This window comes from Gossypium arboreum, chromosome 11 (genome assembly GCF_025698485.1).
Source record: "Gossypium arboreum isolate Shixiya-1 chromosome 11, ASM2569848v2, whole genome shotgun sequence".
Taxonomy (NCBI): domain Eukaryota; kingdom Viridiplantae; phylum Streptophyta; class Magnoliopsida; order Malvales; family Malvaceae; genus Gossypium; species Gossypium arboreum.
Genome location: NC_069080.1, coordinates 95,917,284 through 95,989,372, shown reverse-complemented (window position 1 = coordinate 95,989,372; position 72,089 = coordinate 95,917,284). Strand labels below are relative to the sequence as shown.

General features: G+C 36.4%; 2 protein-coding genes across 2 annotated transcripts; one reads left to right on the top strand and one right to left on the bottom strand.

The window, feature by feature from the left end:
- Positions 1-22,054: 22,054 nt before the first annotated feature.
- On the bottom strand, positions 22,055-42,311 carry LOC128283908 (uncharacterized). Its single transcript, XM_053021323.1, has 6 exons — positions 42,210-42,311; positions 41,790-41,837; positions 23,388-23,611; positions 22,911-23,295; positions 22,550-22,810; positions 22,055-22,468 (listed from the first exon to the last, which is right to left on the bottom strand). Exons 1-6 carry the CDS (start codon positions 42,309-42,311, stop codon positions 22,055-22,057), a joined length of 1,434 nt encoding a protein of 477 aa, XP_052877283.1.
- A 7,597-nt stretch (positions 42,312-49,908) lies between these two features.
- LOC108471556 (uncharacterized mitochondrial protein AtMg00860-like) lies at positions 49,909-50,235 on the top strand. The gene has a single exon (XM_017773156.1). The coding sequence runs from the start codon at positions 49,909-49,911 to the stop codon at positions 50,233-50,235; it is 327 nt and encodes a 108-aa protein (XP_017628645.1).
- Positions 50,236-72,089: the final 21,854 nt, after the last annotated feature.

The following is a 72,089-nucleotide window of genomic DNA, read 5'->3' as shown; positions in this document are numbered from 1 at the left end:
GATTATACTGGAAAGCCCTCTACTTTTCCATATGATTATGGTCTCAAACTTACTATAGGGTTTATAAAGCATCCTCTTCCGGTATCATGAAACTTGAACCCATGACAGTATAACCATTGCCAACTGGGGGCTTGAGTTATACTTCAACCCGTGACTGCATAGCCATTGTCAACTAGGAGCCCAAGTTATACTTCAACCCGTGATCGTATAACAATTGTGAACTGGGAGTTTGAGTTGCAATGTGATGGGCTTCTAAGGTTATGGTTTCATCTCGACACAGAAGATGAAATGTGTGGGCTCTGAGTGCTATCGCATCATCGTAAACTCAAATATACCTTAAAATTATCACATGTCCACCTCAAACACAAACACAAATAAATCTTTCTCCCTAAATTTCCAACACCCAACACAAAAAAAAATTAGAAACAAAAAATGTGTCATGCTCTATTTCTCTCCAAAATCGACCCATTTTCCTGAATATGAGAAAAAATGACCTTAAACCCTAATTATTTTTTAAAATTGACCTTTTCTTCTAATTTAGTTGAAATTTACTACTAGATTTAGTTTTTTATTTTTTTTTATTTTTTTTTGTCTTTGGAATGTATTAGCGTCTTTGTGGGCTAAAGATTATAAAATAATACCTTTTGACATATATAGTGTAATTATGCTTTCTTTTGCTCTTAATTTAGTTTTGAAAATTAAGATATAATCGTTCTTTGATCAATTTAAGAAAGCATTTGGTATGATGGAGAGTGATAAATTTCTTAAGAATTTAATTGGTAGGAGAACGATTTTCGTATTTGGTATGTTGAAAACATTAACTTCCATAGGAATGTAACTTTCTTCTCGGAGTTATTTTCCTTCAATCAGGACCATGTATCGATACATGTTCATCATGTACTAATACTTGCTCTATAGGAATTGATACTTGCTAGTCTGTATATTGGCAGGTTTATTCATTCACTTCATCTTTTCACCTATTGTATATTGGGAGGTTACTAGTTTAGCCACAAAACTAGAGAGGTTTCTAATTCAGCCTTTATAAAAGCTAGAGGGTTTAGTTGAATAGTAAAAACTAGGGGTGAGGTTTTATCTTACCATTAAGAAAACTATAGGGACTGTAAAGGTCTTAACTTTTCCTTAAAAGGTACAATTTAAAGTAATGAATTCAAAAATACTTAGTTGAGTGGAGGTAGTCAATTGGATCGAACCACTATAAATTTATTTTCAAACTTTTCCTTCTCTTCCTTTTTAATTTAGAAAAGTTTGAAGTTTTTAAAATTCCATCACCCCTTCTTGATATTTTTGTGCCTAACAATCTTGATTAATCTTTTGTCTTTGTTCTATTTTTTTAGGTTTTTTTTTATAGATATTTTTTTGGATTTCTTTTGTGTGATGGGTGTCTTTTACACTAGCATGATTTTTAAAATAGACAAGGGACTAAATTATTAGAATTTAAAGCTAATGGACTAAATTTTAAGTGTTTGAAGAATACAAAAACTAATGGCATAACTTATAAAATATCAAAATTACTTTAATCTATATATGTTCGCTCGACCTGAACCTATCTTTCGAAAATCTGAATGTGCTTCGGTTTAGAAAATTTAATCCCGAAAAATCCAATCTTGAGAAAAAACTAAAGATTGAGAAAACCTGTACTTGAGGGTTTGAAATAATCTGAATTTGAAAACAATTGGTTGAAAGCACAGAACCATTCCGGTTGCCACCTCTACATATTTTCCATTTTTCTAACAATGATTTCGTTTTAAGAAAATATTTTATATTTTTGTTTTGTTGATATTATTTGTTTAAATTATTATAAAATTATATAAATTTCTAAAAGTTGATATTTGTTTTAAATAGGTTTGATCCATTTTTATATACAAATTGTAGTTATATATATATATATATATATAATTTTTCTGCTATAGGGTTTAGTTTTGATTAGTTGACACAATAATTCAATTTTAATATTAAATTTATTTATTTAAAATTGAATGATTATAACTACCAAAACTAAAATAAATATTACATTCAAAACTTAAACATAATTTTTCGACATATAAAATAGGGAATATTCTAATAACATATTGTAGTCATCTCCGAAATCCTAGAAATCTACAATTTGTCTCATAATAATTCGGTAATACCTTCCTTAGTACAATGTTCAGCTTTCCTTCTAAAACCAATAAAACAGTTACTTATAGTTTTTAACATTAGTATTCTACTCTTTTGAAGCCAACAATTAGGTTTATCACTATAAATCAATGCTCTTTTACAGGCCTTCCATACCCAGAAAAGAAAGACATTAGAGCAACAAATTAAAATTATTTTTACCCTTTTTTCTAGCTCAAATAAAATATCTGTTCTTACTTCACTATTTTCTTTTCGCACTTGTTGCTTTAATGGCTCTGGCAATATCACTAGCAATGGATTTCGTAGTCGGCGGTGATGATGGATGGAAACTAGAAATTAATTACGAAGATTGGGTTAAAGACGAGTTGCTCTTTGTTGGGACACTCTTAGTAAATTTTACCATCTAAAACCTTTTTCTAAAATCCTAACACATGTTTGAGCTATAAACTTATTAATCAAAGACTTACTTTTATTTATTTACTTATTATTGTTGTTGCGGTTTTCAACTACAACGTTAAAGCTCACAAATGTGTACAAAGTGAGCGAACATGATTTCAAAATCACAATAGTTTGAGTTCATTCACCGGAAAATGACACAATTAAGACTGGTACATTCGCAACATCAATGGTCATTTCAATGGTGGGATGAAGCTTAAGGTCACGATGCTTGATGTCGCAACCCAGCTAAAGCTCCTACCGCTGCTTCGACTTTTATTAACGACCAATTTCCAGATCTTTCTAAGGAATATTTTTTTTACAACTATAATTTAAACTCAGATTATTTCTAAAATAAATAAACACTCAATGAATAAAACATAATTTGAGTTTGTAATTGTGATATTTAATTAACTAAAATTATAGCCTTTAAGTTTTCATTCATACCATTTTAAACAATACAAACTTTTGAATTGGAATTGCTATTTGATTGTTTCTTGATTTTCTCTTATAATATATCCTTACTTTTTCGAACCATTAAATGAATAAAAGTGTTTTTCAATTATCTAGTAGTAATAACTACCAAATAAATCTTAAAATTATGTATTCATAATTGTGTGATACGTTTACACTACCTAAAGGCCCAATAATAAGGTCAAAAGCTAAGCAAATCAAATCAAAATTCAATCAAAGACAATATGTGAGGACCAATCTTTTCGAAAAAGGGAGAATGATACTGATATGTGTGTAAAAGGTTCGTAAGTTTGTCCAAGTCAAGGATGAAATTAGAGTCATTTGAACGGGGTTGTGGTTTCTTCTTTTTTTCAAGGTTTCTTATGACTTCTACACGCCACTTTTCATCTTTTCCATCTATCTTCTTTATTTTCTTCTTTATTCTACTTTGTTCCTGTTTAATTAAATATTTTTTCCATCTTAATTATGTATTTTAATTGCTGCCTTTAATTTTTAAATTCTTAGATCTGACTTGGATTTATTTGCGTTTTAGGTTGTGCCAAACTCCAAGTTTTCCTTCATCGTATAGAACCCTAAGTCAAATCCATGATTTGGGCAATCTTACGATCCTCTTCAGCACACATCTATATCATTTGGTATCAGTTTCTTGGGCATTTTAAATGTTTTTTTTTTGTGTGTTCTTATAAACTGAATTATAGCAAACAGCCTCAAAATATTTTTTTTTACCCAGAAGGTTTTCAAGTAAAAAATATTTTTAGTGGGTAAACATTTTCCAAACTATTTCAAATTTTACATACTAATTCTTGAAACTCGTTTAGAATATTAAAAAATATTTCCCACAAAAAAATATTTCAAATTTTGCTAGTTAGATTCTTTCACATTATGATTGGTTGATATAAAAACTATTAAAAGACTCACAAGATTAATTCTTACCTTATTGAGAATTTCATTCTTATTTCTGAGTGCAAACCGGTGAGGTTTGCTTAATTTTTTTAATTTTTAAGTGTGTTCTTTTCAGGCTTTCATAATGACTCGTGATACTCATAGTAGCAATGGGAGTGATAATACGAATGAAACGCCACCAGTTACCATGGAGAACCTTTATGGTTTTGTGGAAAAATTGCAAAATGACCTCTACGATGTGAATGATAAGTTCGAACATATGATTGGCAAGATACAATGAGATTTAGATGCCCGAGATGCTAAAGAAAAACAATGAGATGCTCTATTTCAAACAATAAGCAATACCTTGAATCGCTTGAATGCTCAAAATAAACGTTCAACTCATAATTTGGGCAATGATGATGGTGTTGAGGTTGAACAGCCTCATGCTCGTGGAAATAATGCTAGACATGCCCGTTGTGCAAATGATAAAACTTTAGTTAATAATGACCATAGGTATCTTTCTTTGGCTAAACCAAAGTTCCTAATTACAAAATTTCGTGGAAAGAATGTTCCAGAGGCATATTGTGAGTGTCAATAAAAAATTCAACGTATGTTTCATTATTATAAATGCCCGGAAGAGGAAAAAGTCTCATTAGCAATCCTTGAATTTTTGGATTATGTGTTGAGTTGGTGGGCTCAAGTTGGAATTAGTCATCAAAGAAACTACAAAAGAGAAATTGAAACATGGGACAAGTTGAAACAAGTGATAAAAAAATTTTGTTTCTTTTCATTCCTACGGGGAGTTCAAAATGAAACTTCGACACCATGTTCAAGGCAACCGATCAGTTGATGAGTACTTCAAGAATAGATGACCAAACGAAAAGAGGAGCACAACTAATTTCTCACTTATTGTGAAATGTTATAGGTGCAGTTCAAAAGGTCATAAGGGTTTCTGATGTCTAATTAACTAACCAAATAGAGAAAGTAAGTATTAATTTGAGCCTTCTGTTGACTCTTACTCTAGTGGAAAAGAAATTTGTGATGGCAAACTTTATGAACTAGAAAAAGATGATAATGTGAAAATTTTTTCCTTGAATCTATAGAGGTAGATGAGATAGAAACATCATGTTCTCCTACTAAGATGTATTGTATTGAATTGAATATTCACAATACTTTTGAGGGGATATGGGAAGGGAGGAAAATTATGTGAAAGATCAAGAGAAAAAATAATATTGAGCGATAAAAGTCTACTTGATGGTACAAATTTGGTGAGTGAAAATCCATATGAGGTAAAATTTGAGAGTTTTCTAGTGGGAAAACAAAATGAAAAGCAAGAAAATACCTATGAAAAAGTGATGAGTGATTATGTTTTAACTAACCATAACTTGAATCTGTTTATTGAAGGACTTCCAATTACCTTACTCTACCATTGATAAAAGATTTTTATTACGAAAAAAATTGTATGAAATATTTTAGGAAGTAGATAAGTATCAGATTTATACGGAATATTATGATATAATTTATTTTAAGAAGTTGAGGGAGAATACGAGTGGTTTTTCTATTTATATATTATTTTATGTTGATGAATGATATTTAAGACTTTACCCTACTGTAGTCATGGTATCATAAGCCAAACCCTAAAATACCACAAACCAGATTAAGATGAGCAATATTGAGGCTAATTCACCATTTTTTCATGGTCTGGAAGACCATCTAGAAGATTTCATCACTCCAGTGCGTTTTCGTCTTGATAATTTTGATAATTGGGCATACGCTATTCTTATGGCTCTATCCTCTTGACGTAAGTTCTGGTTCCTCGATAGTACAATAATCGATTGGATGCCACCATGCATGAAAGATGATTGGGTTTATATACAATGTATGCTTGTTTCATGGCTTATGAATACCATCAATCCGAAGGTAAGATCTATGCTTTCAAATTACGACAACACAAAATTACTATTGGATTATTTGAATGACAGTTTTACGATTGTTAATGGTCCAAGAATACAACAATTAAAGTATGATATTTCTAGTTGTGAGCAAACTAAAACAATGCCTGTTGCAATATATTTTAGCAAGTTCAAGGTTTTATGGGATGAAGTAAGTAATTATGAAATGCTATAAGGGTGTATATGTGGCAACTATTCCTGTGATGTTGGCAAGGCTCACGGAAAGGTAGAGAGGAGGAACAACTTCATCAATTCTTCATGGGTTTGTACTCAGAGCATTATGGCTAGATTTGGTCCAGTTTACTATCTCAAAGACCTTTGCCCACTCTTAATCGAGCATTTTAACCTATTGCTTAAAATGAAAGGGTACGAGGTGTTGCTCGTATTATGGATGAGACATTGGATATTGTGGGCTTTGTAGTCTGCACAGAGGGTTGCAAACATGATCGAGTTGATAAGGTTAAGAAGTTAGGCTTGGTCTATTCCCATTGCTAGCACTCGATTGTAACACCCCCAACCCGTATCCGTCGTCGAAACAGGGTTTTGGACCATTATCGAAACTTTCAGAAACATTTATAGATATATTGTGTCAATCACTATTCATTAGCAAAAATCATTCGTAACGTCCCTTAAATGGACCCCCAAGGTCCAATACGAGCATTTGAAATGAGTCGGGACTTAATCGAAACCTCTAAGAATTTTTCGCGACATTTCAAAATTTTTCCAAAGTAGCAGGGCTCACACGCCCGTGTGGTCTAGGGACACACCCGTGTGGTCAGGCCGTGTACTACACACGCCCATATCTCTAACCCATGTAACTCTCTGACTTTTAAAGCATGAAGAAATTGAAGTCACACGGCCACATCACACGCCCGTGTGCTAGGCCGTGTGGGGAATTTAATTTTCGAAATTTAGGTGCAATTTTCACATGGCCGTGTAACACTCCCGTGTCCAAGGCCGTGTCAACCACACAGCTAAGACACACGCCCGTGTCTTTGCCCATGTGCCCAATTCTAAGCATTCTGTTTCTAAATTTTAAGACGCAGGGGATACACGGCCTAATAATATGCCCATGTTATCAGGCTGCGGGTCACACACGGTCTAGACATATGCCCGTGTGTCTACCTGTGTGGACAAAATGAAGCCATTTCTATTGTAACACCCCTTACCCGTATTCAATGCATGAACAGGATACAAGGCATTACCGGACTTACATCGCAAGCAAACATACAAATCGAGACATAAATTTTCATCCAAATTAAAACCATTTGTTTGCAATCATAAAGTCCCTAATGCGAGCCTACGAGGCCCAAAACATGCTTTGGAAGTAGTTCAGGACTAAACTGACAACTCGGGAAATTTTTACAAAACTTAAAAATTTTTTGCTATGAATAAGGGTCACATGCCCGTGTGGTTTGGGACACACCCGTGTGGGCAGGCCGTGTGGTCACACATGCCTATGTCCCTAACCCATGTAACTCTCTGTTTTGCAATGCATGAACAAATTGAGATCACAAGGCCAAGTCACATGCCTATGTGCTAGGCCGTGTGGTTAATTTAATTTTCATAAAATAGGTGCAGACTTCACACACTCGAGACACACGCCTGTGTCCCTCACACGGCTGAGACACACGCCTGTGTCTCTGCCTGTGTGCTTAATTCTGAGCATTCTGTTTCTCAAAATTAAGATGCAGGGGACACATGGCCAAAACATATGCCCATGGGCAAGCCGTGTTTCACACACGGCCTAGACACACGCCTGTGTGTCTACCCGTGTGGACAAAATAAAAGCAATTTACCAATCCATTTGTCACCCTCATTTAGATCTACACATGCACAACTTCAAGGCATAACTCATAACACACTTGGACAATAAATACATCCACAAAACAAGGCCAATTCATGTCATTTCATTATTCGCACTCAACATGTTTTCAATATCATATTCTACCAAACCAAATCACACCAAACTCACACTCCACAAGTTTCTACAAGGCTACCCATAACATGCATAATTTTTCTTAGTTTTCCTAGCATACCAATGAGCCAATTTTAACCATTCAACAATAAACCCATTAATCCACATTCAACCATTTATCAAGCATTTATAAACCACATCACACAAGAGATAGTTGCACATGCATGCATATGTATATATATATATATATAAGCTTATAACCAATTCAACCAAAATGAGCCAAGTTACATGGCCAAATTCCACATCAAGCCTTTGAAAATTACAAGCCAATACATTTGGCCAAATTCATAATGACACATATAATAAAATGACCAAGTCCCTATACATGCCATATTTTCAAAATGTTTAAAATCATCGGTACCCAAAATAACAGTTTGATAGTGTAATACGATCTTCGACGATCTCCAACCCAAGCTAGCTTCATGATGCTATAAAACATGGAAATAAAACGTAGTAAGCTATATAGCTTAGTAAGCTCGTATGAAAGAAATAAGCTAGCCTTACCGTACATTAACATGCAAGTAAAATAACATAAGATAATGTAATTTACCCAAATATCATGATCATAATTCATTCTATCACAAACTTACCTAGAAATTGTCATTTCACGAATTAAAAATCATAAGCTTAAAGTACATACCTGTACATATCGTAATAATTTCATACTTAGTATCATCATTGTCATACCCAATAAACCACTTAAAATAATAATATCGGATACACGGGAAACCTTGCACACAAGGTGCCACATATGTAGCTATTGCTACCTTTATCTTATAACACATAGGTGCTCACTCTCGAGCTATCAACGGGCCTACTAACACCCCTTACCTGTATTCGACGCGGGAATAGAGTACGAGGCATTACTAGACTTAAACACAAGTAAATATACAATTCCAAGTCATAAAATTTGGCATCAAATTCAAAATTTTTTCAAATAATCATAAGGTCCCTAAAGCAAGCCTAAGAGGCCCAAAATGTGCTTTAAAAGTGATTCGGGACTAAATCGAGAACCCTAGAAAATTTTTGCTAAAACAAGGGTCACACGCCAGTGTGGTTTGGAACACGTCCGTGTGGGCAGGCCGTGTGGTCACACACACCCGTGTCCCTAACCCGTGTAACTCTCTGTTTGTCACCCAAGAACAAATTAAAGTCACACAACTAAGACACACACCCGTGTCCCGAGGCCGTGTCCTTCACATGGCTGAGACACACGCCCGTGTCTCTGCCCATGTGCTCGATATTGAGCATTTTGTTTTGCAACAATTTAGGTGCAGAGGACACACAGCCGGATCACATGCCCATGGGGCTGACTGTGTGTCTACCCGTGTGGGCAAAAACAAGGCTATTTACCAAGCTATTTTGCCACCCTCCCTTGCACATATTTACTCAACATAACATGGCACAAACTTAAGCATGAAGAGCAACCAAATAGTCACAAACAAGACAATAACATGTCATTCTCATACCATTTTTAAACATGCTTAAAACATCAACCTTTTCATATCAAATTATGCAAGTTTCCACATTCACAAATGACATTAATACAAATATACTCATAACCAACATTAGCCAACCTCCAAGGCTACATACAAAATGAACCATAAACCATTCACATACTAGTACCATATCAACATCTATCATACACACAACATTTATCATGCCATAAATCACATTTCCAAGTATTTCACATTCACCAAGCACACCATGATCATATCACCAAAGCCATTGACATATATATGAATATACTTAGGCTTACTACCATGTTACCAATATAAAGCCAACTTACATGGCCAAATAGCAAAACAAGCCTTTGACGGTTACAAGCCATTACATTGGCTAAAATCAATAAGGACACATATAACAAATTGACTTAGTCCCTTTACATGCCATAATCTTAAAATACTTGAATTCATCAATACCAAAAATTGATAGCGTGATAGTGTGATAGGATCTCCGCAAACTCAAGCTAGCTTCACGGTACTATAAAACATGGGAAAGGAAGGGGTTAAGCTATATAGCTTAGTAAGTCTTTATGAAAATAATAAGCAACTCTTATTAGACATTTATCAAATTCAACAATTTAAACACAAAATAATACCAATTACTATAAATCTCATAGTTATAATTTTATTCAATCACGATGTTTACTCTATTAACTTATAAACATAATGTAACATATCTTGGCATTAGCCTGACAACCGTAGCCTCTCTTTCATACATATCACAGTACTTAACAAGTCATTTCAAACCTCATAGTAAACATGCACATTAAATATAAGTATTCACATTTCAAGCATATATTTTAACATCTTTCAATTGTTTAAAGCTCATATATTCCCATAATCATTTCAGTAGGCAATTATGCCAATCTTTACTCTTTCTCATATTCGATAGATCACAACTTAAGTGAATAAAACACACTATATCATAACTCAATTTGGCCCGAAAACCAATCACATGGTCTTCAACCGAATTTATCATGAATTTCATACATCACAAGCATAGGCCAATAATCACAAGGTTTCGCAAAATCATTCTCGTGGAAGTCATAAACTCACAATTTCATGAAGTCAATACTTATAAAATATACGTACATACCTGTACCAACTCATAACATAGTTGCATACTTTGTCAACCTTGACATGCTCTTCGAATTACCTATTGAACACTTGTATTATTATCGGATACACGAAAAGTTTTGTACATAAGTGCCACATATGTAGCCAATACGACCTCATATCTCATAACACATAGGGCTTGTACGCGAGCTAATCACGGGCCTGCTCACACAAGCTGTCAGTCAAGACGTAGATATATGAGTTGCTCACACAAGTTGTTAGGTATTCACAACACATGCCGGACTACCTAGCCACCGGTAGGACATACATGATCAACACCCGGATTCACATAGATCACGTAACACATGGTTTCCTAGTGACATGTCACTTGTATCCTAAGCTATTCCTAAGGTTCAACCGAGATTTTCTCATCGTCGAAACTTTGTTGAATATTTCCATAGAAAAATCATACAATTTATATGATACTAAACATTAAATACATAATACAATATTGCATTATTTACACATAGACTTACCTCGACATAAAAATGGCCAAAAGGACCTAACCGTCGAATAATCGTTTTTCCTCCGTTCTAGGTCTGAAACTCATTTTTCTTTATCTATGTTATCACATTCAACTTATTTAATCATTATCAGACCAAAATCACATTATGGAAAAATTACATTTTTACCTCTAAAGTTTCACATTATTAGTCCCTAGGCTCGTAAAATGATTTACATCAAATTTATTCATTACCCAAGCCTAGCCGAATCTTTATTGTACTCATACCAGCCCACATTGTTCATTAAATCACACTTTTACTACTTATTTTATAACTTTTAAAAATAGGTCCTTTTAGGCATTTACATCGGAAATCACTTAGTAAAAGTCGTTTATGATACACCAAACATACTTTTGCTACCATTAAACATCAAAATACAAAAATATCCATCATGGGTAAAATTGTAGACTTTGATTATGTCTTAAATTAATTGTAGAAATAGAAGATCTTGTTATAAGAATAACATTAAAATCATTAAAAATGGGGCTAGAACAGACTTATAATCGAGCTTGAAAGCTTAAAAAACCCTAGCCAAAGTTTTCCCTTTGAAATTCGGCCATGAGGTGGAAGATGGACAAAATTTGGCTTTTAATTCATTTTATTACTAAATTACCAAAATACCCTTAATGAAAAACTTTAAAAACATACGTAACAATGTCCATTTTTGACCAACAACTTAACCAATGGTCTCATTACCATTTAAGGACCTCCAATTTAAAATTTCATAATAATTGGACACCTTTAGCATGTCGAACTCAACTTTTGCACTTTTTACAATTTAGTCCTTTTGACCAAATTGAGTGCCCAAACGTTAAAATTTTCGAACAAAATTTTCACGAAATCATTCCATAAAATTTTAGACCATAAAATATAATAAAAATTAATTTTTCTACTTTAGATTTGTGGTCCCAAAACCACTGTTTCGACTAGACCCAAAATCGGCCGTTACATCGCTTCACACAAGTCGTCGGTCAGACGTATGTGATGACCAAAATTGACCCTAGTCGGAAGTGGTTTCGGACCGCTAAACCGAAGTCACCAAATGTTTGAATGTAATATTTATTGTCTAGAATATGTAATTATGAATGTGTGAAAATTTCAAGTTCGATTTAGCCGATTGCATGTGAATTCAATTAGTAGGACTTGTGTGACACTTTTGAAAAGTGAAAGGCTAATCTATAAGGACCTAATAGTGCATGTAGTCAAAGGGGAGGACTTGCATGTCAAATTCCCCCAAGTTCTAGTGGCCGGCCATGACAAGGAATCATGGGCTAAACATGTCATGAAACATGTTTTGTTGGTGCATTAGGGAGAAACAATAAACAAATAAGTATGGGTGATAAAGAAAGAAAAAAAAATGTGTGTGAAGGCTTCTCCCCCCCCCCCCCCATTGCTGTGAGTAGAGGAAAAGAGAAGAAAAAAAAATTGTTGTTCATCCTTTTTTCACTTTCTTTGAGCTGAAATTCTAAGGAAGAAGGAAGGGGTCTTGCTTCATGCTTGGTTTGGAGGGGGGATTAGGAGGAGGTTTGGCCATACTTGTGTTGAGATTAAGGTAAGTTTGATGTTTTGCCATGAGATTCATGTATATTTTAGTAGTTAGCTTGAGTTCTAACTAGCCATGGTTCAAATCCTTACTATGTCATGGGAATGAAATTCGGCCAAAGTGAATGTGGTGTTAATGCCATTGCATGCTAAATATCAAGCTTGATAATGAAACATGTGATGGGGGATTGAGGACTCTTAGATTTTCTTTTAGCATTTTTGAAGGAGATACTAAGTTCTTTGTTTAATCATGACCAAAATTATGGTGTTGTGGTATTCGGCCATGGTAAATCCATAAGTATGATTCATGCATGTTGCATGGTAAGTAAGATTTAAGCTTTGGATATGTGTATATATTTGGATATAAGCCACTTGAGAATTCGGCCCTTGCACCTACATGAATATATGTTTGCACATGATGTATTGGTATGACATATATACTATTTCAAGTGTATATTTGCTTGTGATGATGTTTTGGTTATGAAGTAAATGAGAGAGGTGTATTGAGCTACGATATGTAATGTGTTAGTAGTAAAATGTATGCTGTTTTGTGTGGTATTAGTGTATAATTGGCCTCAACATGGACATGTATATTCGCCACATGAGGGGAAATTGGTGTGCATGCATTCGGTTAGAGGCAAGCATATTGATGCCTATTCTTGGCTTAGAAAATTCGCTAAGAGGAATATTAACTAATGTGTTGAGTTCGATTCATGATTTCGCACATATGCGACTTTGATGCCTAATGAGTATATATATTGGCTAAGTATCTTGTATTCCTCTTTTCGATGCTCAAATGATTAAGTCAATTTGTTTGTTTAATTAAGCTCAAGAGCCTAGAGGATCAAGTTGGATAAGGAAGGAAGAAGTGATCGAATAGCCGCCAAATCGCTCGACCACATCCGAGGTAAGTTTTAAGCGATTAATCGTTGAGTAAATTCAATCATAATAGGACATAACGAGTTGATTTGATAAGATATGATGTGGCCATGATATGTCTTAAGCCCAAATGGTAAGTTCATAAGTGTTTGGACTTGGAAAGTTAAGAGCAAATTGTAATAAATTGCTTGGACAGCAGCAGTAATGTGATTTTAGAAAATCACTATAAATTGTTGGCGTGGAATTATAGGCTGAATAAAACATGTAATCAAAGCTTAGTTGGTCTAGTTTCTTATAAAAGAGACCGTGGAAGCAAAGGAATTTCCTATAAAGAGATATTTAAAGTTGTGCGGGACAGTGTCGGAATGACTCTGAAATCCCCTGTTCTGTTTTTGGAAATTCATTATAATTTGTACAAAAATGATTATAAGATAAGATTTATATGCTTAGACTCCTTAATGAGTCTAGTTTCAAATGGAATCAAATAGAACACATTATGAATTCTGTACAATGAAAGATTTGATTCGTAGCGAAGAGTGGTCAGATTAGTCAAACAGTGAAACAGGGGAAACTTCAAGAAAAATCTGGTATTGATTGGCCACACCTAAAATTCTGAAAATTTTATGGATGAAAGATGTATGAGTCTATATTCAGAGAAAATTAACAGCAAGTGATTTGGAGTCTTGTAGCTCGGTTATGAATAATTTAGTGACCATTGCTCAGGAAAACAGCTCGCAGCTTAATATGTGATTTTGTTGCAAACATGGATAAAACTTGTCTTAGTTGCTCATAAGCTATTGATTGAACCCATACTTGAATTCTAAATCGTGATATTGTAAAATGATATATGAGTATTAGATGGATCCTTGATATTAAAATTTGTGAAAGAGTATATATGTGATAAGGCCTAATGGCCAATGTGATGAATGTGAAAGAGTATATATGTGATAAGGCCTAATGGCCGATGTGATGAATGTGAAGGTATATATATATGTGATAAGGCCTAATGGCCGATGTGATGAATGTGAAACATATGTGTGATATGTATATGTGGTAAAGCCTAATGGCTAATGTGAAATATATGTGTGATGTGTATATGTGGTAAAGCCGAATGGCTAATGTGAAATATATGTGTGATGTGTATATGTGGTAAAGCCGAAGGGCTAATGTGAAATATATGTGTGATATGTATATGTGGTAAAGCCGAATGGCTAATGTGAAATATATGTGTGATGTGTATGTGTGGTAAAGCCGAATGGCTAATGTGAATGTTGTAACATGTGATTAAATGTACATGAAACTTGAAATATGTTCCGGTGAGACCCGATGACTACGTGTGGAGATTATGTCCGGTAAGACCCGATGACTACGTGTGGAGATTATGTCCGGGTAAGACTTTGTAATAAGAATTGCTTATAAATATACGCAATGCGAAAGGTTAAACAGGTATGTACTCCAAGTTTATATATGATGCACACGAGAGCAATCTATGGGACTATTCCTATGATTATGTGGCATCGGTTTAGTGTGAGAGGTTATGTGAAATCATACGATATATCTATGCCACATGAGCTCACTTTTATGTGAGAGTGTTATCTGTTGACACTGCTTAAAACTTACTAAGCATCGTAATGCTTACTCTGTTTACTTTGTTTCCTCTGTTTATAGATCTCATTGGAAGCTACAGGCTCGGGGATCGTCAGCAACTAGTCACACTATCCCTACCCACCGTTTGGTACTGCTACGTTTTGGGAACATCTTATGGCATGTATGGAATAGACTAGTAGTGAGAGGATATTTTGGTCAATGTATAGGACTACCCCTTTTGTTGTGGGTCATGGACCCTTTGGATTTGTATAATTTTTGATAGCCATGCGAAAATGGCTTATAAATGTTTTGAGCATAATGTTATAATCATTCGATATGTATATGCTCATTAAGAGGCATGGAAATGTTTGGCAACGATCAGCCATTAGAATGGTTCATCTTGATTATATTTTGGACTATATATGCAAGAGGGTTAGTTGAGTCTTAGAAACTATGTGTTAGATAAAGTCTACCCTAAAAATAGATGCTGGCAGCAGCAGTGATGTGGATGTGAAAAATCACTAAAAATAGTAGAGATGGAATTAAATAGTGAATAAATTATTTAAATGAGCCTTGATGAATCTACTTTCATATGGAAGAAACGAAACGGTCATATGAGTTGTATGTTAAGAGATATTTAGGTTTTTGTGAAACAGGGCCAGAACGGTTTCTGGAATCCCTATTCTGACTTTGGAAATTCATTGTAAATTAACCAGAGATAATTATGAGTAATTCCATATATGCATAGATTCCCCTCTGAGTCTAGTTTCTATAGAAACAAACGGCATCAGTATTGGAGCCCTGTACAGGGAGATATCCAATTCGTAATGTGTGAAGGTCAGTGTAGTCGAACCCTGAATTAGGGGAAACTTTAACTAATAAACTGTACTAATTGGCCTGACCAATAATTCTAGAAAAAAATTTGTAGATGCATATATGAGTCTAGTTTCAGGAAAAAATTACAAAACTGGTTTTCGAGTTTTGGAACTCAAGATATGATTTTTAAAGTGATAGTGACGCAGTTAGCTAACTGCCTGGAAAATTTTTAAAATGGACTGTGAAAGTGAATGGTTTAAGCCGTTAACCCCTCGTGTCCGATTCCGGCAGCGGACTCGGGTACGGGGTGTTACAACGTAGGTACACGGTGCTAGTCACACAAGCTGTCAAGTAACCGCAGCATATGCCGGTATACTCAGCCATCGGTAGGACGTACAGGACCAGCACCCGGAATCACACAACATAAAACCCTAGTGGCATGTCACTAATAACCTAATCTATTCCTAAGGTTCGATTGGGATTTCTCGCTTGTCAAAACGTCGTCAAATGTGTCCGTAAGGTTATAACACCCCAAACCCAGCCCAAACGTTATGGCCAAATCTAGCGAGGTCACATTGAAGTGTTTTTCGTAAAATATAATATCGTTGAAAAAAAAGCGTTCTATATTTAACCTCTTTATGATCTTAACGAAGATTTTAGAATGTCTCGTCCTTTGTTAAAATTCAAGTCGTTTAAAAAAAATGTTAATCATATTAAATTGTTATTAATTTTTTAAATATTGTTTGTTGCGAAAGCTTTTAAAATATGTTGCGTAAACGTGGTGTTTTGAAAAACATTTATCTTTTTGAAAACCCGCCTCCTACTGTTAGCACATATAAATCAAAATAAATAAAATCCCAAATTAAAGATTAAAAATTTAAAGAGGCCTTATTAAATCAAAATACCCAAATTAAATTACTTATTAGTTAAAGGTCGAATACGGAGGCATGTGCGGTTGTGTGGCCATCTCCGAGTCCTTCGCAGCACAGATCAGTCTAAGATTAGGGATTACCTGCGCAGACAAATAGAAGGGTGAGTTTACGAGAACTCAATGTGTAATCCTTTAATAATCAAACAGTCAGTCATGCAGTAAGCAAATACAGTCTGAGCCTAAGACCGTATCAGTAACAGTTCAGTTTTAGTTAGGGCCTTAGCCCATTACAGTATCAGTATCAGTGTGGGCCTTAGCCCATTTCAGTGTCGATAACAGTACAGATATGCAATTAGAAATCCTGCCCAACCAGCCTCTACACTCTGCTTTGTCCAACCCTACGCTCCATGTGGGGATAAAATCAACCCACCCATCCCTACACTCCAAAATAGCATCAGTTGCGGCACTAAACAGTATTTGCAGCAGAGCTGCTAGTACAATACACTTCCTCTAATCATAATAAACCCATCCCCATGCAACATATCATAGTATCATATATGTATGCAATATGTATAAAATGGCATGCTCAATCAGTCATATATCTCATAAGAGCATAATAGTCATTTTAGCACATAAGGGCATAACTATCATTTTATCAATTTTGGGGGTCTAGGTATACTTACCGACCCAACTGTAGGCCACAGTCGTATCGAACGACCCGTAAAACCTTAATAGTCAAACAGTGAAAATGGACCCAAAGCCCAAAGTACAGGCCAATGTGGGCCCACACGCCCGTGTGGCCCACATAGCCCAGAAATTGCCTTGGTCGTGTGGATTACACAACCTGGCCCGACGTTCTCCACACGTTCGTATGGTTTACCCGTGTGGGGCCCACATGCCCATAGGGCTCACACAACCCATTTAGGCTCACCATGGCCCAATTCGGCCTCAGGCCATGAGTTCGCTCATGGCCGGCCTTAACTATCTTATACCCACGTTTAGGCGTTCGGATTACAACATGAGCAAGCGCATGCTTGTGTAGCGTCAACAGTCACCTATTTTGACTTTTTTCGATTTACGATTATGGCAGTTTTGTTACACACCTGATTGCAAAAGTGCGCAACTAGCCTACGAGCACTCCAACCTATCCTTCGCCTAGATCTATCGATTGAGGCTTGCACAATAGATTGGTTGCAACCCCTTAAAGATTACTGAAGGCGTAGAACTAAGAATGAGAGACAGAAGTATTCGGCCAACACCCAAAAGCACACCGTTAAACCGAGGCACGAGATGGAACAATTGTACCTCTATCAATAATAGGCAGAGAAAAGAAGTTGTTATATGATGGACAATTACAACAGAGAGAGGGAGATAGAGAAAAAAAACTGTACAGATTGATCAAAGAACACTTACCTAGTCAAAACAACAATAGAGAGATATGAAGAATTTGGCCAAAGTAATCAAATGAGAAGAGAAGGAATCCATTAGCACAAGAGAATTGAAAGAGGGGAGAAGATGTACTCGGTTAAGAGGAAATCAATTGAGGAAGGAAGAATAAAGATAGAGTCGACCAAAACCCAAGGCTAAAAACTCAAGGAAGAAATAGGTATTCGACCAAAGAGAGAATTGTTTGAGAGGGAGAAGAGTAGAAGAGGAAAAAATGACAATTGAGGGACCTGAAGAGGAGTGAAAATTCAAAATTAGAAAAGGCAAGAAGGTACTACCAAATTTTCCTAGCTCTATTTGGCCTCTAGAGAATAAAACAAAAGAAAAGAAAAGAACCAAAATGTTCATCAAACCTGAAATAGAGTACTCAACTCACCAAAGCTGAAATTTCTGAGTGCCTACTGTTCAAAATCAGCACATTACTCCCTCTCACCACAACTTTCCTTGATTTTCTCTTGAAATCCCTCCTCAAATCCCTTAAACCGATCACACCTCCCTCAACTACTCAATTTGAATTCCCTTTAACCACTTTAGTTTTTTAGTCAACCAAGGACACTTCCACAGCACTTGCAACAAAAAAAAATCTCCACTGCCCCCACCAGGATTCGAACCTCAGTCCTTTGGCATAGGTAACACGCCACTTATTCCCTAGACCAGTAGGCTCTTTATGGTCATAAAATACCCATATTTATTTAAGTAGTGTACTGCCTAGAGACAATGTTAATTCAAATAAGAAACAAAATTTTTACACAAGTCAAGGCTTGAACCCAAGACTTCTCAAACACTTTCAAGAACACTTAACCTCTGAAGCAGATACACAGTTGTGTCACAACCATACAAAAATAATTATTTAAGATTTGGGGTGTTACAACTCTACCCCCTAAAAGAAAATTTCGGCCTTGAAATTTACCTGATCAAAACAGATGAGGGTATTATTGTTGCATTGCCTCCTCGGGTTCCCACGTGGCCTCCTCTGAGCTGTGATTACGCCAAAGTACCATAACCAATGGGATAGATTTTTTCTCAAAACTTTCACATCACGGTCTAAAATCTGAACAGACTCCTCCTCGAAAGTCAAATCCAGCCTAACCTCAACCTCCTCAATCAAAATAACATGCGTAGGATCAGAGCAGTAGCGCCTCAACATAGAGATGTGGAACACATCATGAATCCGGTCTAATTCTGGAGGTAACTCAAATTGGTAGGTAACTGGTCCCACACGTTTCAATATGCGGTAAGGCCCAATAAACCTAGGGCTTAACTTGCCTTCCAATCCAAATCTCAACACCTTCTTCCATGACGAGACCTTGAGGAAACGAAGTCCCCCATAGAATACTCAATCTCTTTACGTTTCAGTTCTGCATACGACTTCTGTCTGTCTAATGCCGCCTTCAGTCGATCCCAAATTAGTCTAACTTTATCCTCGTTATCAGAAACCAATTCAGGGCCCAGGACACGTTGCTCGCCCAACTCAGTCCAACATGATGGAGTACGACACCTACGACCATACAATTCCTCATAAGGTGCCATCTGTATGCTAGATTGGTAGCTATTGTTATACACAAACTCTGCTAGTGGCAAGTAATCCTCCCAACTACCTCGGAAGTCTATCACATAACTCCTCAACGTGTCCTCCAGTATCTAAATCACCCTCTCTGACTAACCATCTGTCTAAGGATGGAATGCAGTACTGAAGTCTAACATTGTACCCAGAGCCTCGTGTAACTTCTTCCAGAACAGAGATGTGAATCGAGGATCTCTATCAAATATTATGAAAACCGGTACCCTATACAATCTTACAATCTCAGACACATACAGCTTAGCCAGCTTCTGCAACGACTAATTAATACGAACTGGTATGAAATGAGCAGATTTGTTCAATTGATCCACGATGACCCATACTGAATCTTTTTTAGAAGGCGTTAGGGGTAGCCCACTAACAAAGTCCATGGTCACCTTTTCTCACTTCCAAAGTGGAATCTTAACTGGCTGAAGCAACCCTAAAGGTAACTAATGTTCAGCTTTAATCTACTGGCAGGTTAGATATTTAGTCACAAAGTTGATAACCTCATGCTTAAGTCCCAACCACCAATATAACTCACGAAGGTCTCCGTACATCTTATTTCCACCAAGATGCATAGCATCCGAGCTACTATGCACCTCTCGTAGTATAGACTGCCTCAAATTAATATCCTTCTGTACATAGATTCTCCCATGAAAACAGAGTACCCTTTCTCTATTCAGTCTAAAATTTGATGTGATACCACTTTCAATCTGTCCAAATCTAGAAGCCAGTGACTCATCCTCCAACTGTTTACCCCTAATCTGTTCAATCCACGTTAGTTTAACTTGAAGCTCAGCCAACAAGCTACCATCATCAAATATACTGAGGCGAGCAAACATCGCTCTTAGATCAGTTATAGCCCTACGGCTCAGTGCGTCAGCCACCACATTGGTCTTACTAAGATGGTATTTGATCATACAGTCATAGTCGTTTACCAGCTCAATCCATCTACGCTACCTAAGATTTATCTCCTTCTGAGTGAAGAGATACTCTCTTGTGATTCGTGTAAATGATACACTTCTCACCATATAGGTAATGCCTCCAAATTTTCAGTGTGAATACCACTGCAGCCAACTCTAAATCATGCATCAGATAATTCACCTCATGAGTCTTAAGTTGATAAGACGCATATGCAACCACCTTACCCTCTTGCATCAATACACATCCTAACCCAACATGTGATACATTGTTGTAAACAGTGAACTCTTTCCCAGACTCTAGCTATATCAAGATAGGGGCCTCAGTCAGAACTTTCTTGAGCTTTTCAAAGCTCTCTTGCTACATATCAGTCTAGTTAAATGGCACACCCTTATGCAACCACTTAGTTAGAGGTGTAACAATCAATGAAAAGCCCTCAACAAATAGTCTATAATACCCTACCAGTCCTAGAAAACTTCAAATCTTAGATACCGTCTTATGTGGCTTCCAGTCCAAAACAAATTCAATTTTTTGAGGATCAACCTAATCCCTACGGTAAATACCATATGACCCAGAAATGTTACCTCTCGCAACTAAAATTCACACTTACTGAACTTGGCGTACAGTTTTTTCTCCCTCAGAATCTACAGAACCACTCAAAGATGTACATCATGTTCATCTTCAGTTCTCGAATACACCAAAATGTCATCAATAAAAACTACTATGAACCGATCCAGATAAGGCTAGAACACTCGGTTCATCAAATCTATAAAAGTCGCTAGTGTATTCGTCAATCCAAACGGCATCACTAGGAACTCGTAATGACCATAACCAGTCCTAAACACTATCTTATACACATCAGTCTCTTTAACCCTCAATTGATGGTACCCTGATCAGAGATCAATCTTAGAGAAAAATAAAGCTCCACGAAACTGATCGAATAGATCATCATTTCTCAGTAAGGGGTTCTTATTCTTAATAGTCAATTTATTCAATTGCCAGTAATCGATGCACATACGCATGGATCCATCATTCTTTTTCACAAACAAAATTGGTGCTCCCCACGAGACACATTAGGTCGGATGAACCCTCGATCTAATGATTCTTGAATCTGAGCCTTAAGCTCCACAAGCTCCTCTGGTGCCATTCTATAACAAGCGATAGACACTGAAGCTATACCAAGCAGGAGCTCAATCCCAAACTCAACTTCACAGTTTGGAGGTAACCCCGATAGCTCATTAAGAAAAACGTCTGAAAAGTCTTTAACTATTCTGATATCCCCAACAGAAGAAATCTCAGAATCTGAAACACCGATATAGGCTAGATACACCTCACAACCCTTACGAGCCAATTTCTCGGCCCTTAATACAGATATCACAGTTGAAAAATAGTTTCGATGCTCCCCAATTACAATTACCTCCTCATCTTTCGTAGTTCTCAATTCCATCTATTTAGTAGTACAGTCTAAGTTTGCTCGATGTTTCACTAGCAAATCCATTCCCAGAATTAAGTTGAATTCTCCGAAAGGAAGTTCCATTAAATCTGCCAAGAAGATCACTCCTTGAACCTCCAAAGGTATATCTCTAAACAATTTATTTACCCTAACTAACTGCCCTAGTAGACTCAACATAGTAACTTTACTCGTGGTGCTTTCAACCATTATACCCAATGTCTCAGACACAGTGCATGCTATATAGGAATGAGTAGATCCAACATCAATCAGTATAGTATAAGATACATTACGGATAAAAAATATGCCCGTGATAACATCTGGGGCATCTCTATCCTCCCGGTGAGGTACAGCATAAACCAGAGCTACCTGCCTCGCCTCAGTATGACCAGGACCTCTACCCGGTGCCCTCTGACCACGACCCAATCCATTGCCACCTCTAGCCTAACCACGACCTCTCGACGGTTGCTAACCACCCCTCGGCGGTTGTACATTACCCAAACCTGTAGCTTGCATCTTCTCTAGCCTCCATGGATAATCCCTAATACGGTGTTCCAATAATTTACATCTCAAACATGCCTTAATCCTTTTCCAACACTCGCCTTGATGACGTTTCCCATAATCTGCACAAGGTTGTGATCCCGTAGCAGCAACATGGGCTCCAACTCTGACTAGCCCATCAACTCTGGCCTTCTTCTTAGGCCTCAGAAATGAACTTGAGGGCTCTAAATCCCTCTTGTTCCTACCTCTGTCCTTCTCATGGTTTTTTCATTCTACGATTCACTTCTTCGGCGATTTTTGCCTTATGTACTAAAGCAGAAAAATCTCACTCCCTCTTTGGAGCTATCAAAACCCGTAGACTATCTCTGAGGCTGTCCTCGAAATAAACACAGTGCTTATATTCAGTTGCCATCATCCCATGCGCATAGCGGCTTAATCGTAAAAATTCAGCCTCATATTCAGCTACTGATCTATCCCCCTGAGTCAAATTCAGAAACTCTCTCTTCCAGGCGTCCACATAACTAGCGCCTATATATTTTCCTTGGAAAATAGTCTTGAAAAATTCCCAGGTCAACTGATCGGGCTGAGTTCCCTCCTTAACTTTAAGCCACCACTGATAGGCTTTATCTCGCAGCAATGACACTGCACCTTTTAGTTTATGCTCGGGGGTGCAGTCGAGATCGCCCATGATCCTCCTTGTGGCCTCAACCCAATATTCTACCACATTAGGGGCAACTCTAGTGAAACCCTTAAAAATCTCAGCCCCATTAGACCGGAGTTATTCTGTAATCGACCCACGGCTCACAGTACCAATATTGGGCCCAGCGACCTCTCTAAAATTCTTAACATGGCTTGAGAAAATGCGTCATCCCCAGCCACACTATCATGAGACCCAGTCTCAGTCACAGAGGAAGCCGGTGCCTCCCTAGCTTCAACATTAGGCATGTGACCAGATGACGAAGACCCAGGCCGAGCACCTCCACGGCCTCCGCCGCGACCTCTTGTACCCTTTCCACGAGTACCTTTAGTGCTTATTATCGATTTTTGTTTTATCTGTATTAAGAATTTTATGCATCAGTTTAAAGTTCTAGTGTTTATTAACGAATATTTTATGAAAAGTAGTATCAGTATTTAAGAGTTCGTTTTCGTAGATCACAGTCTTACTACAGTTTACCCTATATAGAGTATTTCAGTACAGTCTACTACCTACAGTAGTCTCAGTATTTCAATTTTAAACAAGCAATAGTTTTTAGAAGACTTACAGAATCGGCATTGGAGACTCGGTGTACCACACATTCAGTAAAAACATTTCAAAATACTTTTAAATCATTTAAAACAATTCTTCTTGAAATCTCAAGTTTTAAAAGAACCCCAAATTCACAGCCGAGTTTGGCAACATGGCTCTGATACTACTAAATGTAACACCCCAAACCTGGCCCAAACATTATGGTCGAATCTGGCAATGTCACATTGAAGTGTTTTTCGTAAAATATAATATCGTTGAAAAAAACCGTTCTATGTATAACCTCTTTATGATCTTAACGAAGATTTTAGAATGTCTCGTCCTCTATTAAGATTCAAGTCGTTTAACAAAATGTTAATCATATTAAATTGTTATTAATTTTTAAAACATTGTTTGTTGCGGAAGCTTTTAAAATATATTGTGTAAACGTGGTGTTTTGAAAAACATTTATCTTTTTGAAAACCTGACTCCTACTATTAGAAGATATAAATCAAAATAAATAAAATCCCAAATTAAAAATTAAAAATTTAAAGAGGCCTTCTTACATCAAAATACCCAAATTAAATTACTTATAAATTAAAGGTCGAATACAGAGGCATGTACGGTTGTGTGGCCTACTCCAAGTCCCTCGCAGCACCGATCCGTTTAAGATTAGGGATTACCTGCGTAGACAAACAGAAGGGTGAGTTTATGAAAAAATCAATGTGTAATCCCTTAATAAACAAACAGTCAGTCATACAGTAAGCAAATACAGTCTGGGTCTAAGCCCGTATCAGTAATAGTTCAGTTTCAGTTAGGGCCTTAGCCTATTACAGTATCAGTATCAGTGTGGACCTTAGCCCGCTTCAATGTCGGTAACAGTAAAGATATGCAATCAAAAATCCTACCCAACCAACCTCTATACTCTACTCCGTCTAGCCCTCCACTCTATGTGCAGATAAAATCAACCCACCAATCCCTACACTCCAAAATAGTACTGGTTGTGGGATTAAAAAGTATTTGCAGCAGAGTTGCTAGTATAATACACTTCCTCCAATCATAATAAACCCATCCCCATGCAATATTTCATAATATCATATATGTATGCAATATATATAAAATGTCATGTTCAATCAATCATACATCTCATAAGGACATAATAGTCATTTTAGCACATAAGGGCATAATTTCATTTTATCAATTTTGGGGGTCTAGGTATACTTACCGACCCAACAGTATGTCCACAGTCGTCTTGGGCAACCCGTGCAACCTTAATAGTCAAACAGTAAAAATGGGCCCAAAGCCCATAATACGGGCCCATGTGGCCACATAGCTTAGAAATGGCCTTGGCTGTGTGGATTACACAACCTGGCCCAACGTTCTCCACGCGTTATGTAGTTTACCATTATGGGGCCTACACGGCCCATTTCGACCCACCATGGCCCAATTTAGCCTCAGACCATGAGATCGCTTATGGCCGGCCTTAATGACTTTACGCCTACGTTTAGGCATTCAGATTACCACACAAGCGAGCGCACGCTCGTGTTTCGACTTTTACCGATTTACGATTATGGCAATGTTGTTACACAACTGATTGCGAAAGTTCGTGTACGCCCTAAATTTGGGCCTAGAAGGAATGGGCCTTGAGTCTGGGAATGCATAAAAGTTTAGGTGTGCGAAAAATATCACAAATTATGTGTAGCTTTAGTGGCTAAGTATTTGGGCATATTTGGGGGTGCTTGAGAAGCCTAGATTCAAGTCTGGGTGTTTGCAAAATTTTAATTTTTGGGATCTTAAGTGAACCTGAATGTTAGCTTATAGGACTTATAATAATTATTGTTTGTTTTTGGGATCTAGTGGCAAGGTGGCGCTACATGTGTGGCAAGGAGTTTGAGATTTGACGCATAGTGTGTGCATTTGTATATTTATATTGCTACTTTAGCTGGCGAGGTGTTGGAACTAGACTGGAACTCTGTTGTTGAATTGGTAATAAGAATTTGAATTGAATTTGAATGGGGAGTTGGAGTAAATCAAGGAAAAAATTCGGTGGAGGGATTGAAGGATTTTGAAATGGGAGTAGTTAAAGCCGATTAGGGGAGTTTGTTTAGGCAAATTCAGCTATAGGTCCATTATGGTGCATTTTTCGAAAATTTGGGGGTGTTGGACCCTAAAATAACCCGTATAGTAACACTTATAATGCAAGTTGGAGGAACCATCCCAATTTCTCGTGGGGCAGTCAAGGAAATCAAAGGCCACAACTTCCTCTGGGTTTTCAACAATCACCTTACCAGTAGGAAAAGAAGCCGAACCTTGAAGAGATGTTAACAAAATTCATCTCAATGTCAGAAACTCATTTCCAGAATACCGAGACAGCCCTTAAGAATCAACAAGCATCAATCCAAGGGCTCAAAACTCAGATAGGCCAACTCGCCAAACTGATTTCTAAACGACCACAAGGTAGTTTGCTGAGTAACACGGAATCTGACCCAAGAGAACAACTCAATGTGATTACCACTCATGACAAGGAAGGGTTAGTTGAGCCTGCACCAGAACCGAGGCAAGGCATTGTGGTAAGTCAAGATAAAGGTGAGGTAGTCCACAATAACCAGAAACCGGTAAGTAAAGAATACAAACCACGGGTGCCATACCCCAATACGACAAGGAAATATCGTACAGATGAACAATTCGGTAAATTCCTTAAATTATTAAAAAAGTTAGATATTAATTTACCGTTTATTGAAGCTCTTTCGCAGATGCCAAACGCAGTTAATTCTTAAATGAGCTTTTAACAAATAAACGAAAGTTGGATGAGGCATCGCATGTGGAGTTGAATGCAGTTTTCTCAGCCATTCTACAGAATAAGCTACCCAACAAATTGAAAGATCCAAAGAGTTTTACGTTTCCTTGTTTAATTGGTAGTTTAGATGTTTATAATGCATTGGCTGACTTAGGGGCAAGCATTAATGTTATGCCTTATAAAATGTTTAAACAGCAAGGTCTTGGGAAACCCAAACAAACTAGGATGAGCATTCAATTGGCTGATAAAACCATTAGATTTCCTAGGGGTATCATTGAAGATGTTCTTATTAAGATTGATAAATTTATATACCCAGTAGACTTTGTTGTTCTAGACATGGAAGAGGATAGTAACGCACCTTTGATTTTAGGACGACCCTTTTTAGCGAATGCTAGAACCATTATTGATGTTGGTACAAGTGAACTCACACTTCATGTGGGAGACGAAACAATCACCCCTCAAGCTCGTGATATGAGTAACACATCAAAAATCAAGGGCGATTGCATAAATCATACTACTGGTACTGATCATGTGGTGAAACCCTCTGTGCAGAAAACAGTTTTGAAGAGCGCATATAAGTCGTGTTCAAACAACAAAAATGGACCTATCTATGAAGAACGAAGGCTACAAATCGAGGAACTAGATGAATGGTAGACACATATACTGAGGACACATGATAAACCAAAACCACACCATAACGAGCTCACTGAAGCACCAAATCAACTTAAGGTTGGAGACAAAGTACTACTAGATGGAGCAGACCCTCACATTGCCACTTCTGAACCTAACGGAGTAGTCCATCTTATGGTACTCAATATTTTCCCATATGGTACAGTCGAGGTAATTCATCCTAAATTCGACACTTTTAAGGTAAACAGTACTCGTCTTAAACCTTATTTTGATAAAATTGATAGCAGGGATGAGGAGTGTAAACTCCTTACACCACCATGACCATGCACCAGAAAGGTAAGTCGAACTTAGACTATAAATAACCGCTTCTCGGGAGGCAACCCGAGCACTAACAGTAATGATTTATTTAGATTCTAGTTTTTCACATCTAACCTACTAACTAAGTCTTGAAACACAGGGTTTTCCCATCCACACGGCTAGGCACACAGGCGTGCCTTAGGCCGTGCTCACACCACAGGAGGAGACAAGGCCGTACGATACGGCCGTACGACATGGCCGTGGGCGAAACTGCCAAAGTAACATGGGCATGAGACACGCTCGTGTCTTGAAACCGTAGTTGAACACGGACGTGCGACACACCTGTGCCATTCACCCGTGGTTGACACTATCCAACTAACACGGGAGTGGAAGAAGCGAACAAAGCAAGACATAGCAGTGCAACACGACCGTGTGCACCCACACGCCTAAGTAACATGGGTGTGGGGCGAATGTCAAATGCGCTTAAATTTAAAAATCGTGAAACACACGGGCAAAAATCAGGGCACACAGACGTGCCCCACATCGTGTTCCCTAAAATCTATATAAACCCTTCACTATTCATCATCCCCTCCCCAAAACTCCCTAACCCTAGCCGCTGTAACTCCACACGCCCTACCTGCCACGCCCGTACGCCGCCTATAACACTATTTTTGACGACCCAAGCTTCTCCTTTTTGCGTTTGTTTACTCTTTTCTCTCTATTTTCTTTAAATATTTTGCCTATTTCATGTTTTCTCTAGTCCATTTGACTATTTTAAGTGAATAGTCATAGTAGAATAAAACTAATACTCATGCTTGTCATTAAAGAATATTGCCATTTTTTATTCACATTTATCCATTTTTCTCGTTTCCATGGATTTTATGCTTACCCACATGCACTCATGCATTAGATATTTCTCGTAGCATTATCCTCATAGTCCTATTTTAATAATTTGATGTATTTGCTTTAGTTGTTCTAGTTTTGTTTACTTCATCTAGTACGTGAGTCACATGAATTATTCCTATTTAGTTTTGTTTTTCCATGCTATTTTTGGGGCGTATTGGTTGAACTTCGACTTTTCAATACAGGTATACATGTCATTCTCATATGGTAAGAAGACCGCTATCCCTGCCTCGAAGAAGAGGAAAGGACCAGCGTCATCCTCGGGTCCTACCGCTGAGATCCGTCACCCTTTCCTCGAGTTCCCCTTGGGACCCCAAGAGGAATTATATCAGATATTACGGGCCCGACCCCTAGGTGTGGGCTGCTGCATTCCCTAAAAAGTTCCTGATTCTATCACAATTATAAAGAGCTCCAAAGCTCATCATCACATAAGAACCAAAAACTCCACTGGGAAAGGTTCTCCACGACTGCAATGTCCTGCTCGACCACGACCATAGCTACCACCAGATATAATATTCTTTTGGTGCAGGACTTATGGACTAATGAACCTCTACCACCACCGGAGTATCCTCCTCCACTCTTATCATTGCCTTGGCCGATTATTCTCCATACCCCCAATTCAAGGAATTCATTCATCATTCAGGAAGTTTCACTTCTCTCCTTATCTTATGATCATTTATATATCTTTCAATATATCTATCTTTGTACATTGAGGGCAATGTACATCTTAAGTGTGGGGGATCTTTTATATCATCATTAGAAATCCCTGAATTTTGCCTTAGTCTCATGTGAATTACTCATATCACTATTAGAATGAATTTTAATTAATTTATGATTTTTATTGATATGTCTTGAATTAAAACATAGGAAATTATGCATTGATTGTTTAAACTTTAAGACATTAGGGAATCAAGCATGATAAGTTGATTTTTGAAGAATTAAAAACTTTTCAGTTGTTTCCCTAAGTTTAGGTATTATCTTGAGTTGAAATTCCCAAGTTTAAAATCAAAAAGCCATAATTTTTGTGAGATCTTGAGCCTTTAGAGCATATTTCATTTCTTTCATGCTCACTTTTATTATGAGTGCGTCAGTATTGATTTGTTATTCTAGAACTTACTTGATTATACATGTCAAGACCATGCCATTTGTGTTGATATGTCAAGATGATAAAGGCATTTAGGTTTAACCCACTCACTCCACAAAAGCTACCTTCATAATTAACCCTTAGTGAACCCATTTGAGCCTAACAAGCCATTAATTGATTTGCCCTCAATATTAACCCATAACTCATGATTGCTGAAATCCCCTAATTTGATCCCTATTTTTATCGAGATTTGATTTGGACTAATTGCTTAGCTATGTGTTATTCTTCGTTGCAACAATTAAGTTCCATGTATTTGACTTGTTCTTAAAAAAAACAATACTTACATACATATTAGTAGTAATTCGCCATTTTTTAAGCTTAAGTGTTAACTCCATATTCTAAAAAGAAGCTCACTTGTATTCAACTGATGACTAGTTATTTTTCTAGCTAGGTAATTTTTCAATTCAATCTCGATTCTAACCTTTTCCTTCAGCTTGTGACCACACCCCCGAACCAAAGCCACGTTACAACCCTCTAAAAGACCTTTTTGATTGATGTATCAGCTCAATATGTAGTGGTGGAGATTTGATTTTCAAGCAAGCCTATGGTAATAACATTTCATATTGACTAATGAGTGCTTTAATTGATGTCCTTAAACACCTTGAGTGATTTGAGTGAATCTTTAGTGAGGATGTTAAACTTTGCGATATTTTGATCAAAGGTAATCACTTAGATGAGGGGAGACACATATGTTTTCGTGATAAAATGCTCAACTTGGAATGTTTGAAACTTTGATGTACTTTTAGTTGGATTTTCAATGTATGAATACTTATGGAATATTTTCAGATATTATTGATAGGGATTATAAATTTAGAAGAATTTATTTTGATTGTGAGTTGAGGATTTTGCTTGAGGACAAGCAAACGCTTAAGTGTGGGGGTACTTGATAAACCGTGATTTATACATATTTTTATCCCATGCTTAGCACATTTACGAATGATTTCTCCTTAGATTTGGTGAATTTGATGCTCCTAATCTTTTAATTTCATGTTTTATACTTAGGTGAGCATAGGAGAGTAAAAAGAGCGAGAAATGGGTCAAAAACGGAGAAAATGGACCCACATGGGAAATCAACACAGCCTAGACACCCTCACACGGGCATGTCACACGGCTATTCCCATTTGGAAAGATCGAAGCACAACTTACACAGGTAGACTACACGGCCGTGCCTATTTAACAACCTTGACCACGGGCTGAAGTAATCACACACGGGCATGTCCCTTCCGAGCCCAAGTTTAGTCCTATTCAGAAAAGGCCAATTTTTAGGGCTCTTAGGCATTCAAAATCTTATTTAAACACCTGAGGAGGCACTTAGAAGGGGGACGCAGAGTAGGAAGCAAGGAATTACTCAAGGAAAGCCGATTCATCATCAAGACTGAAGAACTCCTTTCATGTTCCTTCAAGAGTTTTGGGTTTTCTTATGTTTTGTTATCTTTATGCTTTTGAGATGTTTTCTTTCATAAGTATGAACTAAACCCCCTAAATGCCTAAGGGGAATGAAACCTAAGACAGATCTTGTTATTATTATCTGAATTGTATGATAAATATTTGACTTGTTCTTAATTATGTGTTCTTAATTCTTGTTTTAATATTCTAGGATATTGATTCAAGTTAATGCTCTTATTCAGAGGAGGAATAGACCTTGTCTAAGAGTAAAATTGTCGTAATTAAGCGGATTTGATTGAGCGCCTAGAGATAGGGTGACAAGATTTTGTCAGATTAGGGTAAAACCTAATAAGGGAATCAATAGATCGAGTTAATGCAAATTCTAGGGTGTTAATTAGAAAGAGATTTCAATTATTCAACCTAGGGTTAGATGTTATTAGTCTCGAGAGAGATAATAGGGATTTCTACGGATCAAGTCAAATGAATAAATTGTCAAATTCAGAGTCAAATAACAAGTGAAGTCTCGGTGGATTTTTCCTTAGGTATTGTCTTAATCAATCAAATTTTCCCAAAAGTATTTTCCCAAATTTTCTTTCTGTGCATTCTTAGTTTAGTAATTAGTTTAGATAACCAAACCTCTTAATTTTTAGGCTAGATAATAAAAAGGAAGTAAATACTAGTACTCGTGGTTCCTTTGGGTTCTACAATCCGGTCTTGCTAAACTATACTACTGTTCGATAGGTACACTTGCCTTAATCGTGATAATAAGTTAGTCTCAAGAACGATTCATTCATAAATCTTTAAAACCTATCGCGAATATCATGTACAACTTAGTATTTCAATTAATCAAACAATAGTTTCTGAAGACTTACAGAATTGCCGCTGGAGACTCGGTGTACCACACATTCAGTAAAACTTTTCAAAATACTTCAAACCATTTTGAAATAATTCTTTTTGAAATTTAAGTTTTATAAGAAACCCAAATCTACAATCGAGTTTTGCAACCTGGCTCTGATACCACAAAATGTAACACCCAAAACTCAGCCTGGAAGTTATGCCCGAATTTGGCGATGTCACATTAAAGTATTTTTCGAAAAATGTGCTTTCATTGAAAAACCCATTCTTTATTTAACCTCTTTGTGTGACTTAAGATTTATTTAAATACGTTTGTTCAAAAAGTTAATCATATTAAGTTGTTATTAAACTTAAAATATTATTTCTTACGGAAGCTTTTAAAACATGTTGTGTAAACGCGGTGTTTTGAAAAACATTTATCTTTCTGAAATCACGTGTCCTACTGCTAGCAGATATAAATCAAAATAAATAGAACCCCAAATTAGAGATTAAAAATTTAAAGAGGCCTTATTACATTAAAAATACCCAAAATAAAACTAATTATTTTAAATCCAACAAGAAAGTCCATGAGGTTGTGTGGCCACCCTTGAGTCCCTTGCAGCACCGATCCTCCTAAGCCTAGGGATTATCTGTACATATAAACAGATGGGTGAGTTATGAAAACTCAGTGTGTAATCCCATATTAAATAATCAAACAATGCATATACAGCCTAGGCCTAAGCCCATTTCAGTGACAGTACAGTACAGATATGCAAACAACAGATCCTACCTAACCAGCCTCTACACTCCATCTTCGTCTAACCCTATACTCTATGTGGGCATAAAATCAACCCATCCATCCCTAAACTCCAAGTAGTACCGGTTGTGGCACTTAAAAGTATTTGCAGTAGAGCTGCCAGTAAAGTACACTTCCTCCAATCATAACAAACCCATCCCCATGCATCATGTCATAATATCATACTTGTGATCAATATATATATATATATATATATATAAGATGGGATACTCAAACCTCGTCATACGTCTCATAAGGGCATATCAGTCATTTTACCATGTAGGGGTATTTCGCTCATTTTATTAATTAAGGGGTCTAGATGCACTTACCGACCCAACAATAGGTCCACAGTCATCTCGGGTGACCCGTGCAACCTCAATAGTCAAATAGTAAAAATGGGCCCACGGCCTAGATTATGGGCCTATGTGGGCCCACGTGCCTGTGTGGCCCACATAGCCTAGAAATGGCCTTGGCTATGTTGATTACATAGCCTGGTCCACTATTCTCCATACCTCTATGTGACAAACCCGTGTGGAAACCACACGCCCGTAGGGCGCACACGGTCCATTTCGGCCTAACACGGCCCAAAACAGCCTAAGCCCATGAAATCGCTCATGGTGGCCTCTACTATCAAATGCCCATGTTTATGCATTTAGATTACCACACGAGCGAGCGCACACCCGTGTAGCATCGACGGTCACTTTTTCGGCTTTTAGCAATTTACGATTAGGGCAATGTTTTTAAACACCTTGATACGAAAGTGTACAAATAGACCACTAGCGCTCCAACCCTAGATCCAAACACAATACACCATTAGTCCCTTTAAAAACAGGATTAAACAATCCTTTTCTATAAAACTTATTAAAATAGCTCCTTATCACTTGCCTTGGTTGATCGACTGAGGATCACTCCCTTAATCCGCTGCAAAAGACGGTTCAAACCCTTTTAGAAGCATCCTACAATCCAACCAAGACTTAACAATCTAAACCATATATTGATCATACCAAAAGATTGTACTAACTGCATAACACTTACCGAAAGTGCCACACTGAGAAAAAGAAAGGAAGCAATCGGCCTATACCCCCAATGCATGCCGAAACACACGTCACTACAGAAGCAAAGAATAGCACCAACACGTCCCTAGCCATAAATGGTTGCAAAGGAAAATGTTAGAAGAGTATTACCACATAGAGAAAAAGGGAGAACGGAGTAAAACCCTGCACCCACGAATTGGTTAAAGTGCAATTGCAAAAATCGAAAACAAAATAAAGAGAGGGAGAGATGAGGTATTCGGTCAAAATGGCAAGATTACAAGAGAGGAAATCTGTGAACCCAAAAAGAATCGAATAAAAGGGAGGAAGGTGTGTTCGGAGTAACAAGAAGGTGAAGGAAAAGGAAAGAATTGAGAGAGGAATGAATAAGAAGTATTCGGCCAAGATTTAAGAGAGGAAAAGAATGAAGCAATCGGTTTTAAGGAAGAACAAACCCGAAAAAGACCAAATTGAGAACAACCCTAAATGATCTCTAGTAACAATCCGTCCCAAAAGAGAAATACGAAAGATGGAGAAGTACTAAAAACCAAAAGAAAAAATTTGGCTTCAGGGAGTTAAAGTACGCTACTAATCGATTTTGACAAAATGGGAGTCCCACATTCGGCACAACACTCCTAGTCTTTCCCAAAATCTTTTAATTCCCTCCTCAAATCATTCAAATTGATCACACCTCCCAAAATTCGGGTAGACAATCCCCACACCCCACAATTACTCCAATTTCCCACCAATATCAGAGTTCCACTGACATTCAACCACTTACACGGCACAGCAGCAAAATAAAACACTCCACTGCCCCCACTAGGATTCGAACCTCAGTCCTCTAGCATAGATAACACGCCTCTTACCCCCAAGACCAGCAGACCCTTTCTGTCATAAAATACCCACATTTATTTAAAAGCCTACTGACTAAAGACAAGAGTTTAACCAATTATAACAAAATTTTTGTATAAGCCAAGGCTAGAACCCAAGACTTCTCAGACACTCCAAAAACACTTAACCACTGAAGCAGACAAATTTTTTTCACAACAAACAAAAAAAAGTACTTAGATTTTGGGGCGTTACAAATGGACTGATAAATATCAGTAAAGTTTTGACTAGTTGAATACCCTGTTGACTGAAGTATTAGTTCTGGATCAACCTAAATTGGGTAAGGAACTTATGATTTACAATGATGCATCATTGAATGGGTTAGACTGTGTTTTGATGTAGTGAGGCAAAGTAATAGCTTAGTTTCCAGACAGTTAAAACCACATGAAAAGAATTACTCGATACATGAATTAGAATTTGTAACTATTGTATTTGCACTGAAAACTAGCTACATATCTGCTTGGTGAAAAACACCATATATTTATTGATCATAAAAGTTTAAATTATCTAATGTCGCAAAATGAATTGCTGAAAGATTATGATTTAGCAATTGACTTTTATCTAGGAAAAGCAAAGGTCGTTGTGGATACTTTAAACAGAAAGTCTCTGTTTGCCTTATGAGTATAAATATCTGATTATCATTGTCTGATAATGGTTCAATTTTAGCTGAGCTTAAGGCTAAATCAATGTTTCTACAATAGATCTGTGAAACTTACAAAAGTGATATTGAGTTGCATGTTAGACGAATACAAAGTAAGTCAACTTCTAATTTAGAATTTCAGAATGGATCTGGTAATTGTCTGTTATTCAGAGGCAGAGCTGTATGTTAAACGATTCAGAGCTTCTACAGAAAATTTTATACGAGTGCTCATAGTGGTATTATGTCTGTTCATTCGAGAAATAATAAAATACATAATGATTTTAAAAAAAAAGAAAGAAAGAAAGATGAATTAGTAGCTAGAATGAAATGTGGTATTTCTAAATTTGTATTTAAATGTTTGATATATCAACAAGTTAAAGATGATACTTTCAGGATGGTTACAGCTAGTGACGATACCGAAATGGAAATGGGATAAAGTTACTATAAATTTTATATCAGGATTACCTCTACCTATGAAAAAGAAAGATACTACTTGAATAATTGTCGATTGTTTGATGAAGCTTGTATATTTTATCCTGGTATGAATGGATTTCTATTACGTGATGTACCAGTTTCTATTATTTCTGATAGAGATCTACAGTTCATATTTTGACTCTAAAATAAGTTGCAAGAAGCTCTATATGGTCGTAGATGTAAAACTCCCATTGTATTAGATTGAGCTCAGTGAGAAAAGATACATGGAGTTAATCTGATTCATAAAATTGAAGAAAGGTTAAAGTGATCTGAGACAGTTTAAAAGCAGTATCTGGTTGTCAGAAATCTTATGTAGATCTAAAATGAAAAGAAATAGAGTTTGAAATTGATGATAAAATATTCTTGAAAGTTTCACTATGGAAGAAAGTTCTTCAATTTGGCCATAAAAGCAAATTAAGTCAATAGTTTATTGAGCCATATGATATCATTGAAAAGAATCAGATTTGTTATTCATGTATATATGCTAAAATAGTATTAATCAGATCTATCACATGATATTTCTCTGATAGATATTGAAATTTAGTTTGGCAGGGCTTACAGTGAGAGTCTGATTGAAATTTTGGCATGTGAATTGAAATAAATGAAAAAAATATAAAGGTAGCTCTAGTAAAAGTTTTCTGGTAATAACATGATATAGAAGACGCTACTTGGGAACCGAAGGAAACTATGAGAAACTAATATCTGAATCTCTTTACTGGTAAAATTTTCGGGGACAAAAATTCTTTAAGGGGGAGAGTTGTAACAGCCTATTTTCGATAAACTCAGAACAATGGCTTTGGGACCACAGATCTGAGTCTGAAAAAAAAAATTATTTTAACACTATTTCTTTTATCTATAGTATATAATAATTGTAACAGTCCGTTTTTAGTCAAATCGAAACAGCGGTTTTAGGATCACAAATCTGAAGTCAAAATATTTATTTTATTAATATTTTAATGTTTACAGCATGATTGAATGATTGTGTAAAAGTTTCGTTAAGAAATTTTATCGTTTGGTTAGCCAATTTGATAAAAAGGACTAAATCGCGTAAATTACAAAAGTGTTGTTCCAATAGCTAAAAGTGTCTATTAGCTATGGTTTATTAAATTTAAGGTCCTTATATTGTAATTAGAATAATATTAGTATGATTGGACTTATATGGACACATTATTAAGTGTTTAAATGGTTTATTAGTAAGATTTTGAATGATGCCATTGACGAATACATGAGTATTTTGATGTTTGATGATAGATTATAATATTTGATGTTAGATAAACAAGTTTTGTTAAGTGATTTTTGGTGAAACTGAAAATTAGGGGCTAAATTGAGAAATGTTGAAAATGTGTGGTTGAAATGTGAAATAAATGAAAATTATGAATTGCTAAGGGCATTATGGTAATTCAGCTAGCATGGGTTTATTGTGAATTTATGTAATAAAGACTAAATTTTAAAAATGTGAAAGCTAAGGGGCAGATGTGTAAAATAGCCCTAATATGTATTTTGGATTGAATTGAATAAAAAGAAGAATAAATAAGTTGATTTTGATTACTTATAGATCAAGAAAAGAGGAATTCAGACATAGATCGGGGAAAAAGCAAAGTAATTAAATAGTCAGTCCGTTCTGTTATTTCAGTACACGAGGTAAGTTTGTATAATTGAACTTAAATGTGTATCTATTCATTTGATGGAAGAAATTGAGATAGTATTTATTATAATAGATAAATGTGGAGATATTAAATTTAATGTACGGCTAAAGTAAACGAGATGTTGAATAAGACCGTAGCTGGGCTATGACAAATCGGATAATAAGACCATAACTGGGTTATGGCATGTGAACGTAAGACCACAGCAGGGCCTTGGCAATGTATGTGTAAGACCATAATTGTACTATGGCATCGGAAAATTGAAGTATTTGTATCGTAAGCATTTATAAGCTCAAAGTGATTTTGCAAGAGAGAGTTGGTGATAAATAGATAAGTATCGGTACAGGTATGTACTAAAAACTATACATGTAACGAGATAGAAGAAGTTGAGGATTCATGAGTTACAATATGGTTAAACTTTATGTTAGCTCATTGATTGATGTTTTAAATATTAATTATGTTATCCATTTTGAAATATTAGTGAATGTTAGTGAATGTTGTGATTATTTCATATTTACATACGAACTTACTAAGTTTTATAGCTTACTCGTTTAATTTTCGATGTTTTATAGTTTTACGAAGCTAGCTCAGATCCGTGGATCGTCAGAAACTTCATCGCACTGTCAGACATCTATTTTGGTACTTTCGAAGTGTGTAGATATGGTATATGGCATGTATAGGCCTGTGTCATTTTGGTATGCTTGATGGATATGTATTTTGGCCATTTGAGTTGGCATAAGATGATGAACTTGATGATGTTTATATATGTGCAAATGGTTCTAATTTGAGTTTGGTAGTTGACCTATAATGAGTACTAGAAGTTGAATAACTAATGCATGTTTGGAATGGTTTAGTTAATTGAATGGTATTTGTGAATTAGGTATGAAATTATATGGCAAATTTTGGTATATTTGTGATTTGTATTAATGGTAAAGAATTGGTATGATTTAAACTTTTGTTGATGACTTTTGGCTGCTTATTTGTGTCTTGAAATGGAACTATTTGAATTTGGTTAGGTATGTGCAAAATGGGTGGCAAGATGGCTTGGTAAATAGCCTATCTTTGTCCACACGGATGTGTGTCTCAGTCGTGTGTGACAAACGGTCATGTTACACAACCGTGTGTCCCCTGGTATTGAATTTGAAAACAAGTCAGTATGCTCCACACGGCCTCACACACGGGCGTGTGACTTGGCCGTGTGGCATAAGTCAGTATACCCTACAGAATTGGAATGGCCTAGTAAATTTTAAGGCACACGGGCTAGCCACACGGACGTGTGTGTTGGCCGTGTGACCCAAGTCAGAGAGTTACACGGGGTCAGACACGGACTGGGACACAGCCATGTGCTCCCATTTCGAACGTCCACACGGCCTGTGACACAGGCGTGTCTGGTGGCTGTGTGAGACACACGGCCTGGCCAAACTGGTGTGTGTCCCTTGTTTTATGAATTTTTTTCAAAGTTTCGTGAAAATTTCATAAGTTATTGGTTTAGACCCGAACCACTCCCAAAGCATGGTTAGGGCCTCACATGCTCGTATAATAGATAAATAGACTGAATTTAAATGATGATTGTATGAAATGATGGAATGTATGAGCAAAGAATGTTTATATGTTTTGTAAGTCCTGTAATGCTCCGTAACCCTATTCCAGTTTCAATATGGGTGAGGGGTGTTACAATAATATTGTGTGAAAATTTTGTAAAGAAATTTTATCGATTACATGTTTAATTTGATAAAGGACCAAATTGCACAAACTGAAAAACTTGAGTTATAATAGCTAAAGGGATAAAATAGCTATAGAAATTTAAAATGGAGGTCCTTATATGGTAATTAGACCATTAAAATTGCTAAGTTGTTAAGGATAATGATTCATTCATGGAAAATAAAATAAAGAAAATGATGAAATTTTAAAGATGAAAAATAAAAGGTGATAAATTAATTAAATAACAAAATATCATCATTTTATGTCATCTTCTTTCCCAAAATACATGGAAAACCTAGGAAAGAGAAAGTAAGCTTTATTCGCTTAATTAGGTAAGTAATCTTGTCTCGTTTTTAGTAATTTTTATATTTTCCAGATCGGGATAACTAAATCTATCTATTTTGGGGGTTAATTTGTAAAATTATCAAAGTATGGAAATTTTTCCATGGATGAATATGCTGAAATTTTGAAATTAATGGTAGAATATGAAAGGTTGTTGATAGATAAACAACTTTTACAAAGTGAATTTTGATAATAACATGATTTAGGGACTAAATTGAAAAGTTGCAAAATTCATGGAAAAATTCTGAATTTTATATGCTTGAATTAAATATGGTGTATGTGTATTGTATAAATAATATATGTATATATGACATTGGAAACATATATATACATTGGAAACATATCCGACAAAGCCTAGTAAACGATAATGCCTGCAATAAATGATATTGCCAGATAAATGATAAATGATAAAAATGTTACTTTTATGCTTGAAATGAATGTGGAATGTGTTTATTTGAATTATATGAATATTATAAATGTAAGAAATAATAACATGTCTGATAATGCTTGAAAATGTAAAATCCCATTTGAATAATTGAAAGTCGATGGATATGTGATTTCCCGTAATGAGTATAGTCCAGCATATGTTATGACGAGATTTAGCTCGAATGAGCAATCCTGACAAAATCCCTCTCGAGCATTCTGTTATATAGTTCCTGGTAGCATCCTGATCAGTAATGATTCTACATGTGTTACACACTACCGCAACTCTATGTGAGCTTCCTGTTATACGATCGGTTATGATCTGGCATATCTTGCAGACACAAACGCAGCTCTTTGTGAGCGTCCTGACATGGCTCACTTGAACTCACTGAGATATGGCTATCCAATGCTCCTGTTACATGACTCTTCGTGGGTAATCCTGTAGGCTCCTCGTGAGTTTCCTGATTAAAAGTTCTTTGTGAACTCCCTGATTGTGGCTCTTATGAGCACTTCTGATTTAACCTGGATAAGCTTCCTGTTACATGGCTCATCTGAGCATCCTAATATGTGGCTCGAGAGTGTGCTCTCTGGTTATGTGCCCTAACGGCTACCCCTGAATATGAGTTGATGAATCCTGATTTGTACACCTCAAGTGTACTACCTAAGTATCCATTGATATTTTAGATAAATTCAGCGGCAGAAAAATTCTGATATGAGAAGCTATGTATAACAAATGAGTTATCACACGTATCTGCCTGAAATACATGAAAATAATGACACATGATATATGGAAATATGAGATTATAATATATGTACATGGAATTTACTTGATGAATACGTTCATCCATGATTATTTATTTGTAAACTTTGAATGTACTAAGCGTGTAACATTTATATTTCGAATGATTTAATGGGTAAAGTTTCGACATGAAATAATTTGAGCTCGAGATAAATCATTACGAATATGTACTTATAATACAAATATATGATTTATACATGTTATATGAATACATGATATGGAAAGTATATGTACTTTGATTGTACTTGTAATACACTGAGTGTACTACGTGTGTGACATTTGTATTTCGGGTGTGTGGCAGGCTGTGTGGCACAACTAAAGAGTTACATGGGGTTGGACATGGCCTATAGCACGAGCGTGTCCTATGGTTTAATCTCTAAAATTTTGAAATTTTACGAAAAATCTCTAAACACCCGGTTTAATCCCGACCTGACCCTAATGCATGATTTGGGCCTCTAGGGCTCATATATGGGACTATATGATTAAATTTGATTGAAATCGGATTTGAATATTAAATGCTTCTAGAATGTTTGTTATTTGACTCGTAAACTCTGGTAACACTCTTTAACCCTGCTCCGGCGATGGATTCGGGTTAGGGGTGTTACATGCTGCTCGCGCAAGGATTCGCACATTGCCCCTACCTCCATCGCGCTAAGCCATGCCTAGTGCACTGCTGCTCCTTAGCGTGCCACTGCCACCTTGCTACTCACTCTTGCCTATCGCACCACACCATCAAGACACCCTACAACCATCCCTAAACCAACCTCTTTTGCTTTATATTTATTTTCTTTGAGTTCTTAACTTCTATAAAAAAAGTGGTAAGACAAATTTTTCTCCTAAATTTTAGTTTTATTTAATTTTTTAATTTTTCAAATTATTGAATTTTTAATATTTTATACTAATTAATTTTTTTTAAAAATATTTGTTCTATCTTATGATCAGTTTAATCATGCCCCGCTAAAGAACTCGTGCCTTTACTCAAATTGACGAATCACAAAACAAATTCCACTGTGAATAAGCCAAAGTGAGATACGAAAGCATTTTTAAGAATCAACAGATGCACCCCAAAAAAAGGCTTTACGCTGAAAGAAAGCAACTATATTGATTTCATGGTACGCATTCTACAAAGGGAGTTAATTTGTGAGAAAATAGCTAGTGCAGATGAGGAGTTAGTTCGTGAATTTTAAGCAAATTTGACCTTAAGCGAATTGACGAAAGTTTCTGTTCACGGAATCAAGGTACCAATAACCTTAAACGCTATTAATGAATTCTTTGAATTACCTGATTCTGAAAACGACGAATACTCTTCCTTGATGAGCAATATTGAGTCTGAAAGTCCACAAGAAATTCTCAAGGAACTTATAGTTCCAGGTTCTAAGTGGACTGTGCCAAAGTAAGGAATTCACAGTTGTTGGAAAGAATATTTAACACCACTAGTGAATGTATGGTTCTATTTCATTCGATTCAGCCTTATGCCTATTTCACATGGGACTACAATTTCATTAGAGTGAAGGTCTTATTATACTTGATTTTAACTAGAAAGACCATTGATGTGGGAAAAATCATCCTGAGAGAAATGCGAAATTATGCAGCTAAACGTTCTGGCCCAGGTTACTTTCCTTTTGTGATAACAATTTTGTGCTTGAAAGCTAAAATTCTTGCAAGCGTAAAGAAGATAGGTTATAGCCATGGCACAATTACAGATTGGGGCCTTTTCTGAATAGCCGGAGACTTTATTCTGTAGCAATGAGTTGAAGAAAGTGAAGATCCCGAAAAAGAAGAAGAAGAAGACGAAGATCCCATAGAGATCGAACCAATGCGGCCAGCTTAAATCCCTGATAAGGCAGAACCAATGGAACCAGTAACTGAACCTGATGTCACAACGTCAATGTTTAGGACTCAATCACCTCGCCTAGATCTTCAAGATGAACTGTCAAAGTTGACGGACATAATGCAACATATACGGTGGCAGCAACAAGCTTACTAGAGATATTCAAAAATACAGGATGACTCAATGAGAAGCGCTCTTAGGAAAATATACAATGACCCATTTATTTTTGTACCTGAATTTCCAAATTTCATATTTGAACCATGGAGTCCACTATAGAAAAGAGAGCGAAACGATTCATGCAAAAACAAAGACGATAGAGCAAAAGATGAGTCATACTCTGTAACGCCCCAAAATTCTTATTTCTGCTTTTGTGAAAATGTGACACATCTGTGTATCAGCTTCAGTGGTTAAGTGTTCTGGAAGTGTTTGAGAGGTCCCAAGTTCAAGCCTTGCCTTTAGAAAATTTTGATATTTTTCTGATTTAAGCCTTACGTTTGGAGAGTGGGCTTATATCAAATTATTTGTAAAACCATATTAAAATGAGCGTACTGGTTCGAGTGGTAAGGGAATCTGTGTGTGGTGTGGAGGTCCTGTGTTCAAATCCTTGTGTAAGTGTGGGCATTATTTTTGCTTGGTATTGTGTTAAGAGTTTCGGTGGTTTTTAAATTCTGAGGAAGTTGAGATCATGTAGTTAGTGGAGAGTTAGTTGTTATCCTTATTAATTATTTTACTTTATTTTTAGTATTTTCTTTCCCTAAAAATTTGAGAGTTCTGATGTTCTTCTTCTTCTAGAATAGAAATTTCTCTTTCAATATTTGATTCCTTTTTCTTCTTTTGCCTTTGGCGTAATAGTAGTAAAACCTTTTCTTCTTCGTTTTTTGATTCTGTCGTTAACCTTACTTGTGGACGTTCGTATCATTGATTCCTGTGGTGTCAGTACGGGAGTTTACTTATATTTGTTTGGTCTCTACTTGCTGGAGGTTGAAATTTTGTGTAATTGTTGCGTAGGAGACAGTAGAGAAGCAGTAGCTCCACTTCAACGTTCTGATTTGTACTAGTGACGGGGGTGGTTGCGGTAAGTGAGTGGGTTTAGCTCGATTTAGTTTTGAGGAATTCACAATTTGATTGCTAAAATCAATTATGGGTACACTATTTTTAGGTTTTAAATAGCTCGGGGCCGTTCTAGCATCAAAAACAAACCAGATGTGTACCCGAAACGAAAAAAATAGGATTCAGCGAAAGCCAAAAAACCTCTCTGTCCCTGTCCCATATGTGACGACACGACCGTGTGAACGACGAAGGCCAGGTCGTGTGCAAGACACAATCGTGTGATGGCTAGATTGTGGCCGTATGAGCCACATGGGCTAGGCCAGATTGGGCGTGTGGCCCAACACGGGCATGTGTAACTGGGCCAAGCCATGTGATCCACACGGGCAAACCAATCTGGGCATGTGGGCCCACACGGGTATATGGGCCCATGTATCTATATTTTTTGCACAGGTCATCTCAAACGACTGTGGGCCTACTGTAGGGTCGGTAAGGGCTAACGAAACCCTAATATGTATGATCTGTTTGACTGATATTCTATATTGAGCATGATAGTATATGCATGTCATATCTGTATGTAAGCATGTGAGCATGGTTAATCTGTATGTATGAAACTGAATATTTTGTATTTGATATTGGGGTTGGGATGATATATATAGATGGAGGAAGTGTTCTGAAAGGCGTTTATCATCTATATTCTAGCATCTTTGCTGCACTTAATCTGTTATGTACTGCGTCAGTACAATGTGGTGTGTAGGGCTAGGTGGTTGTTTTTAAACCCCACATGGTGTGAAGGGATGGTCGGAGATGGTGTGTAGATGACGGGGGTAGGACATTTGATTCTGATTCTGATCTGTATATCTGTGTCTGTATCTGAGATGGGTTTACGCCTGAATCTATATCTGCCTGATTCTAATTTTCTGTTATGTGCATGCTTAATTCTGTGGGCTTACGCACTCAGTTTACTTAAACTCACTCTTTTCTGTTTAATCTGTATAGGTAATCCACAAAGTTAGGCAGATCGGTGCAGTGGAGGACTCGATAGTGACTACACATTAACTGGTTTATTTTGTATTTTGGTTTCCTTTAAGTTGTATTTTCTAGGACTGTATGGACTTTTTAACTGCTTGGTTTTTGTTTAGGGTTTTCACTTTAACATACTTTTTACTTCATCGGTTTTACCTAAAGACATGTTTTATAAAACCTTGAACGGTTTTCTAAACACAACGATATTACCAGCTTCCACTACAAATATGTTTTATCTCTAAATGATTTAATGGAAGAAAGCTTTGAAATTAATAATAACGATAAAGGCTAATGAATTAAAAAGGGTTTTATCTTAACGACAACGATTTTTCAACCCATTTCATGTGACACTTCTGGATACGACCATAATGTCTAGGCCGGGTTTGGGGTGTTACAAATTCAGAAGGATCTACAAATAAATAAAAAAGAGGGATCTTGACTTTATTTTATTTCCGTTCTTAGGTTATCTAATAGGATTAGGTTTTATTAGGAATTTTTACTTTCGCATAATAAAACAAGAGGTGGAAATCATAAATAAAAATGAACAAGTTGCAAAGTACAAAATGTGGCAATAGATATATACATGTCTAGGATTGGATCTAGAGAGAGCTTGGTAGTTAAGCAGTGAAAATTGACTCACTTCCTCTTTTCTAGAATCCTACCTGGTGTATAGTACCTATTCATTTTTAACAATGAGGACATTGTTCATCTTAAGTAGCAGGACCAAAAAATTTAAATTATTTCCACTCAAAATAAATTTTTCAGTTATGATCAGGTTATATTTTGTTCAAAAATTTGAAATTTTGTTAAGTATGCTAAACTTCAGTATGAAAAATGTTTGTTTATTTCAATAATTGTTATGTTAACTGAAATATGACAAAAATGTATTTTTAATAAAGCATGCAAATCATACCATAAAATTTTTAGTTCCTTCAGAAAGTTAGGCATGTATGAAAGTTTAAGTCTCTAGAGTTGACTTAGTAGTTTCTTAAGGCAAAATCCTAAGAAGCATGGAATGTTGAAAATGATTTAGGCAACTCTTATTTGGATCATTTGAGCCTTTCAAGCCAATCTTGATGAAATTTTATCCCTTGAAACCCAACTTTGAGACTATATAGCCAAATTTTATTTGAACCCTTGCAATATTTAGCCATCACTTTTCTCTCAATTATCTTTAAACTGTCCCAAACACTAGACACAGTACTATTCAGAATGTTATTTGAAAATAAGTTTAGGGGAGTTGAAAAGGAGTATCAAATGCTTAAAAAAATTATAGTACATACAACAAAATGCTCGTGAGAAAAAAACAAAAAAAGAGAAGAGCATATGAAAGCAAAAGAAGTTGGTGTATTGAAGGTAATTATTCTGAAGGTCCAATTCAAGCTGAGCCTAGGGTTTTTAGCCTAAATTTATCTATCTTTTACCTACCCCTAGCCTATTCACGTTACAACCTTTTTAAAGACATATTGATTCAAGCTTCTCTGCTACGTACATTAGTGGAGAGAAATTGCTAGTTCAACATATGAAGGCATAAGTTAATCTTAATGATTGCAGCTTAATCTTGAATAAGGGAATAAATTAAATTCGTAGAGATTTAACATGTCTTTATTTGGAAGCATTTAGTCTATTTTTTCTATCATAAGCATAATTGAGTTTAATTTGAATGATACGTATACTAAAGTAGCATAAATCTCAAAATTCTTGTTCTTAAGCATAAGTATACTAAAATCATAATTTTGGGAAGAATGTTGTTCTGGAGGAACTTTTCAAAGGTTTTTTGGAGAAATTCTTTTCAAATTTGTGCATTACTCAGGACGAGCAATGAATTAAGTTTGCGGGTGTGGAAAACACAAAAATATACACACTTTTTCATGCCATTTTTAACTCAAATTCATGCAGTTTCGGTAAAATTCTTGTCAAAAAATATATAATAATTATAAAATAATTAAATTTCACTAAAATTATGAACATTTTGAATTTTAATTAATTTTATATCAAATTTTGATTAATTTTTATTATTTTCAACAATTTTGCACAAATGGCGAAAAATGGCTCTGTAGACACTACTAGAAACGAAAACTGAGACGCAATTTTGAAGCATCAAGGCGAATTAATATTTCAGCCTAAGAAGGTCAAAATTATGTGTATTAATTCATAATATAATTAATTATAATATTTAATCCTATTTAATTTAAGTTAAATAAATTATTATTAATTATTTATTAAAGGGGCCCAGTGGAGCTGAACTGAGAAAACCCAATCCAACCAAGCACTGGGAATCCCAAAACCGTCCCACATGCTGACCCGATCAGCTTGTTTGGTTGATTATTTGACTTGCAAAATGGCCCTTTAAGACTCCTTCAATTTGCATTCAAACCCCTCCACTCTTCATGTCTTTCAAGATTTGTCCCTACCTAAAAATAGCATGTTTGAAATCTTCAAACATGCCACATGTGTGGCCAGCCATGGGGGAAGTCATTGGCTTCTGATTTTGGCTATTTTTAGCAGCCTTCTCAACCTATAAATACCCCCCTTGGCTTCTCACTTCAAACACGTCTCAAACCCATTCATTTCTTCACTTCTCTCTCACTTTTCTCTATTCATTCCCTTCCATTATTTTTTATTTTCTTCCCCAATTCCTTTTTCGATTTAACCTCTTCAAAAAGATTCATTCAACCACCATTTGAAGCAGAATTCAAGTGTTCATGGAAGCCTCAGTTCAACAAGAACAAGTGAAGAATGAGGAGCAGAGCAAACTAGTCAAACCTTGGAGAAACACCGGATTTGATTCTTGTTCCCTATCATTTTAATTTTGTTGTTATGATGAACATGTCTATGAATATTTGTGATGTTGAAATGTTCGTCTACTTGAGTTATTAAAATTGTGTTTGTGTTGTTATAGGTCTTGGTAAGATGTTTGATTAAGTAAAACCATGACTAAGTTATTCTTGCATTACAATTGTAAGGTAACTAATTGTAATTAATTGACACAATACTTAATCAGTGCATTTTTAATCATCTAAGGTAGCTAAGGGTTAAATTAGCAACGGTATCAAGCGATACATTAGCCTTGCATAACTTACAAGATTATTGTGATTAAACTATTTCAAAGTAGAAATACATTGTTACCTCACGTAATCTTTTATGTGCTTATGAGATTGAATTAATTGTTTGAATTGACATAGAGATATGTACAAGAGATTATTTTAATTTCATAGGTATGTATATGCATTAGCACATTTTCTTATTAAAATTTGTTTAATTGATTGAATTGACATAGAGATATAGTCAAGAGATAAATGGATTTTGGTAGGTAAGTATGTTCATAATTTAGAAAATTACCGAGTTGCCGGGAATTTATTCGTAACAACATAAACATGAGTTTAATAATTCTAAGTTAAGAAATGTAATTAATCTAGCACAATTATGTCATCTTGATTGAAATCATCTTTTGAAATCGTGCATTGAAACTTTTATTTTATTTTTATTTATTTTACTTAGTTAAAATCTTTAGTTTTTAATCACCTCCTCAAATTAAAATATTTTTCTTCACCAAAGTGTTTTTAAAATTGCATTCATACATAATTCTTTTCACAATCCCTATGGGTATGATAACTCAACATTTATTTGTCACTTTATTACTTGTTTTGATTGTGTACACTTGCACATTTTCATCATTCCAATACTTAGTATTCATTTTATTGTTGATAGTGTTGTTTTAGAAAAATTGTTTGCTTGTCGCTCTTCTTTAAAAAAACAACTCTATGTCAAACTAATGTAGTGGAAAAACCATTTTTCAAGTCATTTTGGAAACATAGTTGCCTTATCGATTTATTTTTCAAAAATGGTTCCTTTGCGATGCAGCGGAAACTAGGGAACAATATCAAATTTTATTTAAGCCCGATATCATGCATTATCCGATTATTATGCTTGAGTAATTCATGCATGCAAAAAATCCCAAAAGAAAAGTTACCAAGCCACAGACCAAAAGTCATTATAAACCAACAGAGACTGATTAATACTTATTAAAAATAGTCTGAGGTCCAAGGTGATTCTTAAAATGCCGAGTCCGATCATAATTTTGAGGTTTACCTGAAAAGTTAAACATTATTGGGAGATGAGCTTATTAAAATTTTTGTGTGAGTTGAAGAATTATTTAAACAAACATAAATATCAAATACAGTGAAATAGATTAGCTTTAACAGAAGAAAATACAACCATCATCAGAATTTCATATCGTTACATACCCATTATCAAATTGAAGTCAAATGGTGTATGAGAATGGGAAATCATTCATACGAGTAACAATCATTAATTTTGATACCATTCAATATAACACATATCATAAATCAATAACATTTGAATATTTCATGAGTATGATACAATGCAAAAAGGCTCCTACCCACACCATCCGCTACACACCACAAGTTCCCCATAACCAGTCATCCGAACTCCAAAATATTATGGGCTTAAGCTCGTTGTGGTCAAAACCACCAATAACAATATACAGAAAATTCTGCCAATAAAAATGCAGACAAGCTATCGGTAAAAATGTGATAAAATCCCATCCCAATGCACATAAGCACACGCACCTCCACCCACTGTGACCAAAATTGGAGTTGAATTTTAAAATGGTTTGAGATCTCATTAAAATATGGAGAAATACCTTTGAAATCATTTAAAATCCCCAAATTCTAGATCTAGAAATTTTTGTTTTTAATTGACAAGATTAATAAAGAAATTGAAGAGGAAAGAGATCTTACCTAAGCTAGTTGAGAGAAATGGCAATGACACTTTCTTGGCAATGTTCGTGATCGATCTTGGGGTTTAAGATTTCAGATTTGGGGCTGGTTTAGATGAGGATAAATGGAAGCAATATAATAAAGAAGATGGTGCCCAATCTTGTCGCAAAAAGAAAAGGAAAGAGATTGTAAAATGGGAGGTGTAGGCGACAGCATTAATGGAGGAAAGAAAAAAAATAAAATCAAAGAGAGGAGGAGGAGAAGATGAACGGCTAGGGAAATGAGGAGGAGGATTAAAGGCTAATTATTTGTGAAAAACTAACATTTATACATAGGGTTACAAGGCTTAGATAGCACACACATTAAAAACAAGGGATTTTTGCCAACAATTAAATTCTTTTGCAAGGAAAAGATTCAAACTTAGGACCTCATTTAATTTCCATGGTTTCTTATATTTCTTTTAACCATTAGGCTTTTTCCTCATTCTTGAAATAAGTTTGCAATATTTATTTTAAAAATAAGGCATGTAAGGCAAAATTTGCAAAATAATAAAAATGGTAAGAGAAAAGGGATTTGAACTTGGGTTTAAAGGAATGTTTCACTAACACTTATGCAACAAACCAATACCTCATTTATTTCCTAAAAATGCATAGTTAATCTTAAAAATTAAGGCATGATCACTCTCTCTCGACTCACAAACCCGATTATACTAACCCCCAATCTTTGAGATGTTACATGTACTCACAAATCGAGGATGATCGATGCACATCTACAGATTGTTCTTCAGATTTTGCAAGAGAAGCAGTTGTTTGCCAAGTTGAGAAAGCATGGGTTGAGAGAGGTGATGTTCTTAGGGCATGTTGTATCTTCTAAAGGGATCTATGTTGACCCAAAAAAGATTGAAGCTATTCTGGAGTGGAAACAGTCGAAGAGCGTCACTGAGGTTCTGAGTTTCTTAGGGTTGGCTGGGTATTATTGTAGATTCGTTGAGGGGTTCTCCATCATATACGAGACTTGGTTGTGTACTGATGAAAAAGGGCAAGGTAGTAGCTTATGCTTTAAGGCAGTTGAAGTTGCATGAGTGTAATTACTCAACTCATGATTTGAAGTTAGTTGTAGTAGTCTTTGCATTCAAGATTTGGTGGCATTATCTGTATAGTTATAGGTGTGGCATCTACATTGATCAGAGGAGTCTTAAGTATCTCTTCATCTAGAAGGAGTTGAACTTGACACAGAGGCGTTGGATTGATCTGCTGAAAAGTTATGATTGTGTGATCAAGTATCATCCTAGCTAAGTGAATGTCGTTGATGCTTTGAGTTGAAAATCGATGGTGGAGTTGCGAACAATGTTTGCACATTTTAGTATGGCCAGTGACAGTGTTTTGTTGGTTGAACTCCAAGTGAAGCTGTCTCTGTCATAGTAGATAAAGGAGAGGCAGTTTCTTGATGACAGTCTAGTGTGGAAGATTCGACAGGTTGAACAAGGTAATGTTGGAGAATACAAGTTGAATCCTGATGGTATTTTGAGTTTTCGAAGGAAACTTTGTGTGTCTATTGATACGGATCTTAGGCATGTGATTCTTACTAATGCACATAGTAGGCCATATGCTATGCACCCCAGTAGTAATAAGATGTATAGGGATATTCGGGAGTTGTGTATTGGTGGCTTTAAAGCGTGATGTGATAGACTTTGTGCTATATGTTTGGTTTTTCAAAGGGTTAAGGTGAAGCACCAGCATCTTTCCTGTTTGCTTCAATCGATTAAGATATTGGACTAGAAATAGGAGAGTCACGATGGATTTTTCTCGAGTTTGCCTCAAACCCCGAAAAAAAAGACTCTGTATGGGTGATTGTCGACCAATTTTTGAAGAGTGCTAATTTCCTTTTTATGCGTACAAACTATTCATTGCATTAGTTAGTCGAGTTGTACATAGTTGAGATTATTTGACTTCATGGTGTGTCGATTTCCATCATTTCTGATAGAGATCCACACTTTACTTCAAGGTTTTAGAGGAGTCTACAGGAAGCTTTAGGGTTGAAGCTTAGTTTCAGTATGGCTTATCATCCTCAAACCGATAGTCATTTAAAGAGGGTAATTCAGATACTCGAAGACATGTTGTGTAGTTACGTCATCTAGTTCAGTGATAGTTGGGAGTTCTATCTTCCTTTATCCAAGTTCACCTATAACAACAGCTATCAGATGAGTATTGAAATGCAACTGTTTGAAGTGTTGTATGGTTGGAAGTGTTGAACTCTGCTATGTTGGTCCGAGTAGGATGAAAGATGGGTTGTCGGTCCGGATCTAATCCAGGAGACCGAAGAGAGGGTGAAACTAATCTGTGAGTGACTGGCGGCTACTTATGGTAAGCAGAAATCTTATGTAAATCTGAAACATCGTGATATCAAGTTTTAGGTTAGAGACTGAATGTTTTTGAAGGTTTTGCCTCAGAAGAAAGTGTTGAGGTTCGGTCGAAAGGTAATTTAAGTCTAAGATTTATTGGGTCTTATGAGGTTATCGAGAGGGCTGGACCAGTAGCGTATCGACTCATGTTTCCTACTAAACTTGAGCGTATACATGATGTGTTTCATGTGTCCATGTTGTAAAAATATCAATCGATCCATCACATGTAGTTCTAATTGAAGAGATTGAGGTTCGACCTAATTTGACATATGAGGAAAATTAAATTGAGATTCTGGCATGTGATTCGAAGGTATTGCAAAATAAGAACGTACCTCTGGTTAAGGTTTTATGGCATAATAACAAAACCGAAAAGGCTACTTGGGAAACCGAAGATGCAATGAGATGTCAATAACCCTATCTATTCCGACAAGGTAATTTCGAGGATGAAATTCTTTTAAAAGCAAGAGAGTTGTCCCATCCCAAAAATCAGGTTAGTAAATTGGGGGTTAGTGAACTGAAAACCGTAATTAAGTTAGATAATTAAATTAAATAGGAATAAATAAAATAAAATATTAAAATAATTAGAATTAAAATTTTAGGTTAAGAAATTGAAATTAAGTGTTCGATTAAAAATAAATTAGAAAGTGGGTTTAATTGAAAAGCAATGACCTATTTGGAAATGGGAGGAAACTGTAGGTGGTCAAAGATAAAAATGCCCAATTTTTGAATTTTGGTTGGTTATTTAAACAACCCACCATGTAACAACTCGTTTTTAATGAAATCAGAACAGTGGTTTCAGGACCACATGTAACACCCGTACCCGAGTCCGTTACCGGAGTCGAACACAAGGTGCACACAGACTTAACTTAATTGTTTTCACAGTCCTAAAAAAAAATTTTTCCAGACTAGCTGGTTACTGCATCACTGTCGCCTTAAAAATCATATCTTGAGTTTTAAAGTTAAAAAACCAGTTTCGTAAATTTTACCTGAAACTAGACTCATAATTCCATCAACATATTTTTTTCTAGAATTTTTGGTTGGGCCAATTAGTACAGTTTATTAGTTAAAGTCTCCCCTAATCCAGGGTTTGACTACACTGACCCTCACGTATTACGAATTGGATATCTCCCTGTAAAGGGCTTCGATACTGATGCCGTTTGTTTCTATAGAAACTAGACTCAGAGAGTAATCTATACATATATGGAATGACTCCTAATTATCTCTGGTTAATTTACAATGAATTTCCAAAGTCGGAACAGGGGATCCAGAAACCGTTCTGGCCCTGTTTCACGAGAACTTTAATATCTCTTAACATATAACTCATATGACCGTTTCGTTTCTTCCATATGAAAGTAGATTCATCAAGGTTAATTTACATAATTTATTCGCTATTTAATACCATTCCTACTATTTTTAGTGATTTTTCACATCTACATCACTGCTGCTGTCAGCATCTGCCTTTAAGGTAGGCTTTACCTATTTCATGATTTCCATGATTCAATTGGCCCTTTTTGCATACATAGCACAAAGTGTGATCATGATTAACCATTCCAATGGCTAATCGTTTCAAAACAATTCCATACCTCATAATGATCAACATACAAACGATTATAGTACTATGCTAAAAACGTATATAAGCCATTTTCGCATGGCTATCCAAGTTTACACAAAACCGAAAGGTACATGACCTACAACAAAAGGGTAGTCCTATACATGCCATTTCAAAGTTCAACCAAAATTGTACCAAAATGGGGCTTTGATAGTGTGGATGACTTCGACTTGATGATCCCGAATCCGATAGCTAACGAGCAAATTCTATAAAACAGAGAGCCAAAGCAACGGGTAAGCATTTTAATGCTTAGTAAGTCTCAAATAATGAAATCAGCTTTGACTAAAGTATTACATTTACATAACTAAATGAATCACTTTATTAATACACATTCTCATAATCATACTTACTTCACATTACCGACCCTTATGTTTATACACAAAAGAACAACTTAGCTAAAGGCCGGTAGCTCGCTTATCAACCTGAGCGAGTACTTACTTGTAAGGGCTCAACTAATTCAAGCACATACGAACATACCTCATTGCTGGAATTTTCACAAGTGTATAAACTGAAATTTTACAGCAAGATTGCTCATTTCGAGTCACATACCTTGGATTCAACCGGATATAACCACAAGCACAATTGCCTTCGGGTCTTAACCCGGATTTGGTAACTTGCACAATTGCCTTCGGGTCTTAGCCCGGATATAACACCTCACACGAATGCCTTCAGGTCTTAGCCCGGATATAATCACTAGCATAAATGCCTTCGAGACTTAGCCCGGGTATCATTCAAATGCTCATGTACACATATATCAATAATCACGACACATTCGTATTTCATTTTCGTTACTAAGGCTCAAACACAAAATATTTATCAAACCTTTACAATTTCGGCTCAATAGCCACACACAAGGAGCATGATTTCAATATAATTCAAGTAGGGTCATTACTCAAGACTTACCTTGGATGTTGTCAAGCGATTTCGACGGCTATTCGATTACTTTTTCCTTTCCTTATCCAACTGTGGTCCTCTAAGCTCTTGAGCTAATTCACAAATTTAACTTATTAAAATCTTATTATGATAGCTTATGGCCGAATATGACAAGGAGTTTAAATGGTCATATGGCCATCCTTTAGCTCAAATACACAATGGTCATGCACAATTTTTTAATCACAACAAACAATTCAATACAATTCATTCAAACATCAAAGTGAAGCTCAAGGTACTTAGCCCTTATATACATTAGACATTAGAGTCACATGTGTACGAAATCACTAATCAATTCAACACATTAGTTAGTACTCTCCTTAGCCAATTTTCCAAGCCAAGAATAGGCATCAATATGCTTGCCTCTAACCGAATGCATGCACACCAACCCCCCCTTCATGTGGCCGAATATGCATGTCCATGTTGAGGCCAATTATACACTTAATACCACACAAAAACAGCATACATTTTACTAACTAACGATTACATATTGTAGCTCAATACACATCTCTCATGTACTTCATAACCAAACATCATCACAAGCAAATATATACCTTGAAATAGTATATATGTCATGCCAATACATCATGTGCAAACATATATACATATAGGTGCAAGGGCCGAATCATAAGGATGACTATGACTACCTCATATATTTTCATTATGGCCGAATGCTCCTTCTACCCCATTTACCTTCACAAATCATGAACTTCATCATCCAACTTACAAGCTTACAATGTCATGAAGTTTAACCTCATGGTATCTATCAAACTCTCACTCAAAAGTGCTAAAAAGAATATGCAATAATCATCAATCCACCATCACATGCACCATTACAAAGCTTCACTTTTAGTATGCAAATGATATCAACACAACCTCACCTTAGCCGAATATCATCTCCATGACATAGTAAGGATTTGAACCATGGCTAGTTAGAACTCAAGCTAACTACTAAAATATATCTCATGGCAAAACATCAAACTTACCTTAATCTAGGTACAAGTATGGCCAAACCTCCTCCTAAACCTCTTCCAAACCAACATGAAACAAGAATTCCTTCCTTCTTCCTTAGAATTTTCAGCCCAAAGGAAATGAAAATGATGAACAAAATTTCTTCTTTCTTTCTCCACAACTCACTAAGCAATGGGCATGCATGAGACCATTTTTTCTCTTTTTTTTGTCATTCTTTATTACCCATACTCATTAATCTATATTTTTTTCACCCATGATGCACCAAAAAACATGTCTATGACATGTTTTGCCCATCCTCCTTGTCATGGCCGACCATTAGCTAATAAAAGGGGAAATTGACATGCAAACCCCTCATTTTTGTATGCATGATCAACTAGTCATCACACATTTCCCCCCTCATTCTTTTAAAGTTTACTACTAGGTCCTTTCTAGTGAAATCCACATTTATAACTCTAAATTAAAGCATCAAAAATGTCACACATGAGTTAACACATATTATAGGCATCAAAATAAATATCAAATTATTTTTATGCCTCGGTTTTGTGGTCCCGAAACCACATTCCGACTAGGGTCGTTTTAAGGCTGTCACACCATAAATCTGATGTGGAAATATTTATTTTATTATTATTTTATTGTTTACAACACATTAGTAGTGTCGTATAAAAAATTAGTTAAGAAATTTTTCTGCTTGCATGCTTAATTTGATAAAAAGGACTAAATAAAAAATGTGCAAAAGTAGAGTTCTAATAGCTAAAGGTATTAAATAGCTATAGAATTAAAAAGTAATATGACTTAAATGGTAAGTAGACCATTATTAAAGATAGTGGACTTTATGGACATTTTATATGTGTTTTAAATGATTAATTAGTAAGGTTAAACTTGTAATTTAATAAATAACTTAAAATAAAATATAGGAAAAGATGGTACAATCTTCTAGTTTTGTTCTCCCACTAAATTATTGAAGGAAAAACACCATTTTTTGTGCTTGTAAGGTTCAACTAGGTTACCTTGTGCATGTAAGTTTGTTTTCATCCTGTTTTTAATAATTTCTAGTTTTTGAAGTCGTTGTAGCTTAATCTAGCTAGCCTAAGGACTAATTTGAAAAATTCTTAAAATATTTAAGTTTTCCCATGAAGGAATTCATGTTGTTTATGAAGTTTGAAGGTAGATAATGAATCCTTGTTGTTGGATAAACAACTTTTGTTAAGTTATTTTTGATGAATTTGTCAATTAGGGATTGAATTATAAAATGTGAAATACTCATGGTGTAATTTGTGAAATAATGAAATGTGTGGGTTGCTAGGAGCTTGTATGAAATTCAGCTAGGTTGAGGCAGGGATGAAATTGCATGAATTTCATTTTACGAGCTTAATGACTAAATTGTAAAGAAATTAAAATATTTTGGGAAAAAATGTAATTTTTCAAAAATATGAATATGAATTTGGATTGAATTGAATTTAATAGTTACTAAATTGGTTGAATTTATTTAATTAGATCAAGATAAACCTCAACCATATTTAAATAGAGAGAAGGCGAAAGTTGTGGATTAGCCGATCGTACTCCTTCGCGATAATGTCGATGTAAGTTCATAGTAATTAAATTATATCATTTGATTTACTTATGTATTTGTATTTTATAATCAAGTAGTTAATTATTATATAATTATACCCCTGATCGAACTTACGTGACCTAATTGTACTTTGGTACCCTTCATCGCACTTACGAGCCCCTGTTGTACTTCGATACCCGTGATCGGACTTCTGTGCCATGGTTACATTTCAATAAAATTAATTAAATAAAATAAAATTTCATGCATTTAATGTTAAGTTAATTAAATTGCTATGTACTTACTAACCTTTGTAAGTGTATACGTGTTTGTATGTCATTTTGTAGATTACTTTTACTGACTGGGGATGGATTAAAACTTCAGGTCACACTATCCATCATCGTTAGTAGCTTTTGAACTCTTTTTGGGGTTGTGGCATGTATATGTGGCTATAAATATATATATGTATGTGTAATGCCCCTAACCATATCCATCGTTAGAATAGGGTTACGAAGCATTACCAGGCTTGTTTCTTTAACAATCATACATTTCAAATTCATTTCTCAAATCCAAACAAAAGTCATTGAAATTCAGTCATATAATCCCCAACACGAGCCCTCGGGGTTTAAGACAAGCATTAGAAGTGATTCGAGACTAAATCGAATGCTTAATAAATTTTTAGAAAAACATAGAAAATTTTCAAAGTGTAAGGGACACACGCCCGTGTGGCCAGGCCTTATGTCTCACAGGGCTAAGAGACACGTCTGTGTCACAGGCCGTGTGGAAATTCAAAATGGGATCACATGGCCATGTCCCAGCCCATGTCCAACCCTGTGTAACTCACTGCCTTGGGTCACACGACCAACCACACGCCCATGTGATTAGCTCGTGTACCCCTCGAAATGGCCCCACACGCCAGTATGCCAGGCCGTGCGCTAGGCCATGTGAAGCTACTGACTTGGTTTCTAAATAAATATCAGGGAACACACGGTCGTGTCGCTTGACCGTGTGTCACACACAGCTAAGACACATGCCCGTGTCTCTGCCCGTGTGGACAAAAATAGGCCATTTTTCAAGCTTTATTTCTCACCCAAAGTGGCACTAACCTACACATACCAAATAGCATATGACCATATCATTAATAGGCATTCAAACCAATCTTAACCAATTCAAAATCATACAATACCAATACCAACAACCATAATGTTGGTAAACATCACAATTTGCCATTTAAAAACATACCAATATCACTTTCAATAATTCACCTAAATGATCATTTTCATATATGCATTATGTTGCCTAATACTTAGCATGCTAATACATTCTCAATTTCAACCATTTGCTACCTTAAATACCAACTTACAACAAGACATTCACATAGCAATTATAAACCACATATCAAAGTGCCATTTACACATATTTGCATATCAAGCATATACCATGGTCAAACCACATCAATGGCTAAACCATAACAAAACATATATGCTTTCATTAACCAACTAACCTATACATACCATATAACCAAAATACATTAAGTCCAAAAGTACCAAAACAACTACTGGATAGTGTGATGAGATCTCCGACGAGCAAGCTTCGAGATCACTATAAAACACAGAAAAGTAAACAGAGTAAGCTATTAAGCTTAGTAATCTCGTATGGCTAATAATTACAACTTACCATTCATTCATAATTTAAAAAAGCATAAGTAAACATAGGTAAGTTTCAATCAAATTCAAAGGTTAGCACATAATCATAACCATGTTAGTCATGCTTGAATACATCAACTATGAATTACTTGTCGTACTTCTCACAAATACTTGAACTGGTTCGTATCATCCCTTATATCCTCGTAACATCATCTTTACTCATTGAACCATTTGGAATACTATTAGATACTCAAGACTCTCGCACACTAAGTGCCCAAAATGGTCAAAACCATCTCAATCTCATATCTCATATAAATGTTCACTCTTGAGCTATCACTGGGTCTGCTTACACAAGCTGACGGTCAACACTTGCTACACAATGCTGCTCACACAAGTGATGAGTAACCGCAACACATGCAAGAAAACTCAGCCACCGGTAGAACATACGTACCAGCACCCAAAACAAGGTAACCCCTAATGACATGTCATTTGTATCCTATCTATTCCTAAGCTTTAATCGAGATTTCATACATCGCCAAATCTTTGCCAACTATTTTCGTGAAGTTGTATTCATCAAGAATGCAATAATAAAGTACTTAAAACACAATTACTTTAATGCTTATTAACATATGAACTTACCTCAATCACAAAAACGATGTAATATGATCGACTAATCCAATATTTTATCTTTCCCTCGATCTAGATCCGTAGGAGGCTTAACTTGATATGCACTAGGATATGTTGGCCGAATGCTTGGAGCTCTTTAATGGCTATTCTTGACCCAATTTTCGGTTGGAGAAGATGAATGAATGATGATTTTAATTTTTTTTATTTAACTTTTTACTTTTAATTACTAATTTACTAAATTAACCTTATTATAAAACCTTTAAAGTCCATTAATACGTGTCCATATTTGTCGACTAATAATACTAGTAGTCTAATTACCACATAAGGACCTCCACTTTAAGATTCCATAGCTATCAGACACCTTTAGCTATTAGAAAACAACTTTTTCACTTTACGCAATTTAATCCTTTTTATCAAATTGAGCATGCAAACGATTAAATTTCTTAACGAAATCTATTAACATGCTTTAGACACTAAAATGATAATAAAATAAATATTTTGACCTCATATTTGTAGTCCCAAAACTACTGCTTTGATTTCACTAAGAACGGGCTGTTATAGTATATGTGTCTACTTCTTTTTGGTATAAAAGTGAATTACTAAGTTGTGTGTTTGAACACTTTGTTTTCTGTTACATTTCGATAAAATTAATTAAATAAAATAAAATTTCATGCATATAATTTTAAGTTAGTTAAATTGATATGTACTTACTAAGCTTTGTAAGCTTATACGTGTTTGTATGTCATTTTGTAGATTACTTTTGCTGTCTAGGGATGGATCGAAACTTCGGCTTACACTATCCGTCATCGTTAGTAGCTTTTGAACTTTTTTGGGATTGTGACATGTATATGTGGCTATAAGTATATATGTATATTTGTCTTGTTCATTTTGTTATAAAAATGAATTACTAAGTTGTATATATATATATATCTTTTGACTTGATAAATTGGTATGAATGCAATCACTTATGAATGGTTTAATGTTGATGAATTTAAATTTTTATGCTAGCATTTGCATTTGGTTAGGCGTTTGAATAAATAAAGATGAAAGACTAGTTTGAAAATGCATGTTATTTATGTGATATGTTTTAAATGTGGATTTGGTATCTTTGTTATCAATGGCATATAAGTCTATTGGTGGTAGTAGTGGAATGATACAAATGGTACCTTTTTGGTGTTTGGTTCTTAGGTAGTTTAAATGGCATATGTTGAAGTAAATTTAGTTTAAAAGATAGTGAATATTATTTGGCCAAAATGAGTACATGGTTACATGTTTATATGTTGACATTTGATGTGCCTATGGGTATATTGGTTGTATGTTAATATACCATATGTACATAGACTGATTTTTCATGATTTTGGTGCCTTGTTATAGCTTGTATATATGTGAAATTTTGGGTGTAGGTACATGCCAAAATGGGTAATAAAAATGGCTTGTAAAGTAGCCTATTTTCATCCACACGAGCAGAGACACAGACGTGTATCTCAGCTGTGTGTGACAGATGGCCAGGTGACACGGCCGTGTGTCCCCTATAGTTTTCAAAGGGTCCAAGTTAGACTATTACATGGCCTGGCACACTAGTGTGTGAGGCTACTTCGAAGGGTACACGACTTGGCACACGGGCATATGGCTTGGCCGTGTGACCCAAGTCATTGAGTTGCATGGGCATGGACACGAGCTAGGACACGATCGTGTGTCCCTATTTCGAATGCTTACATTGCCTGAGACATGGGCATGTCTCTTCGCCATGTGACCCCTTCAATGTAGATAATTTTCACTATTTTCTGAATAATTCTCTGAGTTTTTGATTTAGTCCAGACTTGTTTCTAAAGTGTTTTTAGGGCCTCGAGGGCTCGTATAAGGGACAATATGTATAAATTGGATTGGTTTTAACATGATTATTGATATGATTTGTATTAGTTTGAAATTATGTCCATTTGATTTGAAAACTCTAGTAATGCTCCGTAACCCTGTTCTGGTGACGGATACGAGTTAAGGGTGTTACACACCATCTCCTTCCCTCCCACTCAACTCCTCTTTTAAAAAATTTTCAAACACCAAAGGAAAGTTTCTCTCCCGAAATTAGTTCATCCTTTTTTTATTTTCAGGCTCTCCAAACACAAGTCTTTTTCAATTTTAAAGAATATTCATGTTTTCATCATAAAATCCTCAAACAATCTCCACACGTTTTAGCTCGAATTAGCTCCATAGCTCACCGATTTTGTCAAATCAAGATGAGATTCTGACTTTTTATGATTACACTAAGTGAGTTGTTATTTCAATTCGAGTTTTAAATGATTTAACCAAGATTTCAATAGATCACTTGATTTTAAGTTGATTTTAAGATTGAAAATAGTGGATCTCGTATTACTAAGCTAAGCTTCTATTTTAAAATGATTTCTAACTCATTTTGATATAAATAAGAGGGTTTTTATGTTAAATGAACAAATCCTTAAGTAATTCAAACAAACAAAATGTTTTACCCATTCTAATGATTACATAAGTTTGAGTTTTTCAAAAAAATTAGATTTGTGTAATTGGAAAAAATTAAAGGTTTATATATATAATTAGATTATATTTATGATGAATGAAATCAAAATTAAGGCTAAGAAATGAGATTTGAGGAGTTAAACACCTATTTCGGCAAAACTAGCTTAGTTTTTGGTATGGAGGATAAGAAGTTTTAATCAATGATTTTAGAATGATTTAATTTTTTTTTTGTTATCTGTAATGCCTTTGTATTGTGTTTGATGTGTATGTAAAGTGTCAACTCATTTGGGATCCTCCACAAGCAAAGACAAAGGCAAACAAAAACTTACTCGAGTTTTGCCATTGAAGCAAGTTGCTAAGGTGAGTGATCTAGTGTGTTATAATTAATGCACAAAACAACGAGTTAAAGGGGGCTTAGCTGATCAAATAATCTAATCTAATTCCTAAAAGTAAGTGTTCTTACTTGATCTTTGATTAATTCATAAACACGCTTACATGTGTTATGATGTGCTTAAGTGTGTGATGTGATTATACATGTGTTGATTATATGTCTAAATATGATTTGAAGACAGATGGTTTTATGCACATACCTCTTATATGAAGTGTATTTGGCTCAATAAGTAAAGTTTTAGCACTTGTAGTGCATTATGTGGACATGTGATAAGTGTTTGTTCATGATAATAAAGATATGAATGCATAAACCAAAAAATAAACGTGTGAAATAGATACATTATAAACCTTCGAAAACATTAAGTACAGATGGCATGCCATAGGACTTGAGTACTCATTTATATGTTTTGATGTTGAGAATTGTTTGGAGGGATAAGGAACTGTAGAGCAGTGCTATATTCATTGGGATATGTTGGTGTGTTGGAGAGTGTTAGCTTTATGCTACACTTATTTACGACACGTAGGCTCTTTTGAGTCAAGGTGTGATAGAGATCTAAGTATCCAATGAGAATCATTGATATGTATTTTCATCTTCACAAGTTACCAATGTATCAATATGATATGATAATTTATGATGCTATATGATAAAGGTGTTCAGTATGCTTGTTTTTAACTCTTGTGTTGTGATTTGTTGTAGTATCTTGAACACTCACTGAGCTTCGTTAAGCTCACACTCTTTTGTGTCTATTTTTCAAAGAAATAGCTTGTGTGGGATGGTGAAGTTGGAAAGCCTTTGATCCTAAGGCAAAAGCATCTTGATTATGCATGTAAGATGGCTTTTATTTAATAAAAGATGGCAATGTGGGTTTAAATTGAAGGATTAGACTTCACTTTTGTTTTGGGTTTGTAAATGGACTTTCCATTGATTGTTTAAAGACTTTTATAATTGTTTTGTGGATGTTTATATTACTTGGATGATTGCATAAAGTATGTTAGATGAATGCTTAGACTTTTTGTTGAATAGCATGCATGTGTATTAATGATTTGTAGTTAAAATGGCTTAAATGATATGTTGAAGGCTTGGACAAATACAAAATGACCAAGTGGCAAGGTATGTACCTATAATGCACTCTAAATTTCCTTTTATGCAAATTTGTTATGTTGAGTAATTGGGTTGAATCATTATGAAAGTATGCTAGTATAAGTGATTGATTTGGAAGCCAAAGCATGTTAATGTACGCTCTTGTGTATTTGAGCATGAATTATATGTTTGAATAGAAAAAATGACATGAAATCTCAAATCGGCATGAGTAACTGAGTGTCAAAGTGTTTTATGCAAACGTTGCAATTTTTTTGCAATACTGCACCTTGTCGTCGTGACGAGCCCCTAATGACATTGCGATGAGCCTCCAACATCGGGATGTCATATATCATGTAGTTCGGATGAGGGCACATCTGCAGGAAACGTCGTGACATGGTTTTTCGCGTTGTCTCGACATGGCTGATGAGTGAACTGGGCATATTTTGAAACCTTTACAAATAAGTCCTGATTTTTATACAATAAAATTAGAGGCCTTAAACACCATGAAATGGTTTTATATGTTTAATTTTATTATGCTAACTTCAATTTCTTAAAAAAAGTTCTTTCTGGAAATTTTGCGCTTTAGTCCTTAAACTTTGTTTTGAAATTACATGAGTTTTAAATGTCATTTTGAGTTGAATTTTTCACAAATGGTTTAAGATAAAATTCCCATGACACTTGTTAGATTAATTTTATGAATTACTGTAACACCCCAAACCCGAGACCATCGCCGGTGTCGGACCCGAGGGGTTAACAAGCCAAGTTCACATGTTTTTGCCCACCAATTTGACATTTCCAGTCAGGCTGGAAAACTGCGTCACTGTCGCCTTAAAAATCATATCTCGAGTTTCAAAACTCAGAAACTTGTTTCGTAAATTTTCCCTGAATTTAGACTCATATATCCATCCATGGTTTTATTTCTAGGATTTTTGGTCGGGCCAATTGGTACAGTTTATTAGTTAAAGTTACCCATGTTACAGGGATCGACTGCTCTGACCTTCGCGCGGTATAACTTGAATATCTCTCTGTACAGGGCTTTAATGCTGGTGTCATTTGTTTCTAATGAAACTAGACTCAAAATGGAATCTGTACATATAAGGTATGTCTCCTAATTATTTTTGGATAATTTATAGTGAATTTTTAAAGTTGCGACAGGGAACCCAGAAACCATTCTGGCCCTGTCTCACAATAGCTTTAATATCTCTTAACCTGTAACTCCTATGACCATTTCGTTTCTTCCATATGAAAATAGACTCATCAAGGTTCATTTACATAGCTTATTCACTATTTAATTCCATTCCTATGAATTTTGGTGATTTTTCACATTCACGCCACTGCAGCTGGCAGCATCTGTTTTTAAGGTAGGACTTACCTATTTGGTAGTCTCCATGATTCAACTAGTCTTGCCATACATAGGTTCATATATGATCATTTTAACCATGCCAATGGCTGATCATATGACCAACATTCCCATTTCCAAGCCATAGCCACATCATGACACCAAATATATACATACGACCCACAATTAGTCTAAGTTCATGCTTCCCTTTTCGAGCCATTTTCGCATGACCGTACATACTTACATTACAACATATTTAACAAACAAGGGGTAGTCCTATACATGCCATCTCAAGTTCAACCAAAAATTTATACCAAAATGGAGGCTTGATAGTGTGGATGACTTTGACTTCAACGATCCCAAATCCGATTGCCTCGAGCGAAATCTAGAAAACTGAGAGCCAAAGCAACGGGGTAAGCATTTTTATGCTTAGTAAGTCTCAAGGAATATAATCAACTCTAATTACAGCAATACATTCACATAGCCAAATGCATCATTTCATTTGTACACATTCCTACTTCACACTTCATCATTATATAATTTCACAAAGTATCAATCAATTCAATAACTGAAATTCATTAGTCGATTGAGCGAATGTTGCTCAAACATGTCGACTTTCCAATGCACATATAACGTACCTTATCCTTTGGGCTTTTCAAGTGTGCTAATTGAATTCATTACAGCAACCAACACTCACCTCCAGCCCAAGATTCTTGAATATAACCGGATATAATCACGTGCACAAATGCCTTGGTCTTAGCCCGGATAAAATGTCTCGCACGAATGCCTTGGTCTTAGCCGGATGTAGCCACTAGCGCAATTGCCTTCGGTCTTAACCGGATATAATTTCCAGCATAATTGTCTTCGGATTTAGCCGGATATCATTCAATTTCCCATGAACACATACATCAATTATCATTGGACATACATAATTCATTTTCGTTACTAAGGCTCAAACGCAATTATAGTCACAAGCATATTCGCCTTGGGACTTAGCCGGGTAGAATTCAAATACTCATGCATACACAATCAATAATCAATACACATCCATACTTTATTTCACACAATTCAAGTACGGTCACTTCTTGAGGACTTACCTCGGATGTTGTCGAACGGCTTTTTCGGCTATTCGATCACCTTTTCCTTCCCCTTGTCCAATTGTGTCTTCTAAGCTCTTGAGCTAATTCAAACAAATTCAATTTATTAAAACCTCATTGTGCTAGCTTTTGGCGAATATGACAAGGAGTTTAAATGGTCATATGGCCACCCTTTAGCTTGAATACACAATGGTCATGCACATTTTATACTACATCAAGCAATTCAATACAATTTATTCGAGCATCAAGGAAATGCTAAGGCCTTCAATAGGCTACCCAAGGCCGAATATTCATGTACATGTTGAGGTCAATTTTGCACTTAATACCTCACAAAACAGCATGCAATTTACTACTTAATGCTTTGCACATTGTGGCCCAAAACTTATAATATAGCATCAAGCACGTACATGTGTGCTAGGCGAATTGTGCTTGCAATTTCACAAGCATTCTTCCACATCTTCTTCTTTAAACCAATATATTCATCACTTAGTTCATAACCAAAACATAATGTGCAATCATATATATGCATATATGAGCATGGCAATTTCAAGGTGTCCATAGCCATCCAAAACACAAATTTTAACTAACATGCAAGAAGCATGAATCATGCTCAAGAATGCATCATGGCGAATATGACAATCATGCTTCTTTTCAACTTCAATCATGATAAAACAAAAGAAAGCTCAAAATCTTACTCATGAGTAGACAATCCATCATTGCATGCATCATCATCAAGTTTCACACTTAGCATGCAATGGCTTTATCACCATAACAACTTTGGCCAAATGCCATTTCCATGGCATAACAAAGATTTGAGCCATGGCTAACATGCACATCAAATTAGCAACCAAAACATGCATGAAACTCCCAACACAACCTCATACATACCTTACTCTTGATGCAAATTTAGCCAAATCACCTTCTAGATCTCTTCTAAACAAAGGAAATGAAGCAAAAATCCTTCTTCCTCTTAGTATTTTTGGCCAAAAGGAGAGAACAAGGATGAACAATTTTTTTGTTTTCTCTTCTTGGTTGCACAAACAATGGGGGGAATGCTACTCTCTCACACACATTTTTTTTCATTCTTTTCTTACCCATGCTTATTTGTTTATTATTTCTCCTAATGCCCAACAAAACATGTTTCATGACATGTTTAGCCCATATCTCTTTGTCATGGCCGGCCATCACTTGTAAAAAGGGGAATTTGACATGCAAGTCCATTATTTTGCATGCATGCTTTAATTAGTCATCACACATTTCCCTATCGTACTTTCAAAGTTCACTACTAAGTCCTTTCTAGTGGAATTCACCTTTATAACACTAAATCAATCATCATAAAATGTCATACATGAGCACACACATATTATAGGCATCAAAATAAATTTTTAATTATTTTTATGCCTCGGTTTTGTGGTCCCGAAACCATATTCGACTAGGGTCAATTTTGGGTGTCACAACTCTCCCCACTTAAGAAATTTTCGTCCCCGAAAATCTTACCGGTAAATAGGTTTGGATATCGCTCTTTCATAGAGTTCTCGGTCTCCCAAGTAGCTTCTTCTATCCCGTGCTTGAGCCATAACACTTTCACTAGTGGAACCCGCTTGTTTCGCAACTCTTTCACTTCCGTGATAGGATACGAATCGGTTCTTCCTCATAACTCATATTGGCTTGAATTTCAATTTCGATAGACTAATCACGTGCGATGGATCGGATCTATAGCGTCAAGCATCGAAACATGAAAGACATCGTGAACCTTTTTGAGTTCAGGGGCAAAATCAAGCGATATGCCACCGGACCGACTCGCTCGATATCTCATATGGTCCAATGAACCTCGGGCTCAACTTGCCCTTACTACCGAACTCGAGTATCTTTTTCCAAGGCGATACCTTGAGAAACACTTTATCACCCACGATACTCGACATCCTTACGCTTCAGATCCGCGTCACGACTTCGACGATCGGAGGCTATCTTCGACTTTCACGGATTACTTTCACTTTCGCTCAAAGATCCCTAATCAAATCCACCCGTAAATCTTGCTTTCACCGAGCTCGTCCAAAACAATGGCGTCGGCATTTACGACCGTATAAGGCCTCGTAGGGTGCCATCTTAATACTTGATTGAAAGTGTTGTTGTAAGCGAATTCAATTAACGGCAAATACCGCTCCCATGAACCACTAAAATCGAGGACGCAACATCTTAACATATCCTCAAGTATCCGAATTATCCGCTCGGATTGACCATTGGTTTGGGGTGAAAGGCGGTCTTTGAAATGCAACTTGGTACCCAAAGCTTCTTGCAACTTTTTCCAAAATCGCGAGGTAAATCTCGGATCTCTATCCGACACGATAGAAATAGGCACCCGTGTAATTTCACAATCGAGAAACGTACAATTCCGCTAATTTGTCCATTGAAAATCCGTGCGACGGGGACAAAGTGGGCCGACTTAGTCAATCGATCTACCACGACCCAAACCGCATCCTTCTTACTCACGACAATGGCGGTCCAGATACAAAGTCCATTGTGACTCGATCCCATTTCCACTCGGGTATCGTGATTGGTCAAGTAATCCGAAGGCACCGATGTTCCGCTTTCACTTGTTGACATATTAAACATCTCAAACAAAGTCGGAGATGTCTCGCTTCATACCATGCCACCAAAATCGACGTTTCAAATCATTGTACATCTTCGTACTCCCGGGTGGATTGCCATTCGGCTACAATGGGCTTCATTGAATTATCGAAATGAGTTCAATTCTTTGGGACACTGAAGACTTTTGAACCTCAAACAATCATCATCGTCGATTTGAAACTCCGAGTCCTTGTTCGAACACACGCAGCCCGCTTTGCAACCAACTCGTCATCGACTTTTCGAGCTTCTCGAATTTGGTGTGTCAATAATGGTTTGGCTTTCAATTCAGCCACTAACACACTTGTCGGATCGGATAGACAAGTGCACATTCATCGCTCGTAATGTGAATAACGATTTACGACTCAAGGCATCCGCAACCACATTCGCCTTTCCGGGTGATAGTCAATGATCACTCATAATCCTTTAATGTACTCGAGCCAACGTCTTTGTCGCAGATTTAAGTCTCTTTGGGTCATCAAATACTTGAGACTTTTGTGATCCGAGTATACACGGCACCTTTAACCAAATAAGTAATGTCGCCAAATCTTTAAGGCGAATACGATGGCGGCCAATTCGAGATCATGAGTCGGATAATTTTTCTCATGTGGCTTTAATTGCCTCGACGCATAGGCCACAACTCAACCTAACCCAAGTAGAGAGGCGTCGCTATAGATGACAAACTCTTTTTGGGACTCGGGTTGCACTAGAATTGGGGCTTCATCAAATAAGTTTTCAGTTGATCGAAACTTTTTGGCATTTCTCGTCCATTCGAACTTAACGTCCTTTTGGAGTAACCGTCATCGGCGTGGCTATCGTTGAGAAGCCTTTACAAATCGTCGGTAATAACCTAGCAAGCCCCAAAAGCTTGAACCTCATTAATATTTCTGAGGCTTCCAATTTAGTATGGCTGAAATTTTATTCGGTCGACTCGAATACCCGTCTGATACCACATGACCCAAGAAGCTAACCTCTCTTAACCGTAACTCACACTTCTTGAACTTAGCATATAATTGCTTGTCCCGTAAAATTTGCAAGACTAACCGCAGTGTTCAAGCATGTTCGGTCTCATTTCTTGAATAGACCAAGATGTCATCAATGAACACTACTACGAATCGATCCAAATATGGTCTAAAGATCCGATTCATTAAATCCATAAATACCGTAGGGCATTAGTGAGCCCAAACGGCATCACTAGGAACTCATAGTGACCATATCTCGCTCAAGGCGGTCTTGGGCACGTCGAATCTCGGATTCGCAATTGATAGTAGCCCGATCTCAAATCTATTTTCGAGAACACCGAGGCTCCCTTCAGTTGATCGAACAAGTCATCAATACGTGGCAACGGATATTTGTTCTTTATCGTCGCTTTATTAAGCTGACGATAGTCGATGCACAGTCGCATGGTTCCATCCTTCTTCTTCACGAACAACACCGGCGCACCCCAAGGCAAAAAACTCGGGCGAGCAAAACCTCTATCCACCAATTCTTGCAACTGAGCTTTCAACTCCTTTAATTCCGTTGGTGCCATACGATATGGAGCTATCGAAATTGGAGTGGTACCAGTACCAATTCGATGCCAAATTCTATTTCCGACAGTGGTAAACCCGGTAATTCTTGGAAAACATCCGGTATTCACAAACCACGGCGCAGATTCGGGTTTCTTCTCGATTCCTTGTCATCGATGCACGACGCAAGGTACGCCGCACCCTTTTCTTACATATTTCGGGCCAACATCACGATATTACATTTGGCAACCCTTTAAGTCCGTGGACTCAACTCAATTATTTCATTATTCGCGACCTCAAATCGATAGTCTTGCTCTTGCAATTTACAACCGCATCGTGCATGGTCAACCAATCCAAACCAAGAATAACATCGAACTCATCGAACGGCAAAAGCATTAAGTCCGCCGGAAAACAAGAACCTCGGAACACTAGGGACTTTTCTTGCACACTTTGTTAACAAGCACGTAATGACCCAAGGGTTTGACACCGAATTACAAACTCATGAGACTCAATAGGCAAAGTCTTCTTTGGATGCTAAGGTTTCACATATATATGAATGAGTAGAACCGGGGTCAATCAAAGCAATCACATTTGTATTGAAAAGAGTGAAAGTACTGCGTAATAACATCCGGAGAGGCATCCTCGGCGTGCGTATGGCATAAGTCCTAGCAGAGCACGAGCCTCAGATCCGATGGTAGCATCTCTAGATCCTCTCCGACCGCCACCGACATTGCCCATATTTCTAGGTGGCCTACCTCGGCATGGTAGCACCCGGGTTTGCACTCGACTTACATTCATTCATGCATCCTCGGGCAATCCTTCATAAAGTGGTCGGCCGATCCACACTTATAGCAGAGCGATCACGAAACCAACAGCTCCCGAATGCCATTTTCCACAATGTGGACACTCCGCCTCTCTCGGCGATCATTTCCACCATGGCGATCAAGTGACTCGTGTGGTCACAGGGGGTCGATCGCGTCCTCGTCTAGAAAAGCCCGAAATGCCTCTAGACCGGCTCGCATCATCTCGAAATCTCTTCGATGCTTGTTGAAGAGACTTTCCCGAGGACCTCTTTCCGAATTCTCCAATCCCCACATCAGCTTTTTGTTTCTCCTTTCTAAGCTCTTGACTTTACAAGCTCGCTCAACAAGTACTACGAACTCTTGTATCTCGAGAATGCCAACAAACATCCTTATATCATCATTCAGCCCATCCTCAAGCGTTTACACATAATAGCTTCGGACGAAATGCATTCTCAGCGTCGGCTAAGCCTCACAAACTTTCGTTCAGTAGTCGATAACGGACATAGAACCTTGCTTAAGATCAAGAAATTCCTCCGCTTTTGGTCGATGAATCTCGATCGATATACTTTTTTGAACTCGGTTTGAAAGAATTCCCAAGTCACTTGCTCTCTAGGCACCACGAAGTCGAGTACTCCACCAATAGTAGGCGGACTCGCGTAGCAAGGAGATGGTACACTTTAAGCACTCATCGGGTTTACAGGATAGCTCATCAAACACCGGATAGTGTTATCTAACCAAAATTCAGCGCTTAGGCATCATCATCATCCGTAGCCTTAAATTCAGTGGCCCCATGTTTTGAATCCTATCGATTGGGGCTTACTTGACCTTATTTGGTCATCCACCGGAGGTATTGTAGGTGCGGGGTTGCATTTGTCGGGAATGGAGGTTGTGGAACAGTAGTGTTGGTTCGAATGTATTGATTAAACCATTCGTTCATCACACTATAAAAGGCTTGCCTAGCCTCGTCATTAGGATTGCTGGCCATAGGTTGAGAGTCCGCCGGCGCTGTCCCTTGCGCGGGGGCAGGCGCCACACTCTCCACATCATCAGCTATCGCTCGGTTGGGATCGGGATCCATTGCTACAACAAACACAAAGTCGAATTGTCAGAATCATCACACTATCGATTCATCATTTAATGGCATGTATAGCTAGACCCCAAACACATCACGGTAATCCTAGAATCGACTAAACCGTGGCTCTGATACCAATAAAATTGTAACACCCCAAACCCGAGACCATCGCCGGTGTCGGACCCGAGGGGTTAACAAGCCAAGTTCACATGTTTTTGCCCACCAATTTGACATTTCCAGTCAGGCTGGAAAACTGCGTCACTGTCGCCTTAAAAATCATATCTCGAGTTTCAAAACTCAGAAACTTGTTTCGTAAATTTTCCCTGAATTTAGACTCATATATCCATCCATGGTTTTATTTCTAGGATTTTTGGTCGGGCCAATTGGTACAGTTTATTAGTTAAAGTTACCCATGTTACAGGGATCGACTGCTCTGACCTTCGCGCGGTATAACTTGAATATCTCTCTGTACAGGGCTTTAATGCTGGTGTCGTTTGTTTCTAATGAAACTAGACTCAAAATGGAATCTGTACATATAAGGTATGTCTCCTAATTATTTTTGGATAATTTATAGTGAATTTTTAAAGTTGCGACAGGGAACCCAGAAACCATTCTGGCCCTGTCTCACAATAGCTTTAATATCTCTTAACCTGTAACTCCTATGACCATTTCGTTTCTTCCATATGAAAATAGACTCATCAAGGTTCATTTAAATAGCTTATTCACTATTTAATTCCATTCCTATGAATTTTGGTGATTTTTCACATTCACGCCACTGCAGCTGGCAGCATCTGTTTTA

Excerpts from the sequence above, each read along its gene's own strand:
- LOC128283908 (XM_053021323.1), bottom strand. The coding sequence starts at position 42,311 with ATGGGATCTTCGTCTTCTTCTTCTTCTTTTTCGGGATCTTCACTTTCT. Across the intron at positions 41,838-42,209 it reads TTCAGAAAAGGCCCCAATCT|ACTCAATATTGCTCATCAAG; the intron begins GTAATTGTGCCA and ends GTGGACTTTCAG. Across the intron at positions 22,469-22,549 it reads AAGCTACAGGTTTGGGTAAT|AGGGCACCGGGTAGAGGTCC; the intron begins GTACAACCGCCG and ends GGTCGTGGTCAG.
- LOC108471556 (XM_017773156.1), top strand. The coding sequence starts at position 49,909 with ATGATCGATGCACATCTACAGATTGTTCTTCAGATTTTGCAAGAGAAG.